The sequence below is a fragment of the Hemitrygon akajei genome, unplaced genomic scaffold (assembly GCF_048418815.1).
Source record: "Hemitrygon akajei unplaced genomic scaffold, sHemAka1.3 Scf000034, whole genome shotgun sequence".
NCBI classification, from domain to species: Eukaryota; Metazoa; Chordata; class Chondrichthyes; order Myliobatiformes; family Dasyatidae; genus Hemitrygon; species Hemitrygon akajei.
Window position 1 is genome coordinate 12,239,891 of NW_027331920.1, and position 72,089 is coordinate 12,311,979.

General features: G+C 46.7%; 2 long non-coding RNA genes across 2 annotated transcripts; both read left to right on the top strand.

Annotated features, from left to right (window-relative positions):
• Positions 1-12,441: 12,441 nt before the first annotated feature.
• On the top strand, positions 12,442-13,941 carry LOC140719985 (uncharacterized). The gene is made up of 2 exons (XR_012097067.1): positions 12,442-12,517; positions 13,065-13,941. It is a non-coding gene; the product is annotated as an uncharacterized lncRNA (long non-coding RNA).
• Positions 13,942-36,584: 22,643 nt separating this feature from the next.
• On the top strand, positions 36,585-38,646 carry LOC140719997 (uncharacterized). The gene is made up of 3 exons (XR_012097068.1): positions 36,585-36,715; positions 38,424-38,446; positions 38,534-38,646. It is a non-coding gene; the product is annotated as an uncharacterized lncRNA (long non-coding RNA).
• The last annotated feature ends 33,443 nt before the right edge of the window (positions 38,647-72,089 follow it).

A 72,089-nucleotide genomic window follows, 5' to 3' on the forward strand; every position in this document is an offset into this window, starting at 1 on the left:
CCCGGAGCTGCCGGTCGATGGGACAATCCGCCCGGGAATAAACATAGAAACCACCGGCAGGAAACAGGATGTTGCTGTGCCGAACATGTCCTCACCTTAGAAACACCTGGGAGATGAGGCGGTGAATGTGAGGATCTGGAGCCCAGACCGGAGACACTGCGGCCGCCTCTGCCGTGTGCTCAGGACGCGGCTTTATTAATGAACTGAAGCCCCGAGGTGACCGGATATTTCACCGCGCTCATCACTTGATAACGTCTGATCGGCGCAATCCCCACGGTGACAGATTGTGATTACATTAATGAGTTAATATTTAGACCATATGTGGGAGTTAGTCTGTCCCAACAAAGGTGACTGATCAATTGAATATGCTGCCACTGTAAATCTGCCTTGAGACTCGTCACAGCTCCAAATCAACAGACTCTCCCACATGCACATTAGATGATCCCAGAGCAAGAATCATTCATTTCAACCGGTTCTCAAAATATCTGCCTCCAACTTAAAAAAAAATGGCAAGAACAGAGGTCGAAGTTCAGGTTGCATTTGTTATTAAACAATATACCAATGAAACAACCTCGACATTCAAAACACTTCAAAATCCACCGGGATTCCCATATCTGCAAATCTGTGTGCACTCCCAAATCTGTGCACGTCTGCAAACACCAACTCAGTGTTCACCCGCAAATCAGTGTGCATCGACAAATCTGTGCACAACCGCAAACCTACCGACACTCCGAAATCCACCGACATACCCAGATCTGTGCGCACTCCAAACCTGCCGACACTCCCAAATCCACCCACATACCCAGATCCGTGCGCACCCCAAACCCGCTGACATCCCACATGCACATTAGATTATCACGGAGCAAGAATGATTTCAAACACTTCACAAAACAGCTGCCTCCACCTCAAACCTAATGGCAAGATCAAAGTTCAAATTTCAAAGTGCATTTGTTCTTCAAGTATCTATAAATGAAACAGCCTTGAGATTCATTACACCCCTAAATCGAAGGATTCCCCAAATCCGTGTGCAACCCCAAATCCGCTGAGACACCCAAATCTGTGCGCAGCCCTAAATACTCCCAAATTCCGTGCACCCTCAAATGCCCAAAGCAGTGTGCACCCCCAAATTCACCGACACTCCAAAATCCATATTCACCAACATACCCTGAAATCTTCGCACATCCGCAAATCAATGTGCAGACCCATTTCCATGTGAACCCCCAAACCCGCTGACATCCCCACAAGCACACTAGATTATCCCAGAGAAAGAATCATTTCCAACAGTTCACAAAATAGCGACATCCATCTTAAAACGTTCAAAATGCAAACTGCATTCATTTTTAAAGTATTTCAGTATGTCTGCATCTCTGTGTGTTCATATGTGTCCCTGTATGTGTCTGTCCGTCTCTTTGTGTGTCAGTGAGTGTTTGTGTCAGAAACCAGCTCACAGACGGCGCTCGGTCTTTGTCGTGACGGCGTAGCTACTGAGAACACACGGCTATCCCGTCTACTCCACATCCCCTCCCCCGCCTCTTCTGTAGCACACAGAAAGGGAACAAATTGGCCTCTCCCGGAAACCACACCCCTTCGTCTTCTGAGAGAACATTGCTGCTTTCCCAACAACGAAGAATTACACAACATCTATAATTCACTGTGAATGTCAACCGTCATCACAGTGCGGGGTGGGGGATGTGGGGACGGGTGAGTAGCGGGGAAACAGGCGACAGAAAAGGGGGTAGATTAGGGAGGAATGTGTGGAGGAAAGAGTGGGGCAGTGTGGATGAGAACAGAAGAAGAGAGGAGGACAAGGAGAAAGATTGAGGCTATATATATTTAGTCTCTCTCTCTCTCTCCTCCACACTCCCCTCCCCTGCCTTTTCTGTAGCACATAAAAAGGGAACAAACTGGCCTCTCCCGGAAACCACAAGCCTTCATATTCCGAGAAAACATTGTCACTGTCCAAAAAACGAAGAATTGCACAACATCAGACTATTCACTGTGTGAGTCAAACGTCATCACAGTGCGGGGTGGGGGATGTGGGGACGGGAGGGTGGCCCGAAAAACGAGCTGCAGTAAAGGAGGAATTGGGGTGAAGGCGAGAGGCGGCGAAATGTTGGGTAGAAAGGAAGAAAGAGACAATAAGGGAGAGAAGAAGGGGAGTGAGTGAGTGGGTGGGTAGGGCAGGCAGGAATGTGCTCAGGACAAGGGTGTGTCAGTGTGGAAGGGAACGGTTGAAGAGAGGAGAGAGAGAGAGAGTGTGTGTGGAAGAGAGGAAAATAGGTGAGGTGAAAGAGAGAATGAGGTAGCGGGAGACAAGAGATGGAGAGAAAGAGACAGTGAGGGAAGCAGAGGTGGCAAAAGTGGGAAGGGGTGAAAATGGGGGCAGGACAGTGGGGAGAGTTTGAGCCAAAGAGGAGGAAAGAGATATTTTACAACTTTACAATCCCTGGCTCTGATCGCCACACTTTGACCATGGATATCCAGTATTAATTCACTTCTATTCCCAGCAGGAAATCCTGAAAGCACATCGTTTGCTTCCCGACAACAGCCCCAACAAATTTCCCTTCATCGACACTTTAATTGGCGTCAGAGAGCACTATAACAAACAAACAAACACTTTTTCCCACTTAGTCCGTACCGAATTGTTATTCTGCCGAGTCCCACAACCGCAGATGGACCATGGCCCTCAATACCCCTCCCGTCCATGTACTGATCCAAACTTCTCTGCAGTGAAATCCATAACTTACGTAATTAATTTACTTGTTTATCTATTATTAAGTTTTATTTTATTTATTATTCCCTCTCTGCTAGATTATGTATTGCATTGAACAACTGCTGCTAAGTTAAGAAATTTCAGTCACATGCCGGTGATAATAAACCTGAGAACACTCCAACATTTATTCACGGGAGATCAGTTCTTCAAAGGGATTGATTGTTCGGGGCATTAACTATGTCTGGCATCTGATTCGATGAATTGACAAAGAACTGTGGGACGTGACTCACTCATCCATCTCATCCCAGCTGCAGACACACCAGTGAGTTCACACTGGGAGATGCCGTTCAGCTGCTCAGAATGTGGAAAGGGATTCACTACGTCATCCAACCTACGTAGACACCAACAAGTTCACACTGTGGAGAGGCCAATCACCTGCTCCGACTGTGGGAAGGGATTCACTTGGTCATCTAAACTACTGGCACACCAGGCAGATCACATTGGAGAGAAACTATTCACTTACTCCGACTGTGGGAAGGGATTCACTTGGTCATCTAAACTACTGGCACACCAGGCAGATCACATTGGAGAGAAACTATTCACTTATTCCGACTGTGGGAAGGGATTCACTTGGTCATCTAAACTACTGGCACACCAGGCAGATCACATTGGAGAGAAGCCATTCACTTACTCCGACTGTGGGAAGGGATTCACTTGGTCATCTAAACTACTGGCACACCAGGCAGATCACATTGGAGAGAAACTATTCACTTGCTCCGACTGAGGGAATAGATCCACTGCAACACTGCATCTACGTTGTGCTTCCCCTTCTAAAATTGCAAATTCCATCGGTTCATTGCATCACACCCTATCGGTTTTCCCAATCGATTTGTGAACTGAAATCCCACATGACTATTGTAACGTTGACCTGCTGACTTGCATTTTCTATCTCCCGTTGCAGTTTGTAGACTACATCCTTACTACTGTTTGGGGGTCTGCACATACCTTCCACCAGGGTTTTCTTTGCACTTGCAGTTCCTTAGCTCTACCCACAACGACTCAGCACCTTCCGACCCTATGCCAGCTCTTTCTGATGGTTTGATTTTATTATGTTTACCAACAGGGCCACGCTTTCAGTGATGCCCACAACCTCATGTATGCCAGTCTGTAGCTCTTCCTCCACGTCAGTCTGTACAATGCGCGCATTCAAATGTAATACCTGCAGTCCCGTGTTCAGCCTTTTAGATTCTGTGTGTCTTTCCCATTGCAACTCATCCTGTCGACTGCCAGGTTGCCCTATCAGCAGCCTCTCATTGCCAGTAGTCTCACAACATACAGTCTCTGTCTACAAACCAACTACCTCATCCTCGGCGGTAGCACATCGGTTCCCAAACCCCTTACCTAACTCACAAAATTTCTTTTCAGGGCCTGCTGACATTTTCTACCTGTCATTGGTGCCAATATTTACCAACAAGTCTGGTTGCTCGCCCTCCCCCTTTAGAATGCCAGGGACCTGATCGGAGTCATCCCTGTCCCTGGCACCTGGACACATCTCACCATCCCGGTGACTCTATCGCCACCACAGAACCGCTGGTCGTTGTTTGACAAAAGGAAGAACTCTAACCCTGTTACGGCGGAGGGAGGATCGGGTGAGAGTTAATGTTCTGGAAATGGAGGGGTTGCCTCATGGATCAGAGGGAATGAAATGTTGGAGAGGCTTCAGTTGTTTCCTCTGTAGCGATGGGGGCTGAGGGGAGACCAGAGGCAAACCGAGGCTGAGTAGAGATCTGAGAGAAGAGAACCGACATCGTTTGTTCACCAGGTGAATATCTCAATTACCAGAGGATGTGATTTCTAGGTGAGTGTGGGACAGTTCAAAGATGATGTTTACCTGTGCCCCGATACTCTACTCTGCTCCACAGTCCTCTCTCTCTCCCTTTCTCCGTCTCTCTCTCTCCCCCTTAACTCTCTTATCTCTCCGTCTCTCTCTCTCACTCTCTCTATTCATATACAATTCCTCAATTTCCCTATCTCATCTTTTCCTCATCCGTACTCTTTCGCACCCTCCCACTCTTTCCTCCAAACATTCTTCCCTACACAGTCACTAACCTGCATCTTTCCCTTATTGCCTCTTACTCCGTTTATGCCTAACCTTTCGCTTGCCTCTTGTTTTCTCCCCAATTTCCCCTTTCCTGAAGCTTGCTGTCTCCGCCACCCACCCGTCCAGACCAACACCCCTCCCCCACCCCGCACTGTGATGACGGTTTTACACACTCAGTGGATTACAGCTGTTGTATAATTTCTCGTCGGTTGGAAAGATTCAATGTTCTCTCAGAAGATAAAGGATTGTGGATTCCGGGAGAGGCCTGTGTGTTTCCGTTTACTGTGGAGAAGAGGGGGATGAGAGAGGGTAAGAGAGGGGGAAGGAGAGGGGAAAGGAGAGGGGTAAAGAGACGTGAAAGGGGGGGAAGAGAGAGAGAGAGAAAGAGAGAGTGACAGGCAGAGTGAATGAGAGGGGGGAGAGAGAGGAGAGAGGAGAGATGAGCGTAAATTGGGACAGTTGCTTTCAATGAATCAAGGTACAGTGATAACTTTTGATTCGCATCCCGTCCGTAAAGATCAATTCATCACCTCGGGACTGGGAGTGCGGGGTCGCGAAATGTGAGGGGACAATTAGTTAACTTAACGAATCATACAGACCAATTAATCACAACACTGCATTAGGGAGATTGTGAAGTTAGTGGTCCATCTCTCAGGAAGTCAGAATGTTCGACGTGTGTTGGGTCTTTGATAATGTGGACTGTTGTATTGAGGCAGAGAGATGTGTAAACAGTGTCCACAGTTTCCATGATGTACTGAACTTGTTCACAGCTCTCTGCAGTGTTTCCGGTGGTGGCCAGTGCTGTTGCCGTGACAACACGACTAGTTTCGGTACAGGATGTGTTCTGTAAAAATAGAACCGACATCGCCCCGGCTGACTTCCTGTTGTCAGTAACCAGCTCTATTGTGTTGGTGAAATGGAGGGGGTGGGGAGGAGGTAGACTAAGGGATGATGAGATGTGGGGAGAAGTAAGTGTGTAGAAGGAGGAGAGATAGAACAGATAAAGAACTCGGGGGAAGTTGAGAAGCAGGAGATACCGGGAAGATGGAGAAACAAGACTAAATGGAACCAGACAGGAGAGGAATTTCACTCTCACCCTCTCCATCTCCCTCTCCCTATCCGTCCCCCTCTCTCACTCCCCCTCTCTGTCTCCCTCTCACGCTCTCTCCATCACTCTCTCTGCCTCTCTCTCACTCTCTCTCTTTCTCTCTCTCTCTGTCTGTCTGTCTCTCACTCTCTCCACACCCTCTCTCTTCCCCTCTCTGTCTGTTTCCCACTCTCTCACTCCCTCCCGCTGTCTCTCCCTCTCCCTCTCTCTCTCCCTCTCTCTCTCACTCTCTCTTTCTCTCTGTCTGTCTCTCCCTCTCTCTGTCCCTCTGTCGCACACTCTCTCTCCCCACCCTCTCTCTCTGTCTCTCCCTCTCTTTCTCTGTCTCTTTCCCTCTCTCCATCTCTCCCTCTGTCTGTCTCTCTCTCACTCTGTTTGTCTCTCTCTTTCTCTGTCTCTCTCTTTCTGTCTCTGTCTCTCTCCCTCTGTCTGCCTCTCTCTCTCTCTGTCTCCCTCTCTCTCTCTGTCTCCCCCTCTCACTCTCTCCCCACCCTCTGTCTCTCTCCCTCTCTCTCTCTCCCTCTCTGTTCCTCTGTCTCTGTCTGTCCCTCTCTCTCTCTGTTCCTCACTCTCCCTCTCTCTGCCTGTCTCTCTCTCTCCCTCTCCCTGTCTCACTCGCTCCCCACCCTCTCTGTCTCCCTCTCTGCCTGTCTCTCTCTCTCTTTCCCTCTCTCTCTCGCTCTACCTCCCTCTCTTTCTATCTCTGTCTCTCTCCCTCTCTCTCTGTCTCTCTCCCTCACTCTCTCCCCACCCTCTTTGTCTGTCTCTCTCCCTCTCTCTCTCTCTCTCTCTCTCTCTCTCTCTCTCTCTCTCTCTCTCTTCTCTCTCTCTCTCTCTCTCTTTCTCTCCCTCTCTCTCTCTCTGTTCCTCTCTCTCTGTCTCTAACTCTGTTCCTCTCTCTCTGCCTCTCTCCCCCTCTCTCTGCCTCTCTCTCTCTCTCCCTCTCTGTTCCTCTCTCACTCTCTGCTCCTCTCTCTCCCTCTCTCTGTCTGTCTCTCTCTCCCTCTCCCTGTCTCACTCTCTCCCCACCCTCTCTGTCTCTCTCTCCGCCTCTCTGTCTCCCTCTGCCTGTCTGTCTCTCTCTCTCGCTCTCCCTCCCTCACTTTCTGTCTCTCTGTCTCTCTCCCTCAATCTCTCTCTCTCCCCACCCTCTTTCTCTGTCTGTCTGTCTCTCCCTCTATCTCAGTCTCTCACTCTCCCTCTCCCTACCACTTTTCCTCTCTCTCTGCCTCTATCCCCCTCTCTCTGTCTCACTCTTTCTGTCTCTCTCCCTTTCTCTCTCTCTCTCTGTCTCTCTCTCCCACTGTTCCTCTCTCGCTGCCTCTCTCCCCCCTCTCTCTGTCTCTCCCTCTCTCTCCCTCTCTCCTCTCTCTCTTCCTCATTCTCTCTCTGTCTCTCTCTTCCTCACTGTTCCTCTCTCTCTGCCTCTCTCCCCCCTCTTTCTGTCTCTCTCTTTCTGTCTCACTCTCTCCCACTGTTCCTCTCTCACTGCCTCTCTCCCCCTCTCTCTGTCTCTCCCTCTCTCCTCTCTCTCTGCCTCTCTCCCCCCTCTCTCTGTCTCCCTCTCTTTCTCTCTGTCTCTCTCACTCTCTGTTCCTCTCTCTCCCTCTCTCTCTGTCTCTCTCCCTCTCTTTCTCTCACTTTCTCTCTCCTTCTCTCTGTCCCCCTCTCTCAATTTTCTCTGTCTCCCTCTCCCTCTCCCTCTCTCTCAATCTCTCACTCCCTCTCCCTCTGTCTTCCTCTGTCTCTCACTCTATATCTGTATCCCTCTCTGTCACTCTCTCCCCACACACTCTCTCTCTCTGTCTCTCTCCCTCTCTGTCTCCCTCTCTTTCTCTATGCCTGTCTCTCTCTTTCTGTCTCTCTGACTCTCTCCCTCTCTCTCTCTCCCTCTCCCTCTCTCTCTCCCCACCCTCTGTCTCTCTCCCTCTTTCTCTCTCACTCTCTGTTCCTCTCTCCCCCCCCCCCCCCCCCTCTCTCTCTCTCTCTCTCTCTCTCTCTCTCTCTCTCTCACTCTCTCTCTCTCTCTCTCCCTCTCTCTCTCCCTCTCTCACTCTCCCCACCCTCTCTCTCTCTCTCTCTCTCTCTGTTCCTCTCTCTATCTCTCTCCCTGTCTCTCTCTATCTCTCTCCCTCTCTCTCTCCCTCTCTCTCTCACTCTCTCCCCACCCTCTCTGTCTGTCTCTTCTCCTCTCTCTCTGTCCCTCTCTCTCTGCCTGTCTCTCTGTCTCTCTCACTCTCTCTCTTGCCCTCCCTCTCTCTCTGTCTCTCTCACTCCCTGTTCCTCTCTCTCTCTCACTCTCTGTCCCTCTCTCTGTTTCTCTCACTCTCTGTTCCCCTCTCTCTCTCCCTCTCTCTCCCTCTCTCTCTGTCTCTCTCTCACACTTTTCCTCTACCTCTGTCTCCCCCTCTCTCTGTTTCTCTTTCTTTCTGTCTCTCTCACTCTCTTTCTGTCTCTCTCCCTTTCTCTCTCTCTCCCCCTCTCTGTCTCTCACTCTCCCTCTCCCTTTCACACTCTCCCCACCCTCTCTCTCTGCGTGTCTCTCTGTCTCTCTCCTTCTCTCTCTCTGTGTATCTCGCTCTCCCTCTCTCTCTGTCTCTCTCTCCCTCTCTCTCTCTGTCTCCGCCCCTCTCTCTCTCTTTCTCTCTCTGTCTCACTCTCTCTCTGTCTCGCTCCCTCTCTGCCCCTCTCTGTCTCTGTCTTACTCTCTCTCCCTCTCTCTGTCTCCCTCTCTTTCTCTCTGTCTCTGTCTCTCTCTCTCACTCTCCGTTCCTCTCTCTCCCTCACTCTCTCTTTCTGTCTCTCTCTGTCTCTATTTCTCTTTGTCTCTCTCCCTCACTGCCTCTCCCTCTGTTTCTCTGACTCTCCCCCCACCCTCTCTCTCTGTCTGTCTCTCTCTCTCTGTCTCTCCCTCCCTCCCTCTCTCTCTCTCTCTCTGCCAGTCTCTCTGTCTCTCTCCCTCTCTGTCTCTTGCTCTCCCTGTCTCTAACTCACTCTGTGTGTCTCTCTCTCCATTTCACCCTCTCTCTGTCTGTCTCTCTCATTCTCTGTTCCTCTCTCTCCCTCTCTCTCTCTTTCTGTCTCTCTCTGTTTCTCTCCCTCTCTCTCTCCGCTTAACTTTCTTATCTCTCCGTCTCTCTCTCACTCTCTGTCTTTGCATATACAATTCCTCAATTTCTCTATCTCCTCTTTTCCTCATCCGTACTCTTTCGCACCCTCCCACTCTTTCCTCCAAACACTCTTCCCTACACAGTCACTAACCTGCATCTTTCCCTTATTGTCTCTTACTCCGTTTATGCCTAACCTTTCGCTTGCCTCTCGTTTTCTCCCCAATTCCCCCTTTCCTGTAGCTTGCTGTCTCCGCCACCCACCCGTCCAGACCAGCACCCCTCCCCCACCCCGCACTGTGATGACGGTTTTACACACTCAGTGGATTACAGATGTTGTATAATTTATCGTCGGTTGGAAAGATTTAATGTTCTCTCAGAAGATAAAGGCTTATGGTTTCCGGGAGAGGCCTGTTTGTTTCCGTTTAGTGTGCTGCAGAATAGGCGGCGGAGGAGTGTGGAGAAGGGAGGAGAGGGAGGGTAAGTGAGGACGTAAGAGGGGGAAGAAGAGGGGAAAGGAGAGGGGTAGAGAGAAGGGGAAGAGAGAGAGGGAGAGAGAGAGACAGAGAAAGAGAGAGAGAGTGACAGGCAGAGGGGGGAGAGAGAAGAGGAGAGGAGTGGTGAGCGTAAATTGGGACATTTGCTTTCAATGAATGAAGATACAGTGATAACTTTTGATTCGCATCCCGTCCATAAAGATCAATTCATCATCTCGGGACTGGCAGTGCGTGGTCGCGAAATGTGAAGGGACAATTAATTAACTTAACGAATCATACAGACCAAGTAATCACAACACTGCATTAGGGATATTGTGAAGTTAGTGGTCCATCTCTCAGGAAGTCAGAATGCTCGACGTGTGTGGGTTCTTTGATAATGCGGACTGTTTTATTGAGGCAGAGAGATGTGTAAACAGTGTCCACAGTTTACATGATGTACTGAACTTGTTCACAGCTCTCTGCAGTGTTTCCGGTGGTGGCCAGTGCTGTTGCCGTGACAACACGACTAGTTTCCGCACAGGATGTGTTCTGTAAAAATAGATGATGGTCTTCCAGGAGGCGCCGATTTTCTTCAGCCTCTGGAAGAAGCAGAGAGGCCGCTGAGCTTTCTTGGCGATAGTGTCCTTGTGGCTGGACAAGGACAGGCTGTTAGTGGTGTTCACTCTCAGGAGATTGGAGCTCTCAACCCCCTTATCCTCTGCCGTTGATGTAAACAGGAATGTCTGCATCGCCCCGGCTGACTTCCTGTTGTCAGTAACCAGCTCTATTGTGTTGCTGAAATGGAGGGGGTGGGGAGTGTTGATACCAGAACACAAAGCTCTCCAGCTCCGACCCGACTCGCGGGTGGAGAAGGTTTACAGGAGTAAATTCCAACCGTGTGCGAACAGCACTGGCTCTGTGAACACGGGTGGAACTTTCCAGACTCTCCGAATCTCGTCCTTCTCTCTCACTTTTCTCACTCTCACCTTTCTCTCTCTAGTCTCTCTCCGCTTCTCCTCTCTCATCCCAAACTCTACTATCCCTCCCCCTCACTCTCCTCCATTACTCCCCACTCCCTCCGCCTTACACCACTCTCACATTGACCCCTCACCCTCTGCTTACTCCCTACCTTCCTGAATCCTGCATCACTCATGTGAAACATATTCCTCCCGCGCCCTCCTCATCCAGCCGAAAGGCTTTATCTGCTGTTGCTTCTGCAGGACACGGATTTACTCAACTTCCGGTGACTCTGATTCACTGTCAAACCCTCAGCGGAGAGGGAGAGAGAGGGCGAGGGTAAGTATCAGGCCATTGGGAAGAGGGAGAAACAGTTGAGGGAATTGGGAAGGCGGCGAGGGAGGAGGGAGACTACGGGATGACGAGATGTGGGGAGAAGTAAGTGTGTAGAAGGAGGAGAGATAGAACGGGTAAAGAGCTCGGGGGAAGTTGAGAACCAGGAGATACCGGGAAGATGGAGAAACAAGACTAAATGGAACCAGACAGGAGAGGAAGTTCACTCTCACCCTCTCCATCTCCCTCTCCCTATACGTCTCCCTCTCTCATTCCCCCTCCTCTCTCCTCCTCTCTCTCTCTCCCTCTCCCCTTCTTCTCTCTCTCACTCTCTTTCTGTCTCCCTCTCTCTCTCTCTCTCTGTCTCTCCCCCACTCTATCACTCTCTCTCACTCACTTTCTCTCGTCTGTCTGTCTCTCTCTCTCACTGTCTCCACACCCTCTCTCTCTCCCCCTCTGTCTCCCTCTCCCTCTCTGTCTCTCTTCCCCCCCTCTCTCTCTGTCTCCCTCTCTCACTCACTCTGTTTCCCTTTCTGTCTCCCTCTCTCTGTCTGTCTCTCCCTGTTCCCCTCTCTCTCTCCCTCTCTCGCTGTCTCTCCCTCTCTCCCCCTCTCCCTTACTGTCTCCCTCTCTCTGTCTGTCTCTCCCTGTTCCTCTCTCTCTCTCCCTCTCTCGCTGTCTCTCCCTCACTCCCCCTCTCTCTTTCTGTCTCTCCCTCTCTCTCTCTCTGTCTTTCTCCCTCTCTCTGTCTTTCTCTGTCTCCCTCTCTTGTCTGTCTGTCTCTCTCTCTCTCTGTCAGTGTACTATAAATGCACGGATGGAGGGACGGATATGCAGTCTGGGAGAAAGGCGGAGCTGGGTTCATTGAACGAAGCCAATGCCGATACAATCAATTGCTGACTCGATCAGTTTCACTCCTCCCTCTCCATCTGCGTCTAACTCATTTCCCTCTCTCTGTGGCCAAAGGACAGATGTGACAGTGGCGAAGAGAGAAACAGAGTGAGGGAGAGAGATGTTAAGAGACAAAGGGTAGAATATAGGGGTGGGGGGGAGAATGGGAGAGTGCGGGTAAGTAGGTTGAAGAGGGTGAGAGTGGGATGAACGAGTGGGTGCAGTGATAGAGGGTGAAGATAGGCACCGAGGGAAGGAGGAAGGAAGGTGGAGGGTAAGAACGTGAGCAAAGATAGAGGCTGGGGAGGCAGAGAAGGAGAACAATTTTACGTGAAATTTGGGCAAACAAGAGAAGGAGAGCGGGAACGGGGTGGGATAGAGAGAGGGGGAAAGGAAGGAGTGGAGTAGCGTGGAGGTGGGAGAGATGGAGAGGGCTGGAGCGGAGGAGAGTGTGGGAGTGATTGCGAGAGTAATACAGGGGAGAGTTTTGTGTGTGTGAGAGAGAGAGTGTGATAAAGGGGGAGAGAGGGAGACTGCAATGAACAGTTGGGGTGAGAGAGGGACAGAGGGAGTGAGAGCGCATGGGAGAGATAGGTAAGAATGGAGGAAGGGAGAGAGGTGCAGGAAATGGGAAAAGAAAGGGACAGAGAGGAGGAGATGTAACGGAGAACAACACACACAAAATGCTGGAGGAACTCAGCAGTTCAGGCAACCTCTATGGAAAATAATAAAGAGTGGACGTGTCGGACAGAGATCAGCAAGATGAGAGGATTCGATCAGTGGGGGGTGGGAACTTCCCGAGGATGCTGTGGGATTGTTTGTTGGATTACAGTAAGTGAGAAGTACAATATATAATGAAAAACACAATCCCAAGTCTAAAACAAAGAGTGAAGGAATTGATGAAGGAACAAGTGATACGAACAATCTACTAAACAAGTGTAAACAGAGCACAGAATCATTGATCTTAGAGAGGGGGTGTAGTGGGGGTGAGGGTGAGAGTGGGGGAGACGAGAGGGGTGGAGAAAGGGGAAAAGGGAAGGGGAGAGGGAGGGAAAAGAGGGATGAGAGTGAAAGAAAGAGAATGTGGGGAGAGAGGGTTCAAAAGTAGGAGAATGGGGTATACTGGGGAGGAAAGAGTGAAGCAGAGAGTTGGGAGAGAGTGGGAAGTGTGGGAGAGAGTGTGGAAGAGGGGAGGAGAGTGTGAGAGAGAGGAGAGAGTTGAGAGAGGGGAGGGAGCGAGAGAGAATGGTAAGAATGAAAGCGAGGTTTGTAGGCAAGAGAGTGGGGAGGGGGAGGGACAGAAATGGATGGGTATGGAGTGGGAGGTGCCTCACCTCATCTTGCCTTGATGACGGATGCTGCTTTTCCTTTTGCTAAGGCAGAGGTTGATGGACTTTCGATCGGTCAGGGCATGAAAGGATACGCGGCGAAGGCAGGAAAATGGGGCTGGGAGGAAAAATGGATTTACCATGATGAAGTGGCAGAGCAGTTTTGATGGGCCAAATGGCCTAATTCTGCTTCTGTCTCTCATGGTCTTATGGTCCAAGAGCAGCCTCTCATTCAATGAGAGCAAGAGCAATGAACTGGTTATGGACTTTGGAGGAGGAAACAGGAACCCATGAGGCAATCCTCATCGGGGCTCAAAGGTGGAGACGTTCAGCAACTTTAAATTCCACAGTGTTAACATTTCAGAGGATCTGTCCCGAGCCCGGGACACAAGTGCAATTACAAGAAAGCAGGAACTGTCTGTCCTCAGTAGTATGGCCCAGCACATCATAGTGGATATGGCCCTTCACATCACGGGTAAAACTCTCCTCACAACTGAGCACATCTCTGCGGAGTGCTGTCGCAGGAAATCAGCATCCATCATCAAGGACCCCCACCACCCAGGCCATGCTCTCTTCTCAATGCTGCCATCAGGAAGAAGGTGCATGAGCCTCAGGAGCCTCAACCCCAGGTTCAGGAACAGTTATTACACTCAACCAACAGGTCCTTCTTTCTTTTTACAATATTTTTATTCAGAAAAAAAAGATTTAGAGTGCAAAACACAGATACATCTCAACATAACTTGTGTACATTCATATATTGTAATAAAATTGATCAAAATGTTATAGCATAACACATAAAGGTATACCACTCTGTAATCAAACATTTAAAGATAGGTCATACATCATAAAAGAAATTTTTTATATATATAAAAAAGTCAACCCCCTACCAACTACCAAAGAAAAAAGCTGATGAATGACAATCGATAATTAGAAAAAAACGTATTCACTTAAGAAGAGAAGATAAAAATATACATAAAAGTCTGTGCACTGTTAAACTTTATAAATTGGAAAAGTAATTTAAGAAAGGTTCCCAAATATCATAAAAAGATTGTTTCGAATTTATGACTGAGCAGCGGATCTTTTCTAAATTTAAATACGACATAATATCACGGAGCCATTGAAGATGTGTAGGAGGGGTAGACTCCTTCCATTTAAGCAAGATTGCTCTTCTTGCTAAAAGAGAGGTAAAAACTAAAACCTGTATGTTAGGAGTATTTAAAGTTATATCTTCATTTGCAATCATATCAAACAAGGCAGTAAGGGAATTTGGGACAAATTGGACCCTAAAAAGTTGAGAGAAGCTATGAAATACTTCCCGCCAAAACTTTTCAATTGTAGGGCAAAACCAAAACATATGAATTAAAGAGGCACCAGCAGAGTTGCATTTATTACAAAGTGGAGAAACATTCGGGTCAAAACTGGAGAGCTTCTGTTTAGAAATGTAAGCTCTATGAACCACTTTAAATTGTAGAAGAGAATGACGAGCACAGAGAGATGATTTAATAACCCGTTTAAGAATTTTATTCCATCTATCATCAGAAATCTGACAATTTAGGTCATCCTCCCAAGCTTTTTTATTTTATCTAAAAAGTCTTGTCTAGAATCAATCAACAAGTTATAGATACCGGTAATAGAACCATTAACAAAATGTTTTAAATTTAAAAGATCGTCCAGTAAATTTTTATCAGGACCTATAGGAAAAGTAGCTAATTGGAAACATAGAAAATCTCTAATTTGAAGCTATCTGTAAAAATGTGATTTTGGGAGTGCAAATTTATTTGACAATTGGTCAAATGATGCAAGAGATCCTGAGATAAACAAGTTCCAAAAACACTTAATACCTAGTTCATCCCAATCCTTAAAGATTTTGTCAGTTATGGAAGGGATAAAAAAAAACTAAGGAGAACGGAGAATAGAAAAAAAAAATTCTAAATTGAGACCAGATCCTTAAACTTTGCTATTCCCACAACCAATGGACACAATCAACAGCTCTTCATCTCATGTTCTTGATGTTTATTTCTGGGTTATTTATTAGTTTTACTTCTTTTGTATTTGAATTTTGTTGTCTTTTGCACATGGTTGTTTTGTTTGTCCTGTTGGGGGCGATCTTTCACTCATCTTATAATGGTTCTTGAGTTCACTGAATTTACAATATAATCAAATCCCAGGATTATACATGGTGATGTGCCTATACTTTGATAATAAATTTACTTTGCACATTTTAAATTGTACATTTCAATTTGTAAATAACTCTGAAACACAAGAGCGGGTTGTGAGCTCAGTCTGCTGGGTAAATTATTTTGTTCTGATCTGAATGGTCGGCCCAACACTGTGACCCGTCTTTCGAGGCACACCAATTACTGGAAATATTCCTGAATTGAACTGAAAAGCCTCAAATACTCTGTCTGTCTGCTCAAGCGTGTGAATACCTGTAGAGAGAGAGAGACACACACACACACACATACACACACGCACACACACGCGCACACACACACACACACACACGCACACATGCACACACTTGAAAACGTTGACAATCATATCAGTGCCCAAAAATACCAGGGTGACCTGCCTCAACGACTATCGCCCAGTGACGCTCACTACTGTGATGAAGTGCTTTGAGGGGTTGGTCATGGTCAATCAACTCCTGTCTGTGTGCAGGGACCCACTGCAATTTGCCAATCACCACAATCTGTCAACAATTCTCACTGGCTCACACTCAGCCTCAGATCACCAGGACAATAGCAATACACAAGTCAGGCTGCTGATTACAGCTCAGCGTTCAACACAATCAGACCCTCAATTGTAATCGACAAGCTCCAAAACCGGGGCCTCTGTACCTCCTTCTGCAACTGGATCCTCACCAGGAGACCCCAGTCTGTGTGGATCAGAAATAACATCTCCTCCTTGCTGACAATCAACACTGGCACACCTCAACGATGCGTGCTCAGCCCACTGCTCTACTCTCTCTGCACCACGTCTATGTGTCTAGGCTCATCTATAAACTTGCCGATGACACAACTATTGTTGCTGGAATTTCAGATGGTGACGAGGAGGAGTACAGGAGTGAGATAGATCAGCAAGTTGAGTGGTGTCACAGCAACAACCTTGCACTCAACATCATGAAGACAAAGGAATTGATTGTGGATTCAGGAAGGGGAAGTCGAGGGAACACACACCAGTCCTCATCGTGGGATCAGAAGTGAAAAGGGTGAGCAGTTTCCATTTCCTGCCTGTCAACATCTCTGAGGAACTATCCTGGGCCCAACATATTGATGCAGTTACAATGAAGGCACAACATCGGCTATATTTCATTCGGAGATTGAGGAGAATCGGTCTGTCACTAAAGACACTTGCAAATTTCTACAGATGTACTGTGGAGAGCATTCTAACTGGTTGCATCACTGCCTGGTGTGGAGAGGCCACTGCACAGGATCGGAAAATGCTGCAGAAAGTTGTAAACTCAGCCAGCTCCTTCATGGGCACTGGACTCCACAGCATCCAGGACACATTCAAAAGATGATGCCACAAAAAGGTGGCATCCATCATTAAGGACCCCCATCACCCAGGACATGACCTCTTCTCATTGCTACCATCAAGGAGGATGTACAGGATCCTGAAAGCACACTCACTGGTTCAGGAACAGCTTCTTCCCCACCATCAGATTTCTGAACGGACAAAGAACCCATGAACACCCCCTCAGTATTTTTCCTCTCGTTTTGCACTACATTCTAAATATAATTTTACACATACTAACTGTAGTCTGTAGTGTTTATGACTAAATATTGCAATGCACTGCAGACACAAAGGAACAAATTTCACCACACTTCAGCCGATAAATACTTCCTCAGGATTTGCCTTCTCTTTTTGCAATACATTTTAAGTATAATTTTATAAATACTTACTGTAATTTGTGGTTTTTATTCCTAGATATTGCAATGTACGGCTGACAAATTTCACCACATGTGCCGGTGATATTAAACCTGATTCTGATACCCAAACACACACAGCTGGGCTCAGACATACAACACTCCCACATTCCTCCCTTTGTGACACCCTGCTTGCTCCGTGGCCCCCGGTATGAAGCTCAAACTGTTGCAACACCTGCCCTTTAAATTCATGGCTGAGGCTGTGTTGTGTCTGTTCACTGTTTGAGTTCGATATTAAATGAAGAGCATTGAATGGGAAGGAAGGTTTGAATACAAGATTAAAGATCTCCTCTGAAGGTATATGGGATCCTGGTGAGAGCGTACATGGAACACTGTGCACAGGTCTGGTCTCCCTCCCGGAGTCAGCCTGTGGGATGAAGGGAATGAAGAGATTTCCCAATTTGATTTAGGAGGTGAGGTAGTGTCCTCGGAGAGATTATACTGACCAGACCTGTCTCAAAATTAGAGAAATAAAAGGCCGTCTGACTGAGACAGACACATTCTCACAGGGTATTGACAGGGAAGAGGCAGGAATGATGTTTCCTTTGGCTGTGGTGAGGAATGGGGGTCACAAAATCCGAGTTCACCTCAGCAGGACTGAGATGAGGAGAAATTTCCTCACCCAGAGAGCAGTGAATCTTTGGAATTTTCTCCACAAGGTTTCTAAATTCGAAAGACAAATTTTGTGGCTCTGCGATACTGGGAACGTTGCGCGAAAGTGGCGATGAGGTCAAAGATCAGGCATGTTCTGAGTGAAAGGCAGAACAGACACAAAGGGCCGAATGGCCTGCTCCTGTTTCCTTTTTCTAAAGTCCGAGTTTACCTTTGCGCCTGGTTCTCCCTTGACCTTCAGCCTGTCCTTTTGCACAGGGGAGCGCTCACAGCTCCGGAGTCCCATCGGCAGCCGCTGCGGGGCAGCTCCCGTATCCCAGCAGCAGGAGACAGGACTGGGAGGAAACTCCGGACAATAGGCCCCGATCCACGGCGGGGAAAGACCGGGCTCCCTCTGTGTGGCTGAAACATCTCACGGAATCTCCGCCCGAATCTTCACCTCCGCCATCGGAAGGATTCAAAACTCCGGCCGCTGTTGCAGCCTTTACCCGGGGAGCTGCTCCCAATCTCGGGTCTCTCACCGGGTCCACTCGTTCCCGATTCCAAACTTCGGTCCGCCCAGCGTCCCGCCCACTGACACTCCTCAGCCAATGGAGGCAGGATTCTCCCAGTGGTGTTCTCTGATTGGCTGTGACTGTGTCCGAGGGCGGGTTGCTATCGGGAGCCGGAGATGTCAGTCACTGTTTGTTCTCAGAATCAAAGCAAGTTCCCCGAGGCTCAAAGTTCAAAGTAAATTTTATTTTTTTATTTTTTTTTATTGTTATTGAACACAAACAAAAACAGAAACACTAAACATATCCTAACAACGCCAAAGAATCACACACACATAAGCAGCAACAAATATATAACCATTAACTTTAAATATACAAATAAACAAGGAAATCCACTCTAAATACTCTTGGACAGAAGGAACTGTATCTAAGAGGAGTCACAAAACAGGAACATTTACAGAGATAACCCAAAACGTTCACAGATTTGTACAGTCTTTACAGCCTTCTGGCTATGGGAAGTTTTCAGAGTATAAACCTATAATTTGAAGTCTGACGTAAAAATATAAATGAAGGTTTTTATTGCTGTATTTGCATTTATGGATATAAAAATTTGCTGTAAATTGAGAAAAGATTTATTATAAAGAAATGATCCCTGTGAGATTTGGTGTTATTAGTAAACCCAAAAAAGACATTTTGGAAACAAAAAGTAATATCCACATTAATATATTGATCTATAAATTGACAAACATCAACTCAAAATGTTTTAACACATTCACAATCCCAAAACAGATGAAATAAATCCTCTAGATATAAACCACAAAAAGAACAGTTAGTTTCAATATCAGAATTAACCCTTGTCAAATAAACATTGTTTGGATAATATCTATGTCTAATTTTAAATAAGCCCCAGATACTCCTCCACCTCAGATTCCCCAAGCGACTATTCCAAAAACTAACAGACTACATATAAGTCGCCACATACAACTCCTACAAACATACAGAGCAAAGCTACAGAATGGTAACTATATCTGGATCACTGAAAGATCAACCAGAGTGCAGAAGACAACAAACTTCGCCAATGCAAATAAACAACGAGAACATGAAATAACCGCAGCGGCTGCCGATAGATGTCCGGTGCATTCAGCGCTCCCTGTTTAATCTGACAGGACAAGATACAGTGAGGCGCAAAGGTAAACTCGTGTTTCAGAGAATCAGAAAAAGAGAAGGCGTGGCCATTCAGCCCCCCGCGACTCTTCTGCCCTTCACTCAGAACATGCTTGACTTTTGACCTCAGCACCACTTTCCTGCAACTTTCCATCACCGCTGAGCCCCAGGATATGTCTATTCAATTTAGAAACCTTGTTGAGATAATTGCAATGATTCACTGCACTCTGGGTGAGGAAATTTCTCCTCATCTCAGTCCTGCTGAGTTGTCCTCGGATTTTGAGTCTGTGAGCGCTGGTTCCACACCTTACGGGAAACATAATTCCAGCCCTTCTGCTGTAAATATCCAGTGAGATTGTATTTCTCTAATTCTAAGACAGGAATGTGAACTGTCTCACTCAAACCACCTCTTATTTCACTCATTTTGAGACAGTCCCAGTACGATGATTTGTTGTGGGAGCATCTCTATGGTCAGCAAGTGAGTGCAGTTATCCTGTATTGTTCCACAGCCTGAAGGTTGAGGGGTAGTAACTGTTCCTGACCCTGGTGGGATGAGCCCTGAGGCTCTTGTACCTTCTACCTGATTACGGCAGTGAGAAAAGAGCCTGCCTGTGTGGTGAGCCTGATCATAGCCGCCTGTATCACCATCCCCTCTGGCCTGCCCTATCCGGGACCAAAGGGATTGTGGAGAGTGAATGTGGTACTCTGTCGAGTATCACTGTGATCCATCCCCTCTGGCCTGCCCTATCCGGGACCAAAGGGATTGTGGAGAGTAAATGTGGTACTCTGTCGATTATTACTGTGATCCGTCCCCTCTGGCCTGCCCTATCCGGGACCAAAGGGATTGTGGAGAGTAAATGTGGTACTCTGTCGAGTATCACTGTGATCCGTCCCCTCTGGCCTGCCCTACCTGGGACCATAGGGATTGAGGAGAGTAAATGTGGTACTCTGTCGAGTATCACTGTGATCCGTCCCTTCTGGCCGGCCCTATACGGGACCAAAGGGATTGTGGAGAGTAAATGTGGTAGTCTGTCGAGTATCACTGTGATCCGTCCCCTTTGGCCTGCCCTATCCGGAACCAAAGGGATTGTGGAGAGTAAATGTGGTACTCTATCGAGTATCACTGTGACCCGTCCCCTCTGGCCTGTCCTATCCGGGACCAAAGGGATTGTGGAGAGTAAATGTGGTACTCTATCGAGTATCACTGTGACCCGTCCCTTCTGGCCTGCCCTATCCGGGACCAAAGGGATTGTGGAGAGTAAATGTGGTACTCTGTCGAGTATCACTGTGATCTGTCCCCACTGGCCTGCCCTATCCGGGACCAAAGGGATTGTGGAGAGGAAATGTGTTACTCTGTCGAGTATCACTGTGATCCGTCCCCTCTGGCCTGCCCTATCCGGGTCCAAAGGGATTGTGGAGAGTAAATGTGTTACTTTGTCGAGTATCACTGTGATCCGTCCCCTCTGGCCTGCCCTATCCGGGACCAAAGGGACCGTGGAGAGTAAATGTGGTACTCTGTCGAGTATCACTGTGATCCGTCCCCTCTGGCCTGACCTATCCGGGACCAAAGGGATTGTGGAGAGTAAATGTGGTACTCTGTCGATTATTACTGTGATCCGTCCCCTCTGGCCTGCCCTATCCGGAACCAAAGGGATTGTGGAGAGTAAATGTGGTACTCTGTCTATTATTAATGTGATCCGTCCCCTCTGGCCTGCCCGACCTGGGACCAAAGGGATTGTGGAGAGTAAATGTGGTACTCTGTCGAGTATCACTGTGATCCGTCCCCTCTGGCCTGCCCTATCCGGGACCAAAGGGATTGTGGAGAGTAAATGTGGTACTCTATCGAGTATCACTGTGACCCGTCCCTTCTGGCCTGCCCTATCCGGGACCAAAGGGATTGTGGAGAGTAAATGTGGTACTCTGTCGAGTATCACTGTGATCTGTCCCCACTGGCCTGCCCTATCCGGGACCAAAGGGATTGTGGAGAGGAAATGTGTTACTCTGTCGAGTATCACTGTGATCCGTCCCCTCTGGCCTGCCCTATCCGGGTCCAAAGGGATTGTGGAGAGTAAATGTGTTACTTTGTCGAGTATCACTGTGATCCGTCCCCTCTGGCCTGCCCTATCCGGGACCAAAGGGACCGTGGAGAGTAAATGTGGTACTCTGTCGAGTATCACTGTGATCCGTCCCCTCTGGCCTGACCTATCCGGGACCAAAGGGATTGTGGAGAGTAAATGTGGTACTCTGTCGATTATTACTGTGATCCGTCCCCTCTGGCCTGCCCTATCCGGAACCAAAGGGATTGTGGAGAGTAAATGTGGTACTCTGTCTATTATTAATGTGATCCGTCCCCTCTGGCCTGCCCGACCTGGGACCAAAGGGATTGTGGAGAGTAAATGTGGTACTCTGTCGAGTATCACTGTGATCCGTCCCCTCTGGCCTGCCCTATCCGGGACCAAAGGGATTGTGGAGAGTAAATGTGGTACTCTGTCTATTATTAATGTGATCCGTCCCCTCTGGCCTGCCCGACCTGGGACCAAAGGGATTGTGGAGAGTAAATGTGGTACTCTGTCGAGTATCACTGTGATCCGTCCCCTCTGGCCTGCCCTATCCGGAACCAAAGGGATTGTGGAGAGTAAATGTGGTACTCTATCGAGTATCACTGTGACCCGTCCCCTCTGGCCTGCCCTATCCGGGACCAAAGGGATTGTGGAGAGTAAATGTGGTACTCTATCGAGTATCACTGTGACCCGTCCCTTCTGGCCTGCCCTATCCGGGACCAAAGGGATTGTGGAGAGTAAATGTGGTACTCTGTCGAGTATCACTGTGATCTGTCCCCACTGGCCTGCCCTATCCGGGACCAAAGGGATTGTGGAGAGGAAATGTGTTACTCTGTCGAGTATCACTGTGATCCGTCCCCTCTGGCCTGCCCTATCCGGGTCCAAAGGGATTGTGGAGAGTAAATGTGTTACTTTGTCGAGTATCACTGTGATCCGTCCCCTCTGGCCTGCCCTATCCGGGACCAAAGGGACCGTGGAGAGTAAATGTGGTACTCTGTCGAGTATCACTGTGATCCGTCCCCTCTGGCCTGACCTATCCGGGACCAAAGGGATTGTGGAGAGTAAATGTGGTACTCTGTCGATTATTACTGTGATCCGTCCCCTCTGGCCTGCCCTATCCGGAACCAAAGGGATTGTGGAGAGTAAATGTGGTACTCTGTCTATTATTAATGTGATCCGTCCCCTCTGGCCTGCCCGACCTGGGACCAAAGGGATTGTGGAGAGTAAATGTGGTACTCTGTCGAGTATCACTGTGATCCGTCCCCTCTGGCCTGCCCTATCCGGGACCAAAGGGATTGTGGAGAGTAAATGTGGTACTCTGTCTATTATTAATGTGATCCGTCCCCTCTGGCCTGCCCGACCTGGGACCAAAGGGATTGTGGAGAGTAAATGTGGTACTCTGTCGAGTATCACTGTGATCCGTCCCCTCTGGCCTGCCCTATCCGGAACCAAAGGGATTGTGGAGAGTAAATGTGGTACTCTATCGAGTATCACTGTGACCCGTCCCCTCTGGCCTGCCCTATCCGGGACCAAAGGGATTGTGGAGAGTAAATGTGGTACTCTGTCGATTATTACTGTGATCCGTCCCCTCTGGCCTGCCCTATCCGGGACCAAAGGGATTGTGGAGAGTAAATGTGGTACTCTGTCGAGTATCACTGTGATCCGTCCCCTCTGGCCTGCCCTACCTGGGACCATAGGGATTGAGGAGAGTAAATGTGGTACTCTGTCGAGTATCACTGTGATCCGTCCCTTCTGGCCGGCCCTATACGGGACCAAAGGGATTGTGGAGAGTAAATGTGGTAGTCTGTCGAGTATCACTGTGATCCGTCCCCTTTGGCCTGCCCTATCCGGAACCAAAGGGATTGTGGAGAGTAAATGTGGTACTCTATCGAGTATCACTGTGACCCGTCCCCTCTGGCCTGCCCTATCCGGGACCAAAGGGATTGTGGAGAGTAAATGTGGTACTCTGTCGAGTATCACTGTGATCTGTCCCCACTGGCCTGCCCTATCCGGGACCAAAGGGATTGTGGAGAGGAAATGTGTTACTCTGTCGAGTATCACTGTGATCCGTCCCCTCTGGCCTGCCCTATCCGGGTCCAAAGGGATTGTGGAGAGTAAATGTGTTACTTTGTCGAGTATCACTGTGATCCGTCCCCTCTGGCCTGCCCTATCCGGGACCAAAGGGACCGTGGAGAGTAAATGTGGTACTCTGTCGAGTATCACTGTGATCCGTCCCCTCTGGCCTGACCTATCCGGGACCAAAGGGATTGTGGAGAGTAAATGTGGTACTCTGTCGATTATTACTGTGATCCGTCCCCTCTGGCCTGCCCTATCCGGAACCAAAGGGATTGTGGAGAGTAAATGTGGTACTCTGTCTATTATTAATGTGATCCGTCCCCTCTGGCCTGCCCGACCTGGGACCAAAGGGATTGTGGAGAGTAAATGTGGTACTCTGTCGAGTATCACTGTGATCCGTCCCCTCTGGCCTGCCCTATCCGGGACCAAAGGGATTGTGGAGAGTAAATGTGGTACTCTGTCTATTATTAATGTGATCCGTCCCCTCTGGCCTGCCCGACCTGGGACCAAAGGGATTGTGGAGAGTAAATGTGGTACTCTGTCGAGTATCACTGTGATCCGTCCCCTCTGGCCTGCCCTATCCGGAACCAAAGGGATTGTGGAGAGTAAATGTGGTACTCTATCGAGTATCACTGTGACCCGTCCCCTCTAGCCTGCCCTATCCGGGTCCAAAGGGATTGTGGAGAGTAAATGTGTTACTTTGTCGAGTATCACTGTGATCCGTCCCCTCTGGCCTACCCTATCCGGGACCAAAGGGACCGTGGAGAGTAAATATGGTACTCTGTCGAGTATCACTGTGATCCGTCCCCTCTGGGCTGCCCTATCCGGGACCAAAGGGATTGTGGAGAGTAAATGTGATACTCTGTCGAGTATCACTGTGATCCGTCCCCTCTGGCCTGCCCTATCCGGGACCAAAGGGATTGTGGAGATAAATGTGATACTCTGTCGAGTATCACTGTGATCCGTCCCCTCTGGCCTACCCTATCCGGGACCAAAGGGACCGTGGAGAGTAAATGTGGTACTCTGTCGAGTATCACTGTGATCCGTCCCCTCTGGCCTGCCCTATCCGGGACCAAAGGGACCGTGGAGAGTAAATGTGGTACTCTGTCGAGTATCACTGTGATCCGTCCCCTCTGGCCTGCCCTATCCGGGACCAAAGGGACTGTGGAGAGTAAATGTGGTACTCTGTCGAGTATCACTGTGATCCGTCCCCTCTGGCCTGCCCTATCCGGGACCAAAGTGATTGTGGAGAGTAAATGTGATACTCTGTCGAGTATCACTGTGATCCGTCCCCTCTGGCCTGCCCTATCCGGGACCAAAGGGATTGTGGAGAGTAAATGTGATACTCTGTCGAGTATCACTGTGATCCGTCCCCTCTGGCCTGCCCTATCCGGGACCAAAGGGATTGTGGAGAGTAAATGTGATACTCTGTCGAGTATCACTGTGATCCGTCCCCTCTGGCCTGCCCTATCCGGGACCAAAGGGAATGTGGAGAGTAAATGTGCTACTCTGTCGAGTATCACTGTGATCCGTCCCCTCCGGCCTGCCCTATCCGGGACCAAAGGGATTGTGGAGAGTAAATGTGGTACTCTGTCGAATATTACTGTGATCCGTCCCCTCTGGCCTGCCCTATCCGGGACCAAAGGGATTGTTGAGAGTAAATGTGTTACTCTGTTGAGTATCACTGTCATCCAGCCTCTCTTCCTGCCCCTTATTATGCTTGTCTGTGATTGCAGTGCGACAATCTCTGGCCCAATGTTCCCTCTTTCTACAAACCCCGTTTCTGTCCTTAGCCAAGTGTCCTCTTCATCTGCACCGTCCGCACGATCCTGCCACACGTTCTGGGTTCTTTGTCAGGACCCGTACTCCATCTCCTCACTACCGGTTCTCTGTGCACACTCTCGCTTTCCCCCAGACCCTTTAAAGAGTCAATTGCGCTCCCTATTCATCAGAATTTATGTCACCTGGGGCCAGGTCTGACACAGCGAATTGAGATTAGTTAACTTAAAGGAGTGGGCAGGCTTGGGTCTGAGACAGTTTGGAAAAGTCTGCACTGCCAGCTGGACACACTGATCTGTCCAGGGGTTTGCCGGCATTGGACTCTCACGTATCCTTAAAACGAGCTATAAAGTATGCAAGGGATTCTCCTTTTTTCTGTAGTTATAGGGTAAATTCAGCAAAATCCGCATGCAGTCGGGCTGTCATTCAAATGGGTTCCCTTACCTCAGTGACCCACCGTGCCATGGCTTGTATTATATCAGCCCCTCTGGTGGCTCCCGGTCACCTTCGGGTGTCTGCCTGGGAAAGGGGAACTCACTCCCTGTCCCTGTCCGAGAGGTTCCATATATAACCCTGAGGAGTGGCACAAGTCCCCGGGCAGGGTCTGGAAAGGGGAACCCACCCCCTGTCCCTGTCCGAGAGGTTCCGTATATAACCCTGAGGAGTGGCACAAGTCCCCGGGCAGGGTCTGGAAAGGGGAACCCACCCCCTGTCCCTGGCCGAGAGGTTCCGTATATAACCCTGAGGAGTGGCACAAGTCCCGGGCAGGGTCTGGAAAGGGGAACCCACCGCCTGTCCCTGTCCGAGAGGTTCCATATATAACCCTGAGGAGTGGCACAACACCCCGGGCAGGGTCTGGAAAGGGGAACCCACCGCCTGTCCCTGTCCGAGAGGTTCCATATATAACCCTGAGGAGTGGCACAACACCCCGGGCAGGGTCTGGAGAGGGGAACCCACCGCCTGTCCCTGTCCGAGAGGTTCCATATATAACCCTGAGGAGTGGCACGTCCCCGGGCAGGGTCTGGAGAGGGGAACCCACTGCCTGTCCCTGTCCGAGAGGTTCCATATATAACCCTGAGGAGTGGCACAAGACCACGGGCAGGGTCTGGAGAGGGGAACCCCCTGCCTGTCCCTGTCCGAGAGGCTCCATATATAACCCCGAGGAGTGGCACAAGTCCCCGGGCAGGGTCTGGAGAGGGGAACCCACTCCCTGTCCCTGCCCGAGAGGCTCCATATATAACCCCGAGGAGTGGCACAAGTCCCCGGGCAGGGTCTGGAAAGGGGAACCCACTCCCTGTCCCTGCCCGAGAGGCTCCATATATAACCCCGAGGAGTGGCACAAGTCCCCGGGTAGGGTCTGGAGAGGGGAACCCACTCCCTGTCCCTGCCCGAGAGGCTCCATATATAACCCCGAGGAGTGGCACAAGTCCCCGGGCAGGGTCTGGAGAGGGGAACCCACTCCCTGTCCCTGCCCGAGAGGCTCCATATATAACCCCGAGGAGTGGCACAAGTCCCCGGGCAGGGTCTGGAAAGGGGAACCGACCCCGTGTCCCTGTCCGAGAGGTTCCATATATAACCCTGAGGAGTGGCACGTCCCCAGGCAGGGTCTGGAAAGGGGAACCCACTCCCTGTCCCTGTCCGAGAGGTTCCATATATAACCCTGAGGAGTGGCACAAGTCCCCGGGCAGGGTCTGGAAAGGGGAACCCACCCCCTGTCCCTGGCCGAGAGGTTCCGTATATAACCCTGAGGAGTGGCACAAGTCCCCGGGCAGGGTCTTAAAAGGGGAACCCACCGCCTGTCCCTGTCCGAGAGGTTCCATATATAACCCTGAGGAGTGGCACAAGTCCCCGGGCAGGGTCTGGAAAGGGGAACCCACCCCCTGTCCCTGGCCGAGAGGTTCCGTATATAACCCTGAGGAGTGGCACAAGTCCCCGGGCAGGGTCTTAAAAGGGGAACCCACCGCCTGTCCCTGTCCGAGAGGTTCCATATATAACCCTGAGGAGTGGCACAAGACCCCGGGCAGGGTCTGGAGAGGGGAACCCACTCCCTGTCCCTGTCCGAGAGGCTCCATATATAACCCCGAGGAGTGGCACAAGTCCCCGGGCAGGGTCTGGAAAGTGGAACCCACTCTCTGTCCCTGCCCTAGAGGCTCCATATATAACCCTGAGGAGTGGCACAAGTCCCCGGGCAGGGTCTGGAGAAGGGAACCCACTCCCTGTCCCTGCCCGAGAGGCTCCATATATAACCCCGAGGAGTGGCACAAGTCCCCGGGCAGGGTCTGGAAAGGGGAACCGACCCCGTGTCCCTGTCCGAGAGGTTCCATATATAACCCCGAGGAGTGGCACAAGTCCCCAGGCAGGGTCTGGAAAGGGGAACCCACTCCCTGTCCCTTTCCGAGAGGTTCCATATATAACCCTGAGGAGTGGCAGAAGTCCCCAGGCAGGGTCTGGAAAGGGGAACCCACTCCCTGTCCCTGCCCGAGAGGTTGCATATAAAAATTTTTAAATCCTTTTCTTCTATAATCGCTCCTTGGCTTTGTAAAATTTTTAAAGATGCGATAACCGTAGGTAAATAACCACAATCTTTTTATGATGCCTCTATTTCTCCAATTCTTAAAAAAGATAAAGACCCCACTGAATGTGCATCCTATCGGGCAATATCCTTGCTGAATACAGATTCTAAGATTTTTACCAAAATTTTGGCCACTAGATTAGAAAATGATCTAGATTAGATCACTAGATTAGAGATACCTCAAATTATCTCTGAAGATCAGACCGGATTTATTAAAAACTGTTAGTCATCTTTTAACATTAGGAAATTAATTAATATAATTTATACTTCTTCATCTAAAATACCAGAATGTAATTTCCTTAGATGCTGAAAAAGCGTTCGACAGAGTTGAATGGCTATATTTATTTAATACATTGCAGAATTTTAATTTTAGGTTGAAATTTATATCATGGATTAAATTAATGTATTATAAACCTTTGGCTTCAGTTCTTAACAATAATCAAAGATCTCCTTTTTATCAGTTGTCCCGTGGTACGAGGCAAGGCTGTCCTTTAAGTCCTCTATTATTTGACATTGCTTTGGAACCTTTAGCCGTTGCCATTCGTGAATCTCCTAATATTTTTGGTATTACTCGTGGGTAAGGGACTATTATATATATATATTATATGCTGATGATTTGTTACTATACATATCTGACCCTGAGAGATCTATTCCTGCTATTTCATCCTTGCTTGCTCAGTTTAGTAGCTTTTCTGGCTACAAACTGAATTTTAATAAGAGTGAATTATTTCCATTAAATATGCAAGTTCCAATTTATAAACACTTACCATTTAAAGTTGTCACAGATCATTTTACTTATTTGGGTATTAAAATTACCAAGGAACATAAGGGTTTATTTAAAGTTAATTTTTTACCTTTAATTGAACAAATCAAGCATCTTGTTACCAGGTGGTCCCCATTATCTCTGTCATTGGTTGGTTGAATTAATACTATCAAGATGATAGTATTACCCAAATATTTATATTTATTCCAAGCATTACCAATTTTTATTCCTAAATCCTTTTTTGATATTATTGACTCCAAAATATCCTCGTATGTGTGGCAAAATAAAAATCCTAGATTCAGTAAAAAATATTTACAGAACCCTAAGAAGGAAGGTGGTGTTGCTTTGCCAAACCTGAGATTTTACAATTGGGCAGTTAATATTCAATATTTAATATTTTGGACACAAGAATCGGTCATAGTACCTTGCCCACAATGGGTAAATTTGTTGTGTAAATCTGTACAAGACTTCTCATTGTTTTCTATTTTAGGATCTTCGCTTCCTTTTGCTTTATCGAAACCGAATAAACAAATAACTAATCCTATAGTTCAACATGGTTGAATATTGTTTCAATTTCGTAAATTCTTTGGCTTGAATAATCAAGCCCTATTATATCTAACTTCTTTTTCCAGCCCTCTTTTATGGACCAAGCCTTTGTGTTATGGAAAAACAAAAGGTATAACATGTTTTCATGATCTATTTTTAGATAACAGTTTTATGTGATTTGAACAGCTATACAGCCTAAAACTCATTTTTTTAGATACTTGCAAGTTAGAAATTTCTTGAATGTTAGTATTTTCTGAAATTATGTCCAATGGACATTACAGAAAAAATTCTATCTCTGAATCCTTGCCAGAATGGTTAAGTAGCCATCATTTATCATATTGTCATGAAAATACAGCCAGGAGTATCAGAAATAATTCAGAAGGAATGGGAAAAAGAACTTCACTGTCTTATACCCACAGAGCAGTGGGAGAAAATTTTACAATTAGTCAATTCTTCTTCTATTTGTGCTAAACATGCCTAATACAATTTAAGGTTGTTCATAGGGCTCACATGTCCAAGGATAAACTCACTTGATTTTATTCTTATGTTAATCCAACCAGTGACAGATGTCATTCTGAAGTCGCTTCATTGACCCACATGTTCTGGTCCTGCTCCTGTTTGCAAAATTATTGGAAAGATCTTTTTGGTATTATTTCAACAGTTCTGAATATCAAATTGCTACCGCATCCTATTACTGCAATTTTCGGTTTACCAATGGTGGATAATAGTCGTTTATCCCCCCTCAGCCCGGCGGATGATTGCATTTGTTACATTAATGGCTAGAAGATCTATCCTATTGAATTGGAAATAAATTAATCCTCTAACTATATTTCAGTGGTTTTCTCAAGCTATTTCTTGTTTGAGTTTAGAAAAAATTACAAGTGTTGTCTTTGTCCCTTCAGTTAAATATGAAGAAACTTGGAGACCATTTATTCAACATTTTCATATAAGCTAAAACTGACTTTTCCTAAACCTTACTTTTATTGTCCTTAATTATTTGGATGGAGGTGCGGAGTTATTGACGCTACTGTGTATAATTAATATAAGGCAATGGCCCATGTCGGTTAGGATTTTTTTCATTTTTTTTGGGGGGAGGGTTTCTTATTTTCTCCATTTTTTGTAACCACTATGAGTTTGGGAGGTTATTATCATCTATTTATATTTATACCTTAACGTATTAATTATGTACTCTCAAGCTCTTTGTATTCATGTTTCATTTATGTTTGTTTAAAATCAATAAAAAGATTTTAAAAAGGACTATTCTGAGGAAAGGGTGGAATAGGCGCAACGGGCCGAGTGGCCAGGCCTGCTCCTGTTACTTATTTTCTAAAGCACGAGTTTACCTTTGCGCCTTGTTCTCCCTTGGTTTTCAGCCGTTCGGATTGCACAGGGGAGCGGTGAGAGCTCCGGAGATCCATCGGCAGCCGCTGCGGGCCAGCTCCCGTATCCCAGCAGCAGGAGACAGGACTGGGAGGGAACTCCGGACAATAGGCCCCGATCCACGGCGGGGAAAGACCGGGCACCCGCTGTGTGGCTGAAACATCTCACGGAATCTCCGCCCGAATCTTCACCTCCGCCATCGGAAGGATTGAAAACTCCGGCCGCTGTTGCAGCCTTTACCCGGGGAGCTGCTCCCAATCTCGGGTCTCTCACCGGGTCCGCTCGTTCCCGGTTCCAAACTTCGGTCCGCCCAGCATCCCGCCCACTGACACTCCTCAGCCAATGGAGGGAAGAGTCTCCCAGTGGTGTTCTCTGATTGGCTGTATCTGTGTCCGAGGGAGGGCTGCTGCCGGGAGCTGGAGATGTCAGTCACTGTTTGTTCCCAGAATCAAAGCAAGTTCCCCGAGGCTCAAAGTTCAAAGTAAATTTTATTATCATTTATAAATTTTTTAAATTTTTATTAAACACAATCAAAAACAGAAACACTAAACATATGCTAACAAAGCCAGGGAGTCACACAAAAGCAGCAACAAATATATAACTATTAACTTTAAATATACAAATAAACAAGGAAATCCACTCTAAATACTGTTGGACAGAAGGAACTATATCTAAGAGGAGTCACAAAACAGGAACATTTACAGAGATAACCCAAAACGTTGACAGATTTGTACAGACGTTACAGCCTTCTGGCTATGGGAAGTTTTCAGAGTATAAAAGTATAGTTTGAAGTCTGACATCAAAATATAAATGGTTTCTTATTGCTGTGATTGCATTTATGGATATAAAATTTGCTGTAAATTAACAAAAGATAAAGAAATGATCCCTATGAGATTTGATGTTATTAGTAAACCCAAATAAGACATTTTCAAAAAAAAGTAAAATCCACATTAATATATTGATCTATAAATTGACAAACATCAACCCAAAATGTTTTAACATATTCACAATCCCAAAACAGATGAAATAAATTCTCTGGATATAAACCACAAAAAGAACAGATAGTTTCAATATCAGAATTAACCCTTGTCAAATAAACACTGTTTGGATAATATCTATGTCTAATTTTAAATAAGCCCCAAATACTCCTCCACTTCAGATTCCCCAAGCGACTATTCCAAAAACTAACAGACTACATATAAGTCGCCACATACAACTCCTACAAACATACAGAGCAAAGCTACAGAACGGTAACTATACCTGGATCACTGAAAGATCAACCAGAGTGCAAAAGACAACAAACTTCGTCAATGCAAATAAACAACGAGAACATGAAATAACCGCAGCGGCTGCCGATAGATGTCCGGTGCTCTCAGCGCTCCCTGTTCAATCTGACAGGACAAGAAACAGTGAGGCACAAAGGTAAACTCGTGTTTCAGAAAATCAGAAATAGAGAAGGCGTGGCCATTTGGCCCCCTGTGACTTTTCTGCCCTTCACTCAGAACATGCTTGACTTTTGACCTCAGCACCACTTTCCTGCAGCTTCCCATCACCGCTGAGCCCCAGGATATGTCTATTCAATTTAGAAACCTTGTGGAGATAATTGCAATGATTCACTGCACTCTGGGTGAAGAAATTTCTCCTCATCTCAGACCTGCTGAGTTGTCCTCGGATTTTGAGTCTGTGAGCGCAGGTTCCACACCTTATGGGAAACATCATTCCAGCCCTTCCGCTGTAAATATCCTGTGAGATTGAATTTCTCTAATTCTGAGACAGGAATGTGATCTGTCTCAGTCAAAGCACCTCTTATTTCACTCATTTTGAGACAGTCCCAGTACGATGATTTGTTATGGGAGCATCCCTATGGATAGCAAGTGAGTGCAGTTATCCTGTATTGTTCCACAGACTGATGGCTGAGGGGTAGTAACTGTTCCTGACCCTGGTGGGGCGAGTCCTGAGGCTCGTGTACCATCTACCTGATTACAGCAGTGAGAAAAGAGCCTGCCTGTGTGGTGAGCCTGATCACAGCCGCCTGTATCACCGTCCCCTCTGGCCTGCCTATCCGGGACCAAAGGGATTGTGGAGAGTAAATGTGGTACTCTGTCGAGTATCACTGTGATCCGTCCCCTCTGGACTGCCCTATCCGGGACCAAAGGGATTGCGGAGAGTAAATGTGGTACTCTGTCGAGTATCACTGTGATCTGTCCCCTCTGGCCTGACCTATCGGGGACCAAAGGGATTGTGGAGAGTAAATGTGGTACTCTGTCGAGTATCACTGTGATCCGTCCCTCAAGCCTGCCCTACAGCCTGCAGGCAGTGAAAGATCAGCCAGAGTGCTGAAGGTAACAAACTGTGCAAATGCAAAAAAGCGATAAATAACAAGAGCATGAAATAACCGCAGCGGCTGCTGATGGATCTCTGGAGCTCTCACCGCTCCCCTTTGCAATCCGACAGGCTGAAGGCCAAGGCAGAACAAGGTGCAAAGGTCAACTCGTGATTTTGAAGATAAGGAACAGGAGCAGGCGCTGCCATTCGGCCCTTTGCGCTGTTCTGCCGCTCACTCAGAACCTTGTGTTAATGAAACAGGTGACAGTTCTTTCAGACCAGCAACTTTGACCACAAGAACACCAGACAGTGGTCAGCACGGAATGTCCTGCAGTTACTGCAGGAGAAGGACTGGATGGACACAGTAGAGTGGTTCCCTGAGCAGACAGTCCAGACCATCTGGCAGAATGCCTCATCACCAGATCTCACCAACAGGCACCAAGACCTCGCCTGGCTGGAGACGAGAGGGTCCCTCCCAGTCTGATCCTTGCTGCATGCCCGGAGATCACTCCCACAGCGCGCTGCCCCGAGATTACTGCAGTGGAGACGAGAGGGCCCCTCCCAGTCTGATCCTTGCTGCATGCCCGGAGATCACTCCCACAGTGCGCTGCCCCGGGATTACTGCAGTGGAGACGAGAGGGTCCCTCCCAGTCTGATCCTTGCTGCATGCCCGGAGATCAGTCCCACAGCGCGCTGCCCCGAGATTACTGCAGTGGAGACGAGAGGGCCCCTCCCAGTCTGATCCTTGCTGCATGCCCGGAGATCACTCCCACAGCGCGCTGCCCCGAGATTACTGCAGTGGAGACGAGAGGGCCCCTCCCAGTCTGATCCTTGCTGCATGCCCGGAGATCACTCCCACAGCGCGCTGTCCCGAGATTACTGCAGTGGAGACGAGAGGGCCCCTCCCAGTCTGATCCTTGCTGCATGCCCGGAGATCACTCCCACAGCGCGCTGCCCCGAGATTACTGCAGTGGAGACGAGAGGGTCCCTCCCAGTCTGATCCTTGCTGCATGCCCGGAGATCACTCCCACGGCGCGCTGTCCCGAGATTACTGCAGTGGAGACGAGAGGGTCCCTCCCGGTCTGATCCTTGCTGCATGCCCGGAGATCACTCCCACAGCGCGCTGCCCCGAGATTTCTGCAGTGGAGACGAGAGGGCCCCTCCCAGTCTGATCCTTGCTGCATGCCCGGAGATCACTTCCACAGCGCGCTGCCCCGGGATTACTGCAGTGGAGACGAGAGGGCCACTCCCAGTCTGAACCTTGCTGCATGCCCGGAGATCACTCCCACAGCGCGCTGCCCCGAGATTACTGCAGTGGAGACGAGACGGTCACTCACCTCTTTGCGGACTGTGGGCTGGCGAAGATATGTGGAGAAAGATGCAAGGGCCTGTGCCACAGCAGCTGCGTGACAGAAGGCTCACTGATCCTCGGGCTGTTCCCAGGACGCGCAGGAAAACGGACAGCGAGTGCTGCTGGAAGATCATCAACTCGGGGAAAGACGCTCGAAACTTGTTGGCCTGCCATCACATCGAGATGTCCGGAGAGCAGGGGTTCCCAACCTGGGGTCCACGGTTACTGGTATTGGTCTTTGGCATTAAAAAAAAGTTTGGGAAACCCTGTCATACAGGAATGCTGCCGACTGGCACATTCCAGTCTACAGGGACACCATTGGAACTACAGGGATCCTCTACACTGGACCGGGAGTGGCCGGGTTGGCTGAGGAAGCCCCACAGTTATTGTAGTAGTGAACCACCCCAGGGGGGACACATGGCTTCTCCTTTCAGCGCAGGACTTCAATCGTCTTCCAGGGGAAGGTCCTTCCGACCGCAGGGATGAGGCCTTTGGAGATTCAGCTGACGTTTTTGTCGCACTTGGTTTTTACGGGATGGGGTTGCTAGCCATACGGCCAACCCTCCTCCGCTCGTAGCCGGCTTAGACAGTCCATTGGGCGTTTACTTATCTGTTGCCTGTTTAATGTGTTTTTCATCCCACACTAAACATAGAAACGGCCAGAATTTCCACTGAACACATCCAGCAGCAGAATGTTCATTCCCTGAGACTGCAGCGCGCGTAGTGGACAATCGCGGTACTGCAGGGGATCAGCAGCTCCCCGAAAGTGAAACCATTCTGAATCAGGAAGTGCCGGGAGTTAACATGGCTTCGAAAGGAACGGTCGAGAGTTTAAGCGAGGAGGCAATTTGTCCCGTCTGCCTGGATTTCTTCATCGATCCGGTTATTCTGGAGTGTGGACACAACTTCTGTCGCTCTTGTATCACACTGTGTTGGGAAAGGGAGGAGAGAAACTCCTGCCCGGAATGTAGAGAGGAGTTTGCTGACCGCACCCTCAGGGTGAATCGGGCCTTAGCAAATCTGGCAGAAAAATTTCGAAATCTAAACCTGAACCCGAAAGGGAAGGAAAGTAAACGTCACTGCGAGGAACATGAGGAAGAACTGAAGCTGTTTTGTGAAACGGACAAGACACTGATCTGTCTGGTCTGTGCAGTGGCGGAGGAACACAGAGAGCACCGCTTCAAGCCGATTAAAGAAGCTGTTAAAATCTACACGGTAAAACTAACATTAATTTAATACTTAACACATTTCCTTTCTCCTACATACAATCACACGAGTCCCCATAACTAACACCTCATTCTCTGCAACTTCCCCCATCTCCAACGGGATTCTAGCATCTCTCCGTCCCACAGCCCAACTCCGCACCCCGCAACTCTCCGCTCTCTATTCGGATCGCGGTCCACGTACTGTATCGCCCTGATCCACTCTCTCCTCCCCACTGATCTCCCTCCTGGCACCGACACCTGCAAACGGGACAAGTGCTACACCTGACTCCTAACCTCCTCCCTCGTCACCATTCAGGGCCGCAAACAGCCCAGTTCCTCCCGTTTCTTCCATGGTCGATTGTCTTCTCGTATTAGATTCCTTCTTCTCCAACTCTTTACCTCTTCCACCTGTCCCCTCCCAGCTTCTCACTTCATCACCCTCCCCCACGTTCCCCCTCACGTTGTCTCACCCGTCACCTGTCAGCTGGTTCTCATCCCCAACCTTTTTATTCTGGCTTCTGTCCCATTCCTTCCCAGTCCTAATGAAGGGTCTCATCCCGAAACACCGACTGTTTATTTCCCCTGAATAGATGCTGCCTGACTCACTGAGTTCCTCCGGCATTTTGTGTGATAATCGGGTTTGATCACCTGTTGCTTTTGATGCATCTTTGTTTCTATTTCCTTCACTCTCTGACTTCCAGGATCAGCTAAAATCTTCCTTAGACTCTCTCACAAAAAAGAAATCAAACTTCCAGGAAAAGGAGCAGCAACAGAAAGAGAAGATTTCCGGAGTTCGGGTGAGGCTTCATGAGCGGAATTTCTGATATTACTGTCGAGTTTTGCTCCATTTAATGCAGAATAGCCGAGTATCGCAGCTCCAGTGACCTGGGTCCGATCCTGACCTCTGCTGCTGTCTGTGTGGAGTTTGCATGTTCTCCCTGTGGCCATGACAGTTTCAGACACATCCCAAGGACATACTGGATGCATGGTTAACTACAATTAACCCTGTGAAGGTGGTGGAGGGTGTATGTGAATCAGGTGGGAGTTAATGGGTCATTGAGGGAGAATAGGTTTCAGGAAAATGTGAGGGAAAGGGGTTGACGGGAATGTCTCAGAAGTAGTATGGACCTGAATGGACTGAATGGTCACTTTAATGTCATAAGGAAATACAACACAGCAATGCAGTAAACTAATCTTCACCTTTCATTCGACAGAAACAGTCACACAGCGTTCAGACCCACATCACATCCCAGTTTGCTGAACTGCGCCAGATTATCACTGAGAAAGAGCAGAGCTTACTCAGGGATCTCAGGGAAGAAGAGAAGAGGATTCTCAATCCAATGGAGAAAAATCTTCTTAAGATTCAAGAGAATATAAGGATTATTCAAGAGGAAATCACTAAGTTAAAGGAACAAATGGATCAAAAAGACAGTGTGATGTTTCTCAAGGTGAGGAATTACATTTCAATTTATTTCTGTCAAATTGAACTAAATGAACAGTGGTACATTTGAAATAAACACAGCACAGCGGCCAATTCTACCAAATCAATTGCCGCTGCTGGTGACCTCACACAGAGTGTTCTCCTTGCATGACGAACCTCCAATCACTCCGCTAATGACATTCTAAATATCGGAGATAGATATTCGATCCTTTATCGGCAACATACAATATTTAAATGATGAAATTTCAGCATAATTCATCGTAAATTAAACTGCAGTGAATCGGTCAACAAAAGATATGGCATTTGCCAGTCCCAGGATCAAAACTGCCCAGAACAAAGTACAAATAAGTAACTTATTCCCTTCGCTTTTACCACGTCCCCACTCACGTGACTTGTTATCGTAATAAACACATAACACAGAATACAATGCAGACAGAAAACAGACGTGTTGCTCCTACAAACAGCATTTACAAATGGCAGTAAACTGTTTCTCACCAGACAATTGATGCAACTATTCAGGGTTGTTGTCCCAAAACATGACTTCCACAACTTCTGTACATCCCAGGACAGAATGCAATCTTTTCTGAAATGATTTACTCTGATCATAACACAGAGCTGCTGACCGTTTCCTTAATTACCACATTAAATATCCTCTAAAACTCACATTAACTCCCAGTTCCAGTCACAGGCTGTGAGTGTGTCTGGTGCGGTGGGTGTGAGGGTCTCTCTGTCAATTAGTGAGAACAAAGAATGTGACCCACACATCAGACTTATCCTCCATATCCGGTTTCCATCAGATTACAGAAACTTTCACTGTCTCTACTTTTTCGAATTAGTTTTACATGGGATTGTGTCCCATTCTCCGTCATGAGCAGGCCATTTGGTCCATCTTCTATCAATTTCCCCTCGGCCACAAGCCTCCTGTCACCTCCTCACTGCACCCAGCAACAATGCCCCGAACTCCCTGGTCCCTCACATGTTTATCCAGCCTCCCCATTACATTCAATCTCTGCTGATCCATTTCAACCACTCCTGTGGCACTGAGTTCCACATCCTCCTCACTAAATTTCTTGTGGGATTTATTAAAAACCACCTGACATTTTATCTTTGACTGAAGGTCTCCCCATAAATAGAAACATAGAAACAAAGAAAACCTACAGCACAATACAGTTTCTTTGGCCCACAATGCTGTGCCAAACATCTACTCACTTTAGAAATTACCGAGTTAGCCATAGCTCTCTATTTTTCTAAGCTCCATGTACCTACGTAGGAGTCTTGTGAAAGACCCTATCGCATCCACCTCCACCGTCGTTGCCGGCAGCTTATTCCACCCATTCCAAAACACTTACCCAACATCTCCTCCGTACTACTTCCAAGCACCTGTGTCCTCTCGAGTTCGCCATAATGAGGTACTTTTTCCACCTTCACGCAATCAAATCCATCACTAATCTTAAATTGTTCAATTTTATCATTCTGACGTCATATCCAGATGATAATGCACAGCCTGTCCTGTCTCTCCTGTCAGTTCCATCCTCTCAGTAATGGTCTAACTTTCAGAAACTTTCCCTGTAATTTACCCCGTGGTTCTGTATTGCTGGTGTGTGTGAGTGACTGTGGGAGTGGGAATTTTCAACACCTTGTAATGATTTGGATGAAATTCAGGATGTGGACATTAAGTCCAAGTCTAATCAGATTTGTGTTTTTATTTATTTCAGGAGGAAGCTCATCGGAACAGGAGGTAGGACATGCTCTTTCCTGAAACCCTGTATGGATTTTAAAAATACTTCAAAATTCCAGTTTATCACCAGCAGTTTAATATTTACAGAATCAGTGATGATGTCCAGGAATTGTCAGTGACAGATGAGGCGCTACCAGTTGAAAAATTCGATCACCCCTATTTGTTGAAAACAGTGCTGAGAGAAACGCTTGATGCTATTAACCGAGGTAAAACTTACAAAGATTCATTTTTACTTATTCATGAAACACAATTAATTTATAAGCTGAAGCAAGGATTGGCTGTGATAATGGACTGAAGGGGAACTGAAGTTTATTCCACATCAACCCCACCGACTGGGAGGCATCACTGTCACATGGTCAGCTGGAGATGTCAGACCATTGAACACACCAGCACAGGGTCACAATACAACCAATACACGGGACTGGCAGATGAACCACTGTGTCCTGATCCCAGGCACACTGCACTAACACGCCAGGACATGAGTTTGAATCTACCACAGGAGCTGGGAAGTTAATACTGTTTTGATGATATTGTAGGGAATAAAAGCGGGTATCAGTGTGGTGACGGGGATTGTCAGGAAAATACACAAGTCCTCTGTGCCCTGTGAGTGCAGACTCTGACTGACGCGGGTCTTCCCCCTTCTGGAACCACAACTCTCACTGTTGTTAGAGGGAGAAGAGGGGAGCAGTAGTGACAGGGGACTCAATTGTCAGGAGACAGACAGGAGAATGTATGGACGTGAATTGGACACCCGAATGGTATGTTGCCTCCAAGGTGCCAAGGTCAGGGATGTCTCGATCGTGCCTGCAGCATTTAGAGAGGGAGGGAAAACAGCCAGATATCTTGTTGCATTTTGGGACCAATTACATAGGAAGTAAAAACAAAGAGGTCCTGAAAAGAATCTGGCTAGCTTGGTAGAAAGCTCAGAAGCAGTACCCCCAGGGTTGTAATTTCTGGATTGCTGCCTGTGCCACATGCTGGTGAGGGTAGAAACAGGATAATTTGATACATTAAAGATGGCTGAGAAGAGGGAGCTGGGAGCAGGGCTTCAGGTTCTTGGATCATTGGGATCTGTTCTGGTGGAGGAATGACCTGCTTAAAAGGGATGGGTCGCACCTGAACCCAAGGGAGAGCAATATTCTCACAGAGAGGTTTGATGGAGCTGTTGGGGAGGGTTTACACTAATTTATTGGGTGGGGTGGGTCGGGAACTGGAGTAAAGGGATAGAATTGATGGTAAAATGCAAAGATAGCATGCAGTCAGACTGTCAGATAGGGCGGACAGATGCGAGGAGAAAATTGCAGCCAGTAGGGTGAGTATCAGTGCATTAGAGATGCAGAATTAAAAAGGGTAGCAGATACAGTACACAAAGTGTTATATCTCAATGCATGGAGTATGAGAAATAAGGTGGATGATCTTGTTGCACTATTACCGATTGTCAGGTATGATGTTGTGGCCATCACGGAAACGTGGCTGAAGGACGGTTGTAGTTGGGAGATGAATGTTCAAGGTTACACAATGTATCGGAGGAAGGAAGGAAGGCCGATGGGGTGGCGTGGCTCTGCTGGTAAATCAGCAGCAAGATGTGACATAGGATTGGAAGATGTTGAATCCTTGTGGGTTGAGGTAAGGAACTGCAAAAGTAAAAATGACACTGACAGCAGTCATATACAGGCCTCCCAACAGCCAGTGGGTTGGCACACACAGATTACTACTGGAAATAGAAAAAGGCTGATGAAAAGGACAATGTTATGATAATCATGGGAGATTTCAACATGCAGGTCAATTGGGAAAATCAGGTTGGTAAAGGATCTCAAGAGAGTGAGTTTGTTGAATGCAATGTGATGGCTTTCTAGAGCAGTTTGTCGTTGAGCCTACTCGGGGAACAGCTCTACTGGATTGGGTGTTATGTATTGAACCAGAGGTGAGTAGTTAAAAGAAACCTCAGGAAGCAGTGCTCACAACATGACTGAGTTCAACTTGAAATCTGATAAGGAGAAAGTAAAGTCTGACATTGTAGTATTTCAGAGGAGTGAAAGAAATTACAGTGGTCTGAGAGAGGAGTTGGCCAAAGCAAATTGGAAGGAGATGCTGGCAGGGATGAGAGCAGAACAGAAATTCTTTCAGTTCTGGGAAAGTGAGGAAGGTGAAGGATAGATGTATTCTAAAAATAAATAAATAATCAAATGTCAAAATAGTAAAACCGTGGCTGACAAGGGAAGACAAGCTAATGTAAAGGCAAAAGAGAGGGTATACAACTCAACAGAAATTAGTAGGAAGACAGAGGATTGGGAATCTTTTAAATACCTACAGAGAGGAACTGAAAGAATGATTGGGATGAAAAAAATAAACAAGAAATTGATTTGAATTGAATTGACTTTATTACTTACATCCTTCATATACATGAGGATTAAAAATCTTTACGTTACGTCTCCGTCTAAATGTGCAATGTGCAATTTATAGTGATTTATGATGAATAATATGTTTAACAGGCTGATTAATATAACACAGAAATTCAGTTGGGTCCACATGAGTTAATCAGTCTGATGGCCTGGTTGAAGAAGTTGTCACGGAACCTGTTGCTCCTGGCTTTTAATCTGTGGTGCCGTATCCCGGATGGTAGCAACTGGTACAGTTTGTGGTTGGGGTGACGCTGGTCTCCAAAGATCCTTCAGGCCCTTTTTACACACCTGTCGTTGTAAAGCAAGTTAGCAAACAATATCAAATTGTTTTTCAAGTATTGTAAAAAAAAATAAAACAGAGATGAGAGTGGATATAGGACCGCTAGAAAACAAGGCCGGATATATAATAATGCGGGATAAAGAGATGGCAGATAAACCAAATATTTTGCACCAGTCTTCACCGTGGAAGACACTAGCACTGTGCCTGGTGTTGAAGAGTGCGAGGGAAGGGAAGTGAGTGCAGTTACTGTTACAAGGGAGAAGGTGCTCAAAAAGCTGAAAAACTTAAAGGTACATAAGTCACCCGGACCAGATGAACTGCACCCTAGTGTTCTGAAAGAGGTTGCAGTAGACTTTGTGGAGGCATTTCAAATGATCTTTCAAAAATCACTGGACCCTGGCATGGTGCCAGAGGACTGGAAAATGGCAAATGTCACTTAACTCTTTAAGTAAGGAGGAAGGCAGCAGAAAGGAAATTATAGACCAGTTAGCCTCACCTCTGTGGTTGGGAAGAAATTGGAGTCAGTTGTTAAGTATGAGGTTATGGAATACTTGGTGACACTGGACAAGATAGGACAAGTCAGCATGGCTTCGTGAAGGGAATATCCTGCCTGACAAACCTGTTGGGATTCTTTGAGGAGATTACAAGCAGGATCGATAAAGGGGATGCAGTGGATGTTGTATATTAGGAATCTCAGAAGGCCTTTAACAAGGTGCCACACATGAATGTGGTAACCAGGTTAAGAGGCCAGGGTATTACAGAGAAGTTACAGGCATGGTTAGAACATTGGCTGATTGGTAGAAAACAGGGAATGAGAGTAAAGGGATCCTTTTCTGGTTGGCTGCTGTGACTCGTGTTCCACAGGGGTCAGTGTTAGGACACCTTCATTTTATGCTGTATATCAAGATCTAGCTGATGGAATAGACCATAAGATACAGGAGTAGAACTAGGCCATTCGGCCCATCGAGTTTGCTCCACCATTCAGTCATTGGCTGATCCAATTCTTCCGGTCATCCCCACTCCCCTGCTTTCACCCTATACCCTTTGATGTCCTGGCTAATCAAGAACCTATCCATCTCTGCCTTAAATATGACTTGGCCTTAACAGCCACTTGTGGCAATAAATTCCACAGATTTTCAACACACTGACTAAAGTAGTTTCTCTGCATCTCAGTTCTAAAAGGACGTCCTTCTGTCCTGAAGTCATGCCCTCTTGCCCTAGAGTAGATGGCTTTGTTTCCAAGTTTGCAGATGATACAAAGATTAGTGGAGGGGCCGGTAGTGTTGAGGGAACAGTTAGGCTGGACAAGGACTTGAATGAGGAGAATGGGAAGGAAAGTGGCAAGTGATATACAATGTTGGAAAATGCATGGTCATGCACCTTGGTTGTAGAAATAATGAGCAGATTTTTTTTTCAAATGGGGAGAAAATCCAAAAAGCTGAGATGAAAATGGACTTAGCAGTCATTCTGCAGAACACCCTAAACGTTAACTTGCAGGGAGAGTCCGTGGTGAGGAAGGCAAATCCAATGATAACATTCAATTCAAGGGGTTTAAATAGCATTCAATTCAAGAGCAGGGATGTGATGCTGAGGCTTTATAAGGCACTGGTGAATCCTCACCTTGAGTATTGTGAACAGTTTTGGGCTCCTCATCTAAGAAAAGGTGTGCTGGCACTGCAGAAGGTTCATTTCATAAGGATGATTCCTGGAATGAAAGGGTTATCATACGATGAACGTTTGATAGCTCTGTGTCTGTACTCGCTGGAATTTAGAAAGATGAGGGGGGATCTCATTGAAACGTTTCGAATGTTGAAAGTCCTAGACAGAGTAGATGTGGAAAGGATGTTTGCCATGGTGGTGGAGTTTAGGACAAGAGGGCACAGCCTCAAGACAGAGGGGTGTCTATTTAAAACAGATGCAGAGAAACTTGAGCCAGCGGCTGGTGAATTTGCGAAACTTGTTGGGTGTATTTAAGGCAGAGTTTGATAGGTTCAAGATTGGACACAGCATCAAAGGTCACGGGGAGAAGACCAGTGAGTGGGGCTGAGGAGGGAAAAAAAGGATCAGCCATGATTGGCAGACTCAATAGGCAAATGGCCTAATTCTGCTCCTATGTCTTATGGTGTTCAGATCACTACATTGAAGCATTATGAGAATGAGCTCGGACACAACAACAAGCATTGACATGGGTCAAGATTTCATCTCGGGAGAAGCACACACAGCATAACCGGCCTGGCAAAGCTCCCTCACACACATACACAGGAAGGATTGGCAGATTGTAGTCAGAGCCTCAGCAATGTACGTTGTTATTTCCCTCAGTAACCTGGAAACCAATCTCTTCAGAGACAGTCATTTATTCATTTAAACACCTCAATGACATGTGACACATTGTCAACACACACCAGACATGTGATGACACACTGTAACATACAAATTATTCAATGTGCACACTCTCCTTCAATGTGTATACACACCACACGGATATTTACTACAATACACACACACACACACACACACACACACACACACACACACACACACACACACACACACACACACACACACACACACACACTATCAGAGTGTGACACATGGCCACAGAAATAGGCACAGATTTCTATTTAGGATTGAAATCTGCCTTCCTTACCCAGTCTGTCTGTTCTGTGGCACTGAGCTGCCCTCTGACGTGACGTCACATCAACACTTCACAGACAGACTCCGGGGTGAGATTCCTCAGGAGGATGATCTGGGAGGGTTTGATGGATGTTGAACCCACGGCCCACTTCATCAATCTGCAAGACTAAGATGTCTTCCTGAGCATGGCCCATTTGTGTGTGTTTGCCCCCCCCCCCCATTCCCTCTAACCATTTCCCATCTGTGTACCTGCCCAAATTTGTTTTAAAATATTTTATTTTTACCTGTTTCTACAGCATCTGAGGGCAAATTCCATTTACCAACCGCCCTCTCTATGAGAATGTTACCCGATAGACCACTCAGAAAAATTTCCCGTCTCACTTTCAATCTGAGGCCTCTGGTTCTGTACTCCCATTTCTTGAAAAAAGAAACGCTTTTTAAGCTCTATATGAAATATTTACCTTGATAAGGGGTCATACCTGAACATCCTACACTACAGCTGAATAGTCCAAGCTTATCCAAACTCTAATTTTAACCCAAGCCCCCAGTCCTGGTAACATACCCCTGAAGCCTCCTGTCCGGTGTAAAGACATCCTCCCCATATTCGGGATCCGGAAATGCAGACAATACTCCAAGTGTGGTCTATCATCGAAATCAAAGGCCTTGTTTAAGTTCATGTGGACAGTGTGGAACAGGCTGATGGTGTTTTTTTAGATTGGGACAAGAGGGGCGGCGTGGGAGCTAAATTCTGAAGGAAGGCAGTTTTCTAAAAAAAAAACTTCGCGTACAGGAACGGCGAGACTGCGCAGGCAGTGCGGAGAGTTTAAAAAGATGACCACCCTATACAGCGGGCAACGGAGTGGGTGGCAGCAGAGTGTAGGGCTTTGGCTCAACGGGCTTAGGCGGTAACGGGAAGTGGCGAGAGCGAGGCACCGACTCTTTTTCTTCCCTTGGCAAATCGGCCCGGACGGACGGGGGACCAGCAGGGCACATTAGCTAACGGTTTAAAAAGTTTGGCGAAGTAAGTGGGTGAGCAGACCTATATTTCTTTGTTTCATTCCTGTAGAATTAGGTAGCATGTCTGCAGGGTTAGTGCTTTGTTCAGGGTGTCAGATGTGGGAATCCTGGGAGACCTCCAGCCTCCCTGATAGCCACATCTGCACCAGGTGAACCGAGATTCAGCTCCTCGGAGACCGTGTTAGGGATCTGGAGCTGCAGCTTGATGACCTACTGCTTATTAGAGAAAATGAAGAGGTGATAGACAGGAGCTACAGGGAGCTAGTCATCCCTAGGCTACAGGGGTCAGAAAACTGGGTGACTGTCAGGAGAGGGAAGGGAAATGCCCGGATAGTGGAGAGCTCCCCTGCGGCTGCCACACCCCCCCCCCCCCAGCAACAAGTATATCGTTTCGGATGCTGTTGAGGGGGATGACCTGACAGGGGACGGCCACGGTGACCGGGTCTCTGGCACTGAGCCTGGCGCTGTTGTGCAGGAGGGAAGGAGGGAGAAGAGGAATGCGGTAGTCATAGGGGATTCCATAGTCAGGGGAACAGACAGGAGATTCTGTGAGCCTGGTAGAGATACCCGCATGGTGTGTTGCCTCCCAGGTGCCAGGGTACAGGATGTCTCAAATCGGGTCCGGAATATTCTGAAGGGAGAGGGCGAGCAGCCAGCTGTCTTGGTACATGTTGGTACCAATGACATAGAGAGGAAAGGGAGGAGGTCCTGAAGAGAGATTTCCGGGAGTTAGGAAGGAAGCTGAGAAACAGGATCTCCAGGGTAGTAATCTCAGGATTGCTACCTGTGCCACGTGCTAGCGAGAGCAAGAATAGTAGGATCAGGCAGATGAATGCGTGGCTGAGAAAGTGGTGCAGGGGGCATGGCTTCAGATTCTTGGATTATTGGTATCTCTTCAGGGGGAAGTATTACCTGTTCAAACAGGACGGGTTACACCTGAACCATAGCGAGAATATTTAATAGAGCTGTTAGGGAGGGTTTAAACTAATTTGGCAGGGGGATGGTAAACAGGAATAATAGAGTGGAGTAGGGGGAAAACAGAACTAAATCTAAGATAGTGAGCAGTAAAGATGTCAGGAAGGACAGGCAGGTGATGGGGCAAATTTGCAGCCAATGGGATGAGTTGCAGTGCAATCAAAACAAAAAGTACAAAATACTGGACTTAAGGTGTTATACTTAAATACACACAGCATAAGGAATAAGGTGGATGATCTTGTCGTACAGCTACAGATTGTCAGGTATAATTTTGTGGCCATCACTGAGACGTGGCTAAAGGATGCATGTCTCTGAGAGCAGAACGTCCAAGGATACACGGTGTATCGGAAGGATAGGCAGGTAGGCAGAGGGGGTGGCGTGGCTTTATTGGTAAGAAATTATATTAAATCATTAGAAAGAGATGACATAGGATCGAAGGTGCTGAATCTTTATGGGTTGAGCTAAGAAATCGCAGGGGTAAAAGGACCCTGATGGCTGTTATCAACAGGCCTCCTAACAGCTGCAGTGAGGTGGACTACAAATTACAAGAGGAAATTGAAAAGGCTTGCCAGAAGGGCAGTGTTATGATAATTGTGGGGGATTTTAACTTGCAAGTGGATTGGGAAAATCAGGTCAACACTGGATCTCAAGACAGAGAATTTGTATAATGTCTACGAGATGGCTTTTCAGAACAGCTTGTTGTTGAGCCCACTAGGGAATCAGAGGTACTGGATTGGATATTGTGTAATGAACCAGAGGTGATTAGAGAGATTGAGGTGAAGGAACCGTTAGGAGACAGTGATCGTAACATGATTGAGTTCACTGTGAAATTTGAGAAAGAAAAACCGAAATCCGATGTCGGTATTTCAGTGGAGTAAAGGAAATAACTGTGGCATGAAAGAGGAAATGGCCAAATTTGACTGGAAAGGGACACTAGCGGGAGGACGGCAGAGCAGCAGTGGCTGGAGTTTATGCGAGAAGTGAGGAAGGTGCAAGACAGATATATTCCAAAAAAGAAGAAATTTTCGAATGGAAAAACGATGCGACCGTGGCTGACAAGAGAAGTCAAAGCCAAAGTAAAAGCAAAGGAAAGGGCATTCAAGGAAGCAAAAATTAGTGGGAAGACAGAGGATTGGGAAGTTTTTAAAAGCTTACAAAAGGAAACTAAGAAGGCCATTAAGAGGGAAAAGATGAACTATAAAAGGAAGCAGGCAAATAATATCAAAGAAGATACAAAAAGCTTTTACAAGTATATAAAGAATAAAAAACGGGTGAGAGTGGATATAGGACAGATAGAAAGTGATGCTGGAGAAATTGTAATGGGAGATAAGGAGATGGCTGAGGAACTGAACGAGTATTTGCAATAGTCCTCACTGAGGAAGATATCAGCAGTATACCGGACACTCAAGGGTGTCAGGGAAGAGAAGTGTGCGCAGTCACAATTACGACAGAGAAAGTACTCAGGAAGCTGAGTAGTCTAAGGGTAGATAAATCTCCAGGACCAGATGGAATGCACCCTTGTGTTTTGAAGGAAGTAGCTGTGGGGATCGCGGAGGCATTAGCAATGATCTTTCAAAGGTCACTAGATTCTGGCATGGTTCCGGAGGAATGGAAGATTGCAAATGCCACTCTGGTATTTAAGAAGGGGGCAAGGAGGCAAAAAGTGAATTATAGACCTGTTAGCTTGAGAAATGGTTGGTAAGTTACTGGAGTCAATTGTCAAGGATGAGGTTACGGAGTACCTGGAGGCATATGACAAGATAGGCCAAACTCAGCATGGTTTCCTTAAAGGAAAATCCTGCCTGACAAACCCATTGAAATTATTTGAGGAGATTACAAGTAGGCTAGACAAGGGAGATGCAGTGGATGTTGAGTATTTGGATTTTCAGAAGGCCTTTGACAAGGTGCCACACATGAGGCTGCTAAACAAGATAAGAGCCCATGGAATTACGGGAAAGTTACATACGTCGATAGAGCGTTGGCTGATAGGCAGGGAACAGAGCGTGGGAATAAAGGACCCCATTCTGGTTGGCTGCCAGTTACCAGTGGTGTTCCACAGGGGTCCGTGTTGGGGCCGTTTCTTTTTACGTTGTATATCAACGATTTGGATTATGGAATAGATGGCTTTGTGTCTAAGTTTGCTGCTGATACAAAGATAGGTGGAGGGAACGGTAGTGCTGAGGAAACAGAGAGTCTGCAGAGAGATTTGGATAGATTAGGAGAACGGTCAAAGAAGTGGCAAATGAAAAACAATGCTGAAAAGTGTATGGTCATGCACATTGGTAAGAAAAAATAAACGGGCAGACTATTATTTAAATGGAGAGAGAATTCAAAGTTCTGAGATGCAATGGGACTTGGGGGTGCTCGTGCAGAATATCCTTAAGGTGAACCTCCAGGTTGTGTCGGTGGTGAAGAAGGTGAATGCAATGTTGGCATTCATTTCTAGAGGAATAGAGTATAAGAGCAGGGATGTGATGTTGAGGCTCTATAAGGAACTGGTAAGACCTCACTTGGAATACTGTGTGCAGTTTTGGGCTCCTTATTTAAGAAAGGATGTTCTGACATTGAAGTGGGTTCAGAGAAGATTCACTAGAATGATTCCGGGAATGAGAGGGTTAACATGTGAGGAACATTTGACCGCTCTTGGATTGTACTCCGTGGAGTTTAGAAGAATGAGGGGGAACCTCACAGAAACATGTCGAATGTTAAAAGGCATGAACAGAGTCGATGTGGCAAAGTTGTTTCCCATTATGGGGGAGTCTCGTACGAGAGAGAATGACTTAAGGATTTAAGGGCGACCATTCAGAATGGAGATGCGAAGAAATTTTTTTAGCCAGAGGGTGGTGAATCTGTGAATTTCTTGCGGCAGTGGAGGCCAGGTCATTGGGTGTATTTAAGACAGAGATTGATAGTTATGTGAGTAGCCAGGGCATCAAAGGTCATGGTGAGAAGGTGGGGGAGTGGGAATAAATGGGAGAATGGATCAGCTCATGATAAAATGGCGGAGCAGATCCGAAGGGCCGAATGGCCGGCTGCTTCTGCTTTGTCTTATGTTCTTATTTGAAGGCACCAGTATACGGAATAAGGATCTTGTAGCACAGGTAGAGTTTGACAGGTTCAAACTTAAGCAGGTACGACTTTGGTTGAAGGAATAAAGGCATAGACAATTCTGTAAACAGCGAAAATTCAAAAATCTGCGGTGCAAAGGGTCATGGGTGTCCTTGTGCAGGATTCCCTGAAGGTTAACTTGCAGTTTGTGTCAGTGGTAAGATTGGCAAACTCAATGTTTGCTTTCATTTCGTGAGGATTAGAGTACAAGAGCAAGGATGTAATGCTGAGGATTTATAAGGCATTGGTCAGACCACACTTGGAGTATTGTGAGCAGTTTTGGTCCCTTCTATTGGAAAACATGTATTGACATTGGAGAGGGTCCAGAAGATTCACAAGAATGATTCCGAGAATGAAAGAGTTAACATATTAGGAGTTAATTCTTATCCCTCTCAACCGTATTCTCCCGCCTCCTCCCTGTAAATTTTGAGACTCTGACTAATCAAGAAGTTTACTTATTAACTTCTGCTTTAAAAATCAAACAGGAGAAAATCTGCAAATGCTTGTAATCCAAGCTACACAGGTCCTGATGAAGGGTCTCGCCAGATCTCTCTGACACCTGTCTGGAAAGAGTTGATGTTGGGAGGATGTGGGTGGGTCGAGAACGGTAAGCACAGCCTCCGACTATAGGGATGTCCATTTAGGACAGAGATGAGGAGGAATTCCTTTATCCACAGGATAGTGAATAAGCCACAGACAACTATGGAGGCCAAATAATTGAGTATATTTAAAGCAGAGTAACACACACAAATTGTTGGGAGAACAGCAGGCCGGGAAGTTTCTATGGAAAAGAGTAAACAGTCGACGGTTCAGACTGAAACACTTCATCAGGACCTGTGTTGCTTAAGGGTTCCTGCAAATTCATCCTCTGTCCTAATGAGGGGCTGCGGGTGATGGGGTTGTGGGAAAGGGGACAAAGTCATCCTCATCTGCCATCTTGCCCCCTCTAGCTTCTCATTACGTCTGCACACACAGTTCACCCACAGGCTTTCCACCCCTCCCCCTCCTGGTTCAATCTGCCATTCATCTCTCCCCTACTGGTTCCCATTATCACCTCCTTTACTGTCTCAAACCATCACACTCCCCCACTTCACACTCACAAATGAATGTTAACATTGAATGAAGGGCCTGTTCCTGTGCTGTACTGCTCCTATGTTCTCTGTTCCCAGTTTCGAAGAATGAGAGGAGATCTCATGGAAGCACAACATTCTTTCAGGGGTCAACAGGCAGGAGTGAGGGAGGATGTTTCCCCTATCCAGCGGAAAAACCTTGGGGAGACATTAAATGTCCATCCGCTTTCGTCGGGTCAAACCACAGGAAAGGTTCGTGCCGGCCACCCGACGGCGCCTGAGGCCCATTGGCCTTTCCCTTGGTCTGAGTCTCCCCGCCGATCCCTGGGGCCGCGCTGCCCGAGTCTCCCCTTGATCCCCGCGGCCGCGCTGCCCGAGTCTCCTCCCGAAACCCCGGACCGCGCTGCCCGAGCTCCCCCCGATCCCCGGGGCCGCGATGTCCGAGTCTGCCCCCGATCCCCCGGGCCGCGCTGCCCGAATCTCCCCCCGATCCCCGGGGTCGCGATGCCCGAGTCTGCCCCCGATCCCCTGGGCCGCGCTGCCCGAGCCTCCCCCGATCCCCGTGGACTCTCTAATTCTCTGCTTCTCCCCCCAGTCTCTGTCACCCTGGATGTGGAAACGGCGAGTCCGTGTCTCGAGGTGTCTGAGAATCGGAAGAGTGTGAGATGGACCCGGACCCGGAGGAATCTCCCTGACACCGGGAAGAGATTCACAGGCTGGCCTTGTGTGCTGGGATCGGAGGGATTCACATCGGGGAGATATTACTGGGAGGTGGAGGTGACGGGGATTCGGAGCTGGGGTCTGGGAGTCGCCGCAGAGTCTGTGGAGAGGAAGAGACGGGTCAGACCGAGTCCGGAGACCGGATTCTGGGTCATCGGGCGGTATTGTGACGTGTTACATCGGGATTATGACGTGTTCCGTTTATTCCCCTCACCCGAGTCCCGTCTCCGTACCGGACCCATCCCCGGGAGGGTTGGAGTTTATCTCAGTTACGAGTCCGGGACAGTTTCATTTTACAACGCGGAGACCAAGTCCCATCTCCACACCTTCACTGGGAATAAATTCACGGGGAAACTTTATCCTTTCTTCGCGACCTGGGATGGAAACCAGTGGCTGAGAATCTGCTCCGGTTCCGCTCCGGGTCTGTGAACGGGTCGGGTCCCGGGACCGGCGTCAGGAGTAAAGTCCCTGTAAATATAAATGTTCGGAGACTGCAGCTAAATACGTGGCCAAGGAGATGGTGCAGGAGGGAGGGCTTCATATTTCTGGACAATTCGGCTTTGTTCCCAGGAAGGTGGGGCCTGTTCCGACGGGACGGTTTGCCCCGGAACTGGAGGGGGACTAACATCCTTGCGGGTAGATTTGCCACTGCTGCTCGGGGGAGGGGGTAAAAAAGATTTGCAGAGGGAGGGGAACCAGAGTGTTAGAGCAGATAGTGAGGTGGAGGATGGTAAAGGTCATGCGAGGACTGCATGTATAGACAGAAATCAAAGGTTTGTACATTAGGTTGTAAATTAATTTTCAGAGCTTTAGAAATTGTAGAAAATAGAGATTTCCAAAATGATTTTGATGAAGAATATGACCAGAACATATGTGAAAAAGTGGCTACTTCAGTTTTATACCTATCGCAATAATTGTCTATGTTAGGAAATGTCAGAAATAATCCTACACTCTGAGTCTCAGCAAACTGCAAAGCGGCAAAGCTTTATTTTTCACGAGTCTGCAGAGTCGGACCCAAAACTGCTCCAGCAGTATTGAGCCCAGAGCATTACATTTCATTTCCTTTTATACAGTTTCAAGTAGGTTATCACGTGTCCCTCAGTTGCTGTATCATTCCTACAATTATTCATAGTCAGCTCCACTCTCCCCCTCCCCACAGGCTTGTACATTTCGGGGGTCACATACACATTTTCTCATATCCTCTGTCCTTGGAGTTAGCCATCCGCAGAGCCATGTCTGCCAAGTTTTCAAACACTTATCGGCCTTGGAGTTAGCCACAAGAGTACGGCTTATCTCCATCTGTTTCATCCACCTCCGCTCTCAGCTCCTAGCTTAATGACTCCTTTTTAGTTCTTCATGATTACCACAAGGTACAGATTGTACCTATACAGTTTTGCAAGAATCTTATATCCTTATTTAGCAATGTGTCAGCATATGTTTTGTAAGCTTAGATCTTAGCACAGTCTAACCTTAACCCTTTCTCTTCTTACAATTCCACCCTTTTTCTTTTTAGAGTGTGCTAAGGATTTGTCCAGGGATTCCACTCTTCCAGTTCTCTGCCTCGTTGCAACAGCATTTTAGCCGGGTCAGCTGGGTTCCCTGGCTGCATTACCTGTACTACTACTCGCGTTATTAATGCTCTCAAGCAGGGTATTAAGCATGGTAATATGATTATCATTATGAGTATTCCGCCTAATATTAACAGGGCTATTCGCCACCAGCTTCCTCCCAGCAGACTATCCAGCCAACTCAGGTTCCCTAAGGATCTCCAAGTTTGTACTGGCACATGGGCCAACTTCCGAATTTTGTCGGATATTTTCAACACTGCCTTTCCATTATCATTTATCTTTAGGCAACAGTTTGTCAGATTGAACTTTCCACAGACCCCTCCCTCGGAGGCCAATAGGTAATCCAATGCTAATCGATTTTGGTATATGGCTGTTCTCATCTGGCTTTGCTGCTCAGCCAGCAATTCCAGAGCCAATGCGGTTTGGTTGGTGATCACCTCTACTACAGCTTGTAGGCGTATTATTCGATTTAACATATATACCGGGGTTCGGTAACCCCATGACCCATCCTGGGCCCAAGTTGCTGGTCCGTAATATTCAATGATGCGTGCTGGAGGCCACTCGTCGCCCCATTCTCCCACCTTTATCTCCCGCTTCTCCCTTCTCAGTGAGTCAAATAACTTGATTCCCAATTCCCTATCTTCATCCTGGGGTAGGAGGAAGAACTCTGGCCTTATAAGGCCTAAGAAACAAACTCCTCCCCATCCTTTCGGCAATTTGGTGTATGCCTGATTCCCACAAATCCAGAACAGACCTTCTGGAACAAATCCTCCTTTCTTTGCTTTCCGCCAGGCTTTCCAAACACTGGGAATTCCTTCGTACGGGTTATGCCCACTGCAATTCCAGATTCCCGAATTGTTTCCCATAGCCGTACAATTGTCCTTTGCCCCTTTAGTTATGTACCAAGTCGGCTCCTCGGGCCACCAAGTGGCATTATTTTTTTGTTTTAGCCAACTTTATACTCTGACATGGGCTTTCTCCTACTTTCACCTTCCCTTTTCTTTCTACACATACTTGTCCTTCCGGATAGTTTGTTAACTTCCATTCTTGCGTCCTCCCAGTCCTTTTCTTATCCCAATCATGAGCCAATAGCTCCCACACACTCAAACTCTCACCTATCCATGGCCATTGCTCGCTCATGTGGGGTCCCCCACAAACCCAACAGTCACTTACATTTAAACTTGTAGCTATTCGAGTTGCTAAGTCTATAAACAGGTTTTCCTTCATTTCCGGTCTTGTTTTTCCATAGGTTCCCCATTCTTCTCTGACTCCACCAAACTCTGCCCTTCCTTTTTCTTTCCTTTCACATATCCATTCTGTCTCAGGGCATGTACTTTCTTGTACACTCCAACTTCTCCCTTCTCCTTTTTCTTCTCTCACTGATCCACCGGGGTATCCCCTGTTCTTTCTCAGGGTATATTTTATTCCTCCCTCTTCACATTCCTCTTTTTCTTTTCCATAACATTGGTCATTTACATGTGAATGTGACACAAGGGCCCCGGGTCGTTCTTTTCCTTTCTCCAAAACTCGGTTCCTACACTTGTCACATTTCCCTTCTATTTTTCCCACATACAGAATTAAATATATTACAGTCAATAATGTAACAGTCCACATTGAGTTCATTTTTGTTGCCTTTTCAGTTTCACCACCAACGGTTCTTCACTGGGAACACAGGTCCACTCCGTGTGTCCCTCAGGCTTAACTGGTCCCTTTATTCTGGATGTGTGGGTCCACCCTTTCTCTTTTGTTCGTACGGCCGCCTCGGTGGTTAACAGGACCTGGAAAGGGCCTTCCCACTGTGGTTGTAACTTCTCCGGCTTCCAGGTCCGTACCAGAACCCAATCTCCAGGCACGATCTGATGTAAAGCAAAGTCGAGCGGCGGAGTCTGGGCCAAGAGACCCTTCTTCCGCAGTTCTGCAAAGGAATGAGATAGTGCCAGTAAATAGTTCCTTATAAAAATATCACCCCCTTGTAGCGTGGGGTACCCTTCTACCTTATTCCAATACGGGAGTCCAAACAGCATTTCATAGGGGGAGATTCCTATATCCTTCCTGGGTGCTGTTCGGATTCTTAACAGGGCGATGGGGAGACACTTAGTCCAGGGTAACTTGGTTTCTAGCATTAATTTGGTCAATTGCGCCTTTAAGGTACTGTTCATCCTTTCCACTCGTCCCGAACTCTGGGGATGCCACGGGGTATGGTATTTCCATTGGATACTCAATGCATCACAAATCAACTGGTGCGTCTTGGAGGCAAAGTGTGTCCCTCTGTCCGAGTCTATGGACCCCATGATCCCATATCTGGGGATTATGTTTTCTAGTAGTATTCGGGCTACTGTAGGCGCATCGGCCTTTGTGGTCGGGTATGCTTCCACCCAGTGGGTAAAATGATCCACTATTACTAACAGGTACTTCCATCTCTGCACTGAGGGTAGTTCGGTAAAGTCGATCTGGACTCTATGGAACGGTCTCATGGCCAGTGGCTGGCCACCTCTTGGAGTGGATCGCATCACTTTCTTGTTTATCCGCTGGCACGTCGGACATCCAGTTATCTCTTGCTGGGCCAGTGTGTATATTCCTTTGCATACATAGTCCCTCAGAATTGTGTCGCACATGGCCTGTACTCCCCAGTGGGTTTGATGGTGCAACTGTTGGAGGATGTTGCGGGTTACTTCCTTATTTAGTACCTGTCTCCCATCCGGGACCGTCCATTTACCATCAGTGTCTTTTCGGGCTCCTAGTTGGTTCATGCTATCAATCTCTATTTGGGTAAACATAGGTTGTTTAGTAAGTCCTTCCCTCACTGGTATCAAGGTCAGGAGTTGGATCGGGTCTTCAACGGCTGCTCGTTTGGCCTCCCCATCGGCTAGACGGTTCCCTACTGCTTCAGGTGTTGATCCTTTTTGGTGTCCGGGTACATGTACTATCGCAATCTCAGTTGGTAGGGCCAGGGCTTCCAATGTCATACTTATCATTTGCTCGTGTGCCAGTCCCTTTCCTCTGGCCGTTATCAGTCCTCTTTCTTTCCATATCTTCCCAAAGGTATGTACTATCCCATAGGCGTACTTAGAGTCAGTGTATATTGTTCCGATCCTCTTCTCCAATATCCTCAGAGCCCTCTGGAGTGCGTATAATTCGCATGACTGGGCCGACCAGTTTCCCGGTAATCTCCCGGACTCCACTATTCTTTCAGTCTCTCCGTCAATGATGGCATATCCGCTGTGCCGTACTCCATCAATACATCGTGAGGATCCATCTATATACAATTCCTGTCCTTCTTCCAGGGGAACTTCCTGTAAGTCCTCCCGGCTCTTTGTTTGCAAGTCCAGCAATTCAATACAGTCGTGTTCTGACTCCTTTTCTTCTAGTCCTCCATAGAGGAACTGGGCTGGGTTGCAACTGGAATCCTTTGCGAAGTTTAGGTCTTCTCCGGTCATCAGTATAGTTTCGTACTTTAGAATGCGGGAGTCAGTGAGCCACCGATGTGCCTTCTGGGCTAGTAGGGTGCTGACCGAGTGGGGAGAATGCACTGTGATCTTCCCTCCAAAGGTTAGTTTCCGGGCTTCCTCTACCAATACCGCTGTCGCTGCCACTGCTTGGATACAGGTGGGCCATCCACGCGATACCGGGTCTAACATTTTTGACAGGAAAGCCACGGGTTGCCGCTTTCCTCCTCTTAGTTGGGTGAGTACCCCTTGGGCCATTCCTTCGGCATTGTTGACGTACAGCTGGAATGGTTTTTCCAGGGCTGGCAAGACTAACACCGGAGCACGGATCAATTGCCCCTTGATATAGTTGAATTTTTGCTCCTCTTCCTTTGTCCATTTTACTGTTTGCTCATCTTGCCCGAGTTTATCATACAGAAATTTCACCAGGGGAGTATAATTCTCAATCCAGATTCGACAATACCCCACTAACCCCAGGAACTGTCGTATCTCCTTCTTGGTACGAGGTAGCGACATCCCTGTTATTCCAGCTATCCTTTCTGGGGTAATGCTTCGCTGTCCCTTACTGACCCGGTGTCCCAGATACCTTACTTCCTTTTCCACGAATTGTAACTTTTTCTTGGAGACCCGTAGCCCCTTTTTCCCTAGGAAGTTCAGTAATCTGATGGTATCTTCCTGCACCCCTTTCTGTGTTGGCCCGGATAGTAATAAATCATCCACATACTGTAGCAGTTGGTTCTCTGGAGCACATTGGAATTCCGCTAGTACTTGCTCCAAGACCTGCCCGAATAGGTTAGGTGACTCAGTGAATCCTTGCGGCAGGACCGTCCATCTGAGTTGTCTTTTCCGCCCTGTTGTAGGATTTTCCCATTCAAACGCAAACATGTCCCGACTGCTTTCTTCTAGCGGGCAACTCCAGAAAGCATCTTTTAGATCTATTACACTGAACCATTCATGGTCAGGGGAGATTTTACTCATCAGGGTGTACGGGTTGGGTACTACCGGGTATCGGGTCTGGACTACTGCATTTAGACCCCGCAGGTCTTGTACCATCCGATAAGTCCCGTCCGGCTTTCGCACCGGGAGGATGGGGGTATTATATGGCGACATACATTCTTCCAGCAGTCCATCTGCGATCAGCCCTTCAATTACCGGCTGCAGCCCTTTTCTTCCTTCCATCGCAATGGGATACTGCTTCCTCCTTACTGGGCGACCGTCCGGTAGCAAGGTGATCTGTAGAGGGCTGATGTTCAATCCTCCCCTATTTCCCTCTCTATACCACACCTCGGGCTCTATTTTCTGGTCGTCCTCTTCTTTTAATGCGAATAATTTTACTATTATTTCTCCATTGTTCGGCACTGTTCCAATGCCCAGTTGCACTTGCAGGTCCCTTCCTAATAGGTTGAATCCTGCCGAGGGCAGCAGGAGAAGGTCTTGCCTTGTTGCCCTATCTTCATATCCGACTTCCACATTGTCCACAATGGGCACTTGTATCGTTTTTCCTCCGATACCGGATACCTTCATTACTCTTGTTCCTGTTCGGGCGCCGGGAGGTATCTGGATTACACTGGATCTTTCAGCACCCGAATCTACCATAAAGGTTGTATCTGACCCTTGGGGACCTAATTTCAGATTTACCAGGGGTTCCTGTCGATAGTTTCTTCTCCCCAAGGGTAGGAACCCCCGACCCCCCTAGTCTTCGTCCTCCATCATGGCATATGACCTGACCTCTCGCCGATACTTAGGACATTCCCGTTTAAAATGTCCTTCCTCGTTACAGTGGAAGCATCTTAGAGTCCTTCGCGTTTTCCTTCCTGGTTCTTGGCCATTGCCTCGGTCTGACCACGTTCCCCTCTTTTCCCTGTTTTCTGTGGTTACTTGCCGTACTGTCTGAACCATTATCCTAGCGGTCTTTTTCTGTTTCTCCTCGTCTCTTCTTACAAACACCTTCTGCGCTTCTCGCAGTAATTCACTCAAGGGTTTTGAATTCCAGTCCTCTATCTTCTCTAGTTTCTTCCGAATGTCTGGCCAGGCTTTCGATACAAATTCTACCCTAATTAGCTGTTGTCCCACCTCTGTCTCCGGGTCTACCCCCGCATATTGTTGCATATTTTTCCGAATTCTATCCAGGAAGTCAGTTGGGGTCTCATCGGGGTTCTGGTGGCTTCCGAACGCCTTAGTGAAGTTATAACCCTTGGGGACCGCTTGTCTTATTCCCTTTATCAGGAATTCCCTCATGTCTCTCATGTTTCCTTGACCTTCTCCGGTCTGCTTATCCCAGTTCGGGTTTAACAGGGGAAACTTAGGTTCCCCGGCATTCCCCTCTCCTTTCTCTCTCTCCTCTTCCGCCTGCCGTTGCGGATCATCCGGATGCGGAGCACTAGCAGCTTGTTCGGGCTGCTGGGGCCGGGGAACATAAGGGGGAGGTAGATGATTCAACACTTCCCAAGGAGGCTCTTCCTCCTTAGTTTTAGTTTCTAGTTTAAAACTTCTTGCGGAGTCTCCTGGTCCGGGAACCCAGCAAGAGGCATACTCATTTTCTTCCTCTCTCACATTTGGTTTAGAGTTTACATATATGTTTAAGGCCTGTCTAACCCAATCCTCATCTGACCCAAATGGTGGCCACCATACCGAGGACCCTGTTATTGGCTGTTTGGACCATAATTTGCAATATTCTACCATTCTCTTTTTCTGCTTTCCCTTTGTTCGTCCATATCCCCATCCTGCAAACATTCTACCGAGGGGGCTATCAGGAGGTACCTTCGGGAACAAACCCGAACTCTCCGGCTCCTCTTCCTTTGAGCTTCCCCCTCCCATTATTCCCTTCCCGGCCCGGTTCTTTTTACTCTAGGTGTCGTCACACCTAGTTTACCCGGTCACACCCACCTAGATCTCAGTTAGCTAGTCTCACTTACCCGGTGTGCCGTAGAACCGTCTCCTTTCCTCCCTGCTTTGCCGCCTTGCGCTGTCCGGATCTCACTCGCTCAAGCCGTTTCAGACGACGAGCAAGGAATCAGGGACTGCCGAACTCGGCAGGGTGCACCTTCTCCGATGTCCTTCCTCTCGCCCTCCACGACCGGAGTGGGGATCCCGGACGAGCCCCCAGCTGTCAGAAATAATCCTACACTCTGAGTCTCAGCAAACTGCAAAGCGGCAAAGCTTTATTTTTCACGAGTCTGCAGAGTCGGACCCAAAACTGCTCCAGCAGTATTGAGCCCAGAGCATTACATTTCATTTCCTTTTATACAGTTTCAAGTAGGTTATCACGTGTCCCTCAGTTGCTGTATCATTCCTACAATTATTCATAGTCAGCTCCACTCTCCCCCTCCCCACAGGCTTGTACATTTCGGGGGTCACATACACATTTTCTCATATCCTCTGTCCTTGGAGTTAGCCATCCGCAGAGCCATGTCTGCCAAGTTTTCAAACACTTATCGGCCTTGGAGTTAGCCACAAGAGTACGGCTTATCTCCATCTGTTTCATCCACCTCCGCTCTCAGCTCCTAGCTTAATGACTCCTTTTTAGTTCTTCATGATTACCACAAGGTACAGATTGTACCTATACAGTTTTGCAAGAATCTTATATCCTTATTTAGCAATGTGTCAGCATATGTTTTGTAAGCTTAGATCTTAGCACAGTCTAACCTTAACCCTTTCTCTTCTTACAGGAAATATTTTGGATGGTCTCTCCTTTGTTAACAGTGAACAATTTTAAATTGAATTAAACACTGATTGGCACATATTAAAGAAGAATTGACCATCTTCATTAACAAAGGTCATATTAAGTTCTCTCTCCCAAACTTGTTTAATCTTTAGTGATTAAGGGGATCTGCTTTTTTTTTTTGCAGATTTATTTATTTTTATTATCATTTATTTTGTAATGGTTGATTGATGACTTTTGAAGAGTTAATTAGCAAATATTCTCTCTCTCATACACACTTACTGTAATATCTTCAGGTTAGAAATTTTTTTACAAAAATTAATTATCTAAGTTCCCATATATGCAAGAATCTGATTTGTTGGATACTATTTTGAATATGAATCCTTCAGTAAGAGAATTTGTAATTCTCATTGGTAGAATTTATAATTTATTTTTAATACATTAATACAAAAAGATAACCTCCCACCTAAGGTTTATACATGATAGAAATATTCGTTGTTTCAGACGTGATAGAGGGGGAGGGATGAAAGGGGGTGGAGTGGCATTACTAGTCAGGGAAAACATCACAGCTGTGCGTAGACAGGACAGACCGGAGGGCTTGTCTACAGAGGCCATATGGGTGGAGCTGAGGAACGGGAAATGTGTGACCACACTAATAGGGGTGTATTATAGACCGCCCAATAGTCAGAGAGAATTGGAGGAGTGAATCTGTATAGAGATAGTAGACTGATGTAAGAAACAGGAAGTTGTAATAGTAGGGGCTTTTAACTTTCCACATATTGACAGGAACTCCCAAACTGTAATAGGGCTAGATGACTTGGAGTTTGTGAAATGTTTTCAGGAAAGTTTTCTAAATCAATATATAGAGGTACCTACGAGAGAGGATGCAATACTTGATCTCCTATTAGGAAACCAGACAGGTCAGGTGACAGAAGTATGTGTGGGCGGACATTTTGGTTCCAGTGACCATAATGTCATTAGTTTCAAGTTAATTATGGATAAGGATGGGTCTGGTCCTTGAGTTGAGGTTCTAAATTGGAGAAGGGCCAATTTTGTGGAAATGAAAAAGGATCTAGGAAGAGTGGATTGGGATAAGTTTTTTTTTTCCTGACAAGGATGTGTTCAGTAAGTGGAAGGCCTCCAAATGTGAAATTTTAAGGGTGCAAAGTTTGCATTTTCCTGCCAGGATAAAAGACAAAGTTAACAGGCACAGGGAACCTTGGTTTTCAAGGGATATTGGCGATCTGGTTAAGAAAAAGAGAGAAGTGTATAGCAGGTAGAGGCAACAAAGAGCAAATGAGTTACTTGAAGATTATAGAAAACGTAAGAAAATACTAAAGAAGGAAATCAGGAAGGGAAAAAGAAGACATGAGGTGGCTTTGGCAGATAATGTGAAGGAAAACCTGAAGGGTTTCTACAAGTATATTAAGAATAAAAGGATACTAAGGGACAAAATTGGTCCCCTAGAAGATCAGAGTGGTCGTCTATGTGTGGAGCCTTACGAGATGGGGGAGATCTTAAACAGTTTTTTTGCATCAGTATTTACTCAGGAAACTGGCATAGTGTATATAGAAGGAAGGGAAACAAGCAGTAGTGTCATGGAACATTTGTAGATTAAAGAGGAGGAGGTGCTTGCTGCCTTACAGCGCATAAAGGTAGATAAATCCCCCGGGCCTGACTTGATATTTCCTCGGACCTTGAGAGAGACTAGAGTAGAAATTGCAGGGGCCCTGACCGAAATATTTAAAATGTCTTCAGCCACGGGTGCAGTGCCAGAGGATTGGAGGGTAGCTCATGTTATTCCGTTGTTTAAAAAAGGCTCCAATAGAAAAACTGGTAATTACAGGCCAGTGAGCCTGACATCAGTAGTATGTAAATTATTGGAAGATGTTCTGAGAGATCGGATTTACAAGTATTTGGACAGCCAAGGGCTGATTAAGGATAGTCAGTATGGCTTTGTGCATGGTAGATCGTGTTTAATGAATCTCGAAGATTTTTTCAAGGAGGTTACCAACTAAGTTGGTGAAGGAAAGGCTGTGGATGTTGTCTACATGAACTTTAGTAAGGCCTTTGACAAAGTCCCACATGGGAGGTTAGTTCAGAAAGTTCAGACATGAGGTATCCATGGAGAGGCTGGAGAGATTGAAAGAGTTCAGAGATTTACTAGGATGTTGCCAGGTCTTCATGAGTTGAGTTACAGGGAAAGATTGAACAGGTTAGGACTTTATTCCTTGAAGCGTAGAAGAATGAGGGGAGATTTGATAGAGGTTTACAAAATTATGTGGGGTATAGACAGTAAATGCGAGTAGGTTCTTTCTATTTAGATCAGGAACGATAAATATGAGAGGACATGGTTTAAGGGTGAAAGGGGAAAGCTTTAGGGGGATCATTAGGAGGAACTTCTTCACTCAGAGAGTGGTGGGAGTGTGGAACGAGCTGCCATCTGACGTGGTAAATGCGGGCTCACTCTTAAGTTTTAAGAATAAATTGGAAAGATACCTGGATGGGAGAGCTCTGGAGGGTTACGGACTGGGTGCAGGTCAATGGGACGAGCGGAATAAAGTTTCCGCACAGACTAGAAGCACCAAATGGCCTGTTTTCTGTGCTGTAGTGTTCTATGGTTCCATGGAGTGAAATAAACACAACATAAGAATTGTCGATCGATTAATTTTAACTCGTTCATCGCATCCGTCAACCGAACAGAAACACCGGGGATTCAGCAGCAGTTGCGGGCGGCAGGTCCTGAGCTCCCCTGGGTACTAACGTCCACCCGTATTGAGACAGGTTAAATGGGACAAGTGGGGGCGGTGCTGACTGGAAAAGACAGTGAAGATTGTTCATTAAGTTCATCTGCCATTTCTTTGTCCCCCATTACTACTTCACCAGCATCATTTTCCAGTGGTCGCGTATCAAATCTCATCTCCCTTTCACTCTTCATGTAACTGAAAACTAACCTTTTTCGTATCCTGATTTATATTATTGGCCAGTTTGCCCTCATATTTCGTCTTGACCATTCTTGTGGCTTTTTTCGTTGCCTTTTGTTGGATTTTAAGACCATCCCAATAATCCAACATCCCACTCACCTTTGCTACCCTATATGTCACTTCCTTAGGTTTAACACAATTATTACATGCCTTTTCCAGCTCAAACTATGAATTGATTTAAAGTCAGTCCCATAATTTAATAGTTTTTATCTGAAAACTATCTACCCTCGCAAAGATTGTACTGAAGACTGCATTTGATTTTTCTTCAGGCTTGTACGCTTCACATTGAAATAGTATGTGTTTCGACAGTTTCATTATGACAAAATGTACACAACACAGAATTAAGTTTTCCAATTAGTTACAAGGCATAATTAAGCATAGTGTGGGCATTTCTAAGTCGAGTCAATATCATTCCTTGCCTTGTTTTAAGCCATTCTTCTATAAACCCGACAGGTTTATGTATTATGTAAAGGTGTCTGTCCTTATGTCCATTATCCTACGTCTTGCCATAAGCCCCCAATTCTTAACACTACCAACCCTTTAGCTTCTTATTTGCTAAGTGGAAGGTCTATATCCACAGCTTAACATTTAACAGCTTTTGGTGCTAAACAGTCAACATCATCATTTCCCTCAACAGTGTGATGTGCAGGGCCCATAATGTGCAGAGATATAAATCAAACTTTATATATGAAATACCGTTTGACAAGTTTCCAACAGTCAATCTGACCTACTGCCAGAATTACCTGTTTAAGACTCATCAAAACTGAAATGTATTCTGAGCAAATTATAAGTACCAATTTCCTCCACCCACTGTAAGCCTATACTGTTGGCAAAGAATTCTGCTTTTTCTGCTGATAAATGGCTGCAAGTCATTTCTTTACCATTATCTGCAATTCAGGCACACAAAACAGCCACACCAACATCCCCAGTTAACTTATCTTTTGATTCATCTGTAAAAATGGTTACTGTATGATAATAACTTTCATTAATATACTGATGAACCAACAGACTCTCAGGCAGAACCGAATCCAATCGTGTAACCTAAAATCAACTGAAGTCATTGGAAAAAACAAGATGGGGTTACAGAGAAAGCTACAGTGGGACATATTGTATCATCAAATACACCCATATTCCCAGCATGGTAAGAACCCAGCCACCCAAAACAAAAACACTCTTCTTGTGATGTCCCCAACCGTCCTCCAGCACACCTTTAACAGGATGATCATTTCCTTGCCCCCACAAATTAATCCAGTATGTTGACATCAACTTGAACCTCTGTTACTTTGAGGGCAATTCTCCCATTGCAATCAGTAAATCCAAAATGGGAGACAACATTACTGCACCAGAACACAAACTTAAAGTCTGTAATTGTACCACATACAAACATTTTTAATTTGAAGATGAAGCTGATCCATAAGCCACACAGACATTATCAAGAACAGATCAAATTAAACAAATATAATTGGTCATCAAAGATTTTCATGTTGCACCCAAGAATACCCACATGGATGTCTGAGGAGATTTAAACCTCCTTTACATGTATCAATTATTTTACTGATAGGTTCTTCCACGTCAGCTTATTATCCATCCACATACTGAGAAATCTTACCACTGACACTTCCTCAAGATATTAATCATATAATTTAAAATCAAATGCAAGTCTATTAATGCTGTTTGTAAACCACGTAATGTGTTTTAACGACTGAAAGATTAAAATCCTCATCAATCTGCCTACTGTTTGACCTATTAATTGTAAATTACAATTAATACCTCTAATCTATAAAGCTACGTCATCTGTATATTGTGATTTACCCAGGGTATCCCATTTTCCCATCTCAGAGAAAATATCATTAATCATAATATTAAATAATGAAGGGCTACAAATACTGCCTTGTGGGATCTCATTCTCTATCTCGGAGAAACACAAACATAACATGCCGACCGGTACATGGACAGTCCATCCAAAAAAAACTCAGAAAAATTATACAATGTCCCCCTCACTTCTAATTTAATCAAAAGTCCTTTCTTCCATATCATTTCCCTTTTCAGTATCAAGAAATACTGCTATTACAACATCTTTACTTAATTGTGCTTTCCGAATATCATCTTTCAAACCTCAAACTGAATCTAATGTCATTTCACCCTTCCAAAATCCAGTCTAATAAAACACTTTATCACCACACTTTCCAAAATATAACTCAAGCGCTTGATTACCATACATTCCATAAGTTTACATAAATGAGACATTCACGATATAGGCCCTTAACTAGAAGGATCAAATGGGGATCTGCCAGGTTTTAGAATAGGCACTACTATTTCCATTTTCCATGAGGAAAGTAGATGCACAATTCAAACATTTAATATTTTCACAAAAGCGAATTATATACAATTTCAAATACCACTCTTTCCTGGGAACACCTGACCTGCATTATTAATAGACTTCTTAAATTCATACAAAGAAATCTCTCCATCAGTGATACTATCATTGCTACAGCTGACTTCCAGCACATCAGGGTATTCACTGAAAAACATATCCCTTCATTGTTTCACGTCTTCATTTAAATTATCCTGATTATGTATCTCAACAAATGACCCTGCCAGTAACACAACCTTCCACGTTTCAGTAACAATCATTTTGCCCTCATTAATCAACACAAATCCCCCCATTTTCTAAATCATATCACAAACAATTCCAAGTTTGATATCCCTTCCAATATTATCTCCATATAACCTCCGGTAAATCACCTCCTTCCTCACCACGGCCTTTGCCCTTTTATTGTTAATAATGTAACTCGGAGACTGATGCACCATCACATAAAAACTCACATTTCTCCCAATTTGCTTCCTGTCCCGTTATAAATCCAAATCCAAACTCATAAAGACAGGAAGGCTGACTGACGTTCACATAAACTAATCACCCTCCGAGTTCCGATTTGAGTGACAGGCACTGCAGCCAATGACAGCAGGGGTCAGTGTTAAGTCTGAGCTACGATAGGTTGGAGGAAATCGGACGATGACCAGCCCCTCCTCTTCCGCTCCATCGCCATGGCGGAGTTCTGCGATTCGCTTCTGTCGGTGTCGCCGGCCTCGGCGCCCACAAGGACGGGTGTGATTCCCCTTCGCGCCTCGGTGGGTCTGTTTCGGTGACGTCTATGGTGGGTGACGAAACATGCTTTGACTGGAAGCGAGCGAGGAAAATGACTACAACTCCCAGAAGGCCCCACTGATGACGTTGTGGTGGTGTTGACGGGTAAGGTATAAAAGCAAAATGGAGGAAAATGTACTGCATTACGTTTTCTGTACTGTGTCGTGCCTTCAATGAAAAATTAAATTAAAAGAGAGATTCCAGCGAGAAATAGATAGAACATAGAACAATACAGCACAGTACAGGCCCTTCGGCCCACAATGTTGTGCCGACCCTTAAACGCTGCCTCCCTAAATTTAAATTCTGCCATATACCTGTCCAGTAGTCTCTGAAACTTCACTAGTGTATCTGCCTCCACCCCTGACTCGGGCAGTGCATTCCACGCACCAACCACTCTCTGAGTATAAAATATTTCTCTAATATCCCCCTTGAACTTCCCTCCCCTTACCTTAAAGCCATGTCCTCTTGTATTGAGCAGTGGTGCACTGGGGAAGAGGCGCTGGCTATCTATCTATTCCCCTTAATATCAACTATATCTCTATCATTTCTGCTCTCATCCTCCTACTCTCCAGAGAGTAAAGCCCTAGCTCCCTTAATCTCTGATCATAATCCATACTCTCTAAACCAGGCAGCATTCTGGTAAATCTCCTCTGTACCCGTTCCAATGCTTCCACATCCTTCCTATAGTGAGGTGACCAGAACTGGACAGAGCACTCCAAGTGTGGCCCAACCAGAGTTTTATAGAGCTGCAACATTACATCGCGACTCTTAAACTCTATCCCTCGACTTATAAAAGCTAACAACCCATAAGCTTTCTTAACTACTCTGTCTACCTCTGAGGCAACTTTCAGCGATCTGTGGACATGTAGCCCAGATCCCTCTGCTCCTCCACACTTCCATGTATCCTGCCATTTACTTTGTACTGTGCCTTGGAGTTTGTCCTTCTAAAGTGTACCAGCTCACACTTCTGCAGGTTGAACGCTATCTGCCACTTCTCAGCCCTCTCTTGCATCCTATCAATGTCTCTCTGCATTCTTTGACAATCCTCTTCACTGTCCACAACACCACCAACCTTTGTGTCTTCAGCAAACTTGCCAATCCATCCTTCTACCCCGACATCCAGGTCATTAATAAAATCACGAAAAGTAGGTGTCCCAGAACTGATCCTTGTGGGACACCACTAGTCACAACCCTCCAATCCGAATGTACTCCCTCCACCACAACTCTCTGCTTTCTCCAGGCAAGCCAACTCTGAATCCACCTGGTCAAACATCCCTGGATCCCATGCCTTCTGACTTTCTGAATAAGCCTACAGTGTGGAACCTTATCAAATGCATTACTAAAATCCATGTAGATCACATCCACTGCAATACCCTCATCTATATGCCTGGTCACATCCTAAAAGAACTCCATCAGGCTTGTTAGACACGATCTGCCCTTCAGAAAGGCATGCTGACTGTCACTGATCAGACCATTATTCTCTAAATGCCAATAAATCCTATCTTTGTGAATCTTTTCCAACAGCTTTCCCACCACAGATGTAAGGCTCAATGGTCTATAATTATCCGGACTGACCCTACTACCCTTTTGGAACAAGGTGACAACATTCGCCTCCCTCCAATCCTCCGGTACCATTCCCGTGGACAATGAGGACGTAATGATCCTAGCCAGAGGCTCAGCAATCTATTTCCTCGCCTCGGATGCAGAACCGGGAAGTGGCAGATGGAGTTCAACACAGAATATAATATTAATGGTAAGACTCTTGGCAGTGTGGAGGGTCAGAGAGATCTTGGGGTCCATGTCCATACGATACTCAAAGCTGCTGTGGAAGTTGGCAGTCTTGTTAGGAAGGCGTCTGGTGTGATGGCCTTCATCAACCGTGGGATTGAGTTCAAGAGCTGTGATGTGATGTTGAAGCTATATTTCTCCTAACCTGTACATAAGTAATTGTACCCCAACACGGCAGGGCTGTGGGCTTAGTTGGATCCCACTTGGGAGTCCTGTGTTCAGTTCTGGTGGCCTCACTACAGGAAGGATGTGGATACTATAGAGAGTGTGAGTAGATTTACAAGGATGTTGCTCTTGGATTGGAGAGCATGCCTTATGAGAGTAGATTGAGTGAACTTGGCCTTTCCTTCTTGGAGCGACGGAGGATGAGAGGTGACCAGATAGAGGTGTATAAGATGATGAGAGGCTTTGACCATGTGGATAGCCAGAGGCATTTCCCCAGGCTTGAAGTGACTAACACGAGGGGACGTAGTTTTAAGTTGCTTGGAAGTCGGTACTGAGGGAATGTCAGGGGTAAGTTTCTTACACAGAGAGTGGTAGGTGCATGGAATGGGCTGCTGGCAACGATGGTGGAGGTGGATACAATAGGATATTTTAAGAGATTCTTAGATAGGTTCATGGAGCTTAGAAACATAGAGGGATATACGATCAGGAAATCCGAGGCATTCACTAGAGTAGGTTACATGGTCGGTACAACATTGTGGGCTGAAGAGCCTGTAATGTGCTGTAGATTTCTGTGTTCTGTGTCAAAGACAGGCAGAGGGATTAGTTTAAATCTCCACTGTGGAGTGGAGGGTTATGGGCTGAGTGCAGGTAGGTGGGACTAGGTGAGATTAAGAGTTCGGCACGGACTAGGAGGGCCGGAATGGCCTGTTTCCGTGCTGTGATTGTTATATGGTTATATGGTTAAATGGACAGGAGGACAGCATGGAAAGGTTGGGCCGAAGGGCCTGTGTTAGTGCCGTAAGGGAGGGGTTCTGTCCCAACCATGGACTCTATTCCCCTCAACAGATGCTGCCTGACTTGACAACGTTCTTGAAAAGTTACATTCAGTTCCGCTTAGCATTCTGTACAAAGGATGGTTTGTGCTGGAAGAGTGCAGAGGAGATTCATCATGATTGAGGGGGCTTGTGTCCATAAGTCCATAAGGCATAGGAACAGAATTAGGCCATTCAGCCCATTGAGTCAGCCACCTTTCCATCATGGCTGATCCCAGATCACACTCAATTCCAAATATCTGACCTCCCGCCATATCCTTTGATGCCCTGACCGATCAGGAAACGATCAACTGCCGCCTTGAATATACCCACACACTCGGCCTCCACCGCAGTCTGCGGCAGAGCATTCCACAGATCCAATACACCTTGGCTAATAAAAAAAATAAGCTGCTTACCTCTGTTTGAAGAGGTGGCCCCTCGACTTTGTGGCTGTGTCCCACCACAGGAAATACCTTCTCCACATCCACCTTATCCAGTCCTTTCAACATTCGGTAGGTTTCAATGAGATGCCCTGCATTTTTCTGAGTTCCAGTGAGCACAGGGTCAAAGCTGCCAAGTGCTCCTCATATTTTAACCCCTTCATTCCCAAAATCATCCTAGTGAACCTCCTCTGGACTCTCTCCAATGACAACACATTCTGTTTGAGATATGGGGCCCAACACTGTTGACAATACTCCAAGTGTGACCTGACTAGTGTCTTATAAAGCCTCAGCATTATCTCTTTGCTGTTATATTCATGGGGTGATATTGGACTGTGTTGATCTACAGGGGGATCTTGGAATCCAAGTTCATAACTCGCAGATAGTGGTTCCATTGTCAGGCAATTATGTTGCAGTTGTATAAATCTCTAGTTTACCCACATCTGGAGAATTGCATTCGAAGACAGGAATAATACGGAGGTTTTGGATGGTGAGTGGAAGAGGCTTAACAGGATGCTGCCTGGATAAAGTGAGACTGGACAATCTCGGGTAATTTTCTCCGGAGTGGCAGAGGCTGAGGGAGGTCTGACAGATGTTTACAGGAATGTGAGAGGCACAGACAGAGTGGACAGCCGGGATTTTTCCTGTAAGGAGGAAATGTCCAATGCCAGTGGGCATGAACTTCAGGAGAAAGGGGGAACACATCCCCATTGGACCGTTTTGCACTATTGAAGTATTTTGTAACTTAGTGTAATTTTGTTTCTTTTCTCTGCATAGCTGCTGTTAAACAAAAACAATTAGAAAAGACAATGATGTTAAAAACCTGACTCAGAATTTTTAAAGGAGATTTGTGTTTCAAGTTTTGTTTTCCATTCCCATCGTGGTGGGTGTCTGGAGTTAATGTCAGGGGTGGTGGGGGAGGCAGATGTGAAAGAGGCTATTAGATACCACGTGAATGTGAGGCGAATGGAGGTTTGTGTTCCTTGTGTAGGCAGAAGGGATTGGTTTAGTAAGGCATGAAATGACCAGTTCAATTGGTTCAGAACAACACAGTGAGCAGAAGGGCCTGTTCAAGGACAAGTACAGCAAGCAGAGCAGGTAAACTGGATAAAGTGATCCCAGTCAGAGAACAGACTGTGACATCAGTGGATATATGCCGGCATCACAGTTCTGTCTCCAAAGATACTTCACTGCTGGATAAAATGAAGTTTGTGATGTTTATAACCAATGTGGTGAATTGTACTGCTCAGACATCTCATCCTACTGAGGAAATTAAAATTATTGTGAAAGCTGCAGAAAGGTATCTTGGTGTAACTGGTGTTTTGTGGGAAGTTTTAAATGAAGTTTTGTTGGGTAGGTTATCTGTATCCCAATCTACTTGTGAAGATACATAATCAGATTACAATATTGAATGAAATGCAAGAACTCTGTTTTATAATGGCCAATACTTTAAGAAGTTTATTTCTGATTTAAAGATCTTTAAAGATGGTGATCGGTTGGAGCTTAAAAGAGTTCAGAAGGAACTCAGAGTACAGATGAGGGGGCAAAGGAGCAGTATAGGAGGAAGCTAGAACTAAAGCTGCAGAAAAAAAGCATGAAGGAGGTGTGGGATGGGATGAAGATCATCACCGGATGCGGTGCAAAACGGAGGGCGAACATAAGTGGAGATGTGGAGAAAGCGAACCAGCTGAACAACTTCTTCAACAGGTTCGACAGCTCAATCTCATCCTCACCGCAGAAATCCACACCAGGCTTACTTCCCTCAGAGGAAAATAGCCAATCACAGGAGACCTTGCCCACGCCCAGGATTACGGCTGCACAGGTGGAAGGTCAACTGAGGAAGATCTGTACCAGCAAGGCGGCTGGACCGGATGGAGTTTCCCCACGATTACTGAGGGCCTGTGCTACTGAGCTGGGAGAACCACTACAGCGCATCTTCAACATGAGCCTGGAGCAGAGAAGAGTACCCAGACAGTGGAAGACATCCTGTATTGTCCCGGTACCGAAGAAACCACAACCAAAGGAGTTGAATGACTTCAGACCTGTTGCCTTGACGTCGCACGTGATGAAGACCATGGAGCGGCTGATAATACAGAATCTGAGGCCACAAACCAGGCACGCCCAGGATCCTCTTCAGTTTGCATATAAGGAGAAGGTGGGAGTGGAGGATGCTATCACGTATTTGCTGCACAAATCATTCTCTCACCTAGGGGGGGTCAGTTGTTCTGTGAGGATTACATTCCTTGACTTCTCTAGTGCCTTTAACACCATCCAGCCCAAGATCTTAAGGCACAAACTAACGGAGATGGGAGTAGACTCTCACATGGTGGATTGGATAGTGGACTACTTGACAGATAGACCTCAGTATGTGCGGTTGGGAGACTGTAGGTCTGACACGGTGGTCAGCAGCACAGGGGCGCCGCAGGGAACCGTACTTTCTCCGGTCCTGTTCACCCTGTACACATCAGACTTCCAATATAACTCAGAGTCCTGCCATGTGCAGAAGTTCGCTGATGACACGGCCATAGTGGGGTGTGTCAGGAATGGACAGGAGGAGGGGTATAGGAAACTGATACAGGACTTTGTGATATGGTGCAACTCAAACTACCTGAGTCTCAATGTCACCAAGACCAAGGAGATGGTGGTGGACTTTAGGAGATCTAGGCCCCATATGGAGCCAGTGATCATTAATGGAGAACGTGTGGAGCAGGTTAAGACCTACAAGTATTTGGGAGTACAGTTAGACGAGAAGCCTGACTGGACTGCCAACACAGATGCCTTGTGCAGGAAGGCACAGAGTCGAATGTACTTCCTAAGAAGGTTGGCGTCATTCAATGTCTGTAGTGAGATGCTGAAGATGTTCTATAGGTCAGTTGTGGAGAGCGCCCTCTTCTTTGTGGTGGAGTGTTGGGGAGGAAGCATTAAGAAGAGGGACGCCTCACGTCTTAATAAGCTGGTAAGGAAGGCGGGCTCTGTCGTGGGCAAAGTACTGGAGAGTTTAACATCGGTAGCTGAGCGAAGGGCGCTGAGTAGGCTACGGTCAATTATGGATAACTCTGAACATCCTCTACATAGCACCATCCAGAGACAGAGAAGCAGTTTCAGTGACAGGTTACTATCGATGCAATGCTCCTCAGACAGGATGAAGAGGTCAATACTCCCCAATGCCATTAGGCTTTACAATTCTACCGCCAGGACTTAAGAACTTTTTAAAAGCTATTAATGCTTTTTGAGACGGTGATTTAGATGCATATCATATTTTTTTACTGAGGTAAGTATTGTATGTAATTAGTTTTGCTACAACAAGTGTATGGGTCATTGGAAAAAAAGTTTAATTTCCCCATGGGGATGAATAAAGTATCTATCTATCTATCTGATTTGTCAGATTCTTCTGATGTTATATCGTTCAGGAAACCTGCACATTTTAA